Genomic DNA, 72,089 nt, shown 5'->3' on the forward strand with positions numbered 1-72,089 from the left:
CTTTCTTTTGAATCCTCATGTCAAATACCAAAAATGTTATCTTTTTTCATAGTTTTACATGCAATTTGAGTCCTTATGCCAATGATAAAAAAATCATTTTTTTTCATGGTTTTATATGTGGTATATCATCCTTCATTTACTTACATGCTATTTCAAATTATATCTATTCTTTCTTTCTTTCTTTTTTTGGTTCACTTTTTAAATTTGCATTTATATTATGACACATGTTTTTCTTACGCAAATTATAGGGTATTTCTTAAATTTGAAATTTACCTTTACAAATCCCTTTTTGAGCTTTTAAATTGATTTATTCTGATTGTTTTTGTGTGCATTTCTAACCTTATTAAATTGTATAAGAAACGAAAAAAAATCTCACAACTACTAAGAAATGGTAACTTTCAACCTTGGATAAGTTCTTGAAGAGTGATTCCCATATATCTTTTCATTACTTCCAAAACAAAAAAAATTAATTATATAGTTGGTTAATTTAGATATCATAAGTAAAACTTACCAAATGATTCTTACATAAATAATCAGGAAAGGAAAAATTAATTTTCAAAAGCCATTGAAACAAGTTTCTCATTCAAAATTCAAGCATGTCCAAAAAGAGAAAAATAAAACTATTACCTAATTCCATTAGGTAGCTGAGATATTAGACTTTATTAATTTTACAAATGAATACATGCTTTGGATACAATTTCTAGATACATTCTCGTGTGCCTTCGTGTGTTTGGGATAACATCTAAAAAATATAGAAATTAGTGTGATATTTGTTCCAATAACAATTTCTCATACTTTCATAAGGATAATGGCTTATATCAAAAGGGAATATCCTCTCTATGCAATGGATGATAGAGCCTCTATTGGATTCAACCACAATCCACCTTCAATCCAATCATCTTTTAATCATGTAGAGTGATAAACCTGTATTAGCCTACTTCAGTGGATATGGATATGAGTAATAATAGATGGTAATTCCCTTGGCAGAAACTTCATTTGGGTTGCATCACTCCCATCAACTCTCCTATTTCCATCTAACACCTTTTTTCTTTTTTGGTATATAGCCCTTATTTGAATCAAGAAAATGCAGTCTTAAATGTTAAGATATAGGTAAGAAAAAAAACCAACAATACTTATTATAGTAGATGGATTTAGATTTCTGAATCCATCAATCTATGATGCAATTTTTGGTAATGGAGGTGGGTGAATATGGTTTTCACAAACCCCTCGTCAAGGTAATTTTCATGTTCTTGATTAAGTCTTTAAGTCTTTCATCAAGTGACTATATGAGTTTTGTAATTAGAGCTTGTATTACATTTGATAGAAGATTAATCTAGCTCTTATGTAGGGTGAATGAAACCCCTAACCTCAGGTACAAACCTTGATCAAGTGTTAGGACCTTAGTGGAGGGTAAAAATGTGTTTGCCCGCCACATGGACCTTATTTTATTTATCACTAAGTACAAATTCTAAATTAAAATATAACTTGACCTAGGCATTCATTTATTGACTCGGTTGAACAAACACATAAATGCAAGATATTAGGATATTTATTTTTAAAATAAATTGTAAAATTAATGCAACCAAATTTTAAATATTTTGGTTAAAATTTTATCAATCAACAAAATTTGTTGTAATGGATTTTTTGGAGCCATGTATTTGTAAGAAGAAATATATTTTTTTCCAATCTAGGGCAGATTAAAAATGATCCATTATTAAATGGTAGAAGATGAAACCAACAATGCAAATTTTGTCAAATTTTTGGCTTAGGTAAATATAATCAACCAACAACATTTATGTTGCTAATTTTATTTCCAAGATATATATATATATATATATATATATATATATATATATATATATAGTAAAAATAAATGAGAATGAGGATATGTAGCTTTCTTTGGATATAATCACTTTTAATTATATACTAATTATGTTTTAGGTATTTTATATATAGACTCATGCATAGATTGTTAAGTATAAAAAGATGTGTTAAGGCATTAAAAATACTATGTAAAATATAGGTCAAACTTATAGAAATTTTTCATTAATTTGATTAATGTAGTTAAAAATTAAAAAATTACCCATACAAAAGAGAACTATTCAAATAGATGTACATCACTTGTATTTTAGATATGTATTCATAACAAATTTCTCTTTTTCCCCACATGGCCATTCCATATCTTTTTCCACAAACATCTATAAATATAATTAAACTTAAGTAAATTAAGAAGAAAAGTTTAACCAATTTATTAGAGTTTGGGATTTGAAGCAAATAAGTCAAAATATTTTCCATCACAACTTCAATGTTGGAAGAAGCCAAATGAGTGAAATGAGGCCCTAAAGGTGTTTAAATGGGAAATAGGGATTGGAACAAAATAGGATGGATATGATTCTCCTAGAATGTGAAGTTGCTATGAAGAATTTGTAGTAAAAAATCATTGAGAAATTGGCTCGTCTCCTCCTGGGTCATTGTATTGCTTTTCTTAAATTGAAAAGATAAGATATTGAATGTTGAATAAGAGATAATGTATGGAAGTGACTTATTAATTAAAAGGGTCATTTTTCTCTCTCTCTAAATTTAGAGGAATTATAGTATTCACTTATCTTAAGAGGAGATTTTGTATTGTTGTCATTTGGGTGGAAGAAAAAAATGCCTTTTAGGAGCCCCTATGATTTTAGCTAAATTGGTGATAAAACAAGAGAGTTTAATAAAGTACTACTTCTTTAAAAATCTACACATATATAATCAAACAAACTAAGATGATTTTCTCATTTTCATTGCTTTAGGGTGATTCCCCATAAACTATAAGTTTATCAAATCATATTGGTTCTAATAACACAAAAGAATATGATGTTTTAAATGATTTTTTCTCCAACAACAAGGTAAGTAAAAATAAAAAGATGAGGGAGTAGTTATTTTAAATGATGATTTTTTCTCAAATCACAAGTTAAGTAAGTAAAAAGATTAGGGATAGTGGATGGCATGAATACAAGAGTGTGTACTCATTTTAAATATATGTGTGTATATTTAAAACTAAGTAAGATAGGAGAAATGAAGAGTACATGCATAAAACCCTCATATAACGATAGATTTAAGCACTGAGAGTCGATGTGATAGTGATTATTTATTTATTAATTAGAGGGGGTGGTGTGGGCATGCACTCCTACCACTTAACACTTACTTTATCTCTCTCATTCACATGGTCATGGCACTAAAATTTGAGCATGCCTTGCATATGAATTTGACTAGGGGTTTTGTTATCTTCGGTTTTGTTTCATGGTTGAGAAACCTATTCACCACCTTATTTATTTTATTCACTCTAATATAGGAATTGGGAGTAATTAGATATTATTTTGAGTTGAAAATGTACTTTGCAACTCTCCTTATGGATCTCCTTCCTCCATTTAACTCAATATACACAAAAGAATTATTTTGTAAGCATATTATAACACCATAAAACTATTAAACAAACAATCATAACAACAAAATGAGCATAGCTAGATTAATTTAGATGCACTTGGGTCATTAACGGAACATAATAAAAATACCAAAATTTAATTTATGTTAAAAAAAAGTATAGTAAGATTTAAAATAGCATCCAACACTATTCAACAAGTTATTCATAACTTCACAGCTAATTCCATGCATCTACCATCTTCCTCTTTAGACCCAACTATGATCATAAATATATCTTCTTTTTCATTGTATAATAATTATTTTATTAAACTGTATCCACAGGTTCATGAATAGAGTCAACTATCATTGATTTTCAACATTGTTTTACAAGATGTCTGTCAATATGTTGAAGTTGGGTTAAGTAACCAAAAACTTTACTTGCATGTTTAGGAATTCTCAATTTGACATCCAAATTAAGTTCTTTATTTACCCTTTCACGAGAGTTTATAACAATATACTACTATTGATTGTATGTTGGAAACTTAACTTAGTAAACCTGGCTATGACCTCCCGAGGAATAATATTCTCTTTGAAAAACTCAAAATTATGTGATATGGGAGGTAATCAAATAGATATGAAATTTCTAAAGGCTTTCAAACTAGTGACACAGGTAACTTTTCATGTGGATTTTCAAGGCTCTTCATATCCATTTTCATGTTGTTAGACCCCTATACTACTAGTGTAACCCCTTATTTTTATTAGTGCAACCCCCTTATTATATTGTTGTACCCATGTAGTCCCCATATTCTTATTATTGTGCCCCATAGAAGCCCACTATTGTTATTATTGTGCCCTTACATTATTATTGTTATGTCGGCTCTGATTATATTATGACCCCTTAGACTCCTATATATAGAAAGGAGGTCTTGTCATTTGTATCATCCAAGAATTGTTCATTTGTGTAATGCAAATGAGGTTGCCCGCTCGAAGAGGCTGATTTCTATGGCGTTCATCTATATTTTCTATCTTTTTGTGAGATGGTTTCATAACATTTCGTATCAGAGCTTTGGATTCTAGGGTTTCACTGCTCCAAACAGGTCATCATGGCATTTGCGCTATAAATTGTTTTCTGCGATGTTTCAGATGCAACCAAAAAAACCCATTTGGGCCGAACCCGTTCTAAACCTCAGGTCCAAATTTTAGATCTTTTTGCGCTGTATTTGTGGAGATATTTTTTGAGGAAGTTGGCCTTTTTGTAGACTCCCAAATTACATTCCAAACAAGTGTCCTGGGGAAAATCGTCATAACTTTTGGTTTGTGCATCGGATTAAAATTTCGTAAGATGTTACAAAAAGAGGACGGAATGTAGTTTCTTGCGCATATTTTTTAGATCTGAAGGTCAAAATAGTGACACGTGGCACTTCATACAAGTTTTCTCTTATGAAAAGGTCTATAATCAGGTCATCTTGGGAGATTGTGCATAACTCTTTCTTGGAGAATCTAAATTTGATTAGACTGGTGGCATTGGAAAGAGGACACAAAGGGATACTGTAGGTCACAATTTCAGAACTTAAAAATCCTAAAGTAAAAAGTTACAGTTGTTGCAAGACCAAACTCCTAAAATCAAGAGAAAGTGAGATGAGGAAGTTTGATGGCAAGGATCCAGTAAATTGGATACTACAGATGGAGAAATATTTTGATCTAGATGGTGTACCACTATTACAAAAGGTATGTATTGCATCTTGATATTTAGAACAAGATCAATTTTTATGGTATAAAGGGCTTTGTTCTCGTAAACAACTAATTACGTGGTCAATTTTGATGGAGGAAATTATAGCACATTATGAGAATACAAAGGGCAACACCTTCTTTAGAGAAACACAACAACAATTGGAAGAAAAAAGAGAAAAAGAGCTTTGTTACAAAGTGGAAAGAAAAATTATGGAAACAAGGAATTCTACCTCTCACTGCTATAAATATGAAAGTGTTGTTTCTCCTAGCCTTCCATAACCTACAAGGGTTACACCATAACAGTTGGAAGAAAAAAGAAAAAAAGGGCTTTGTTACAATTGTGATAGAAAATGCACTAAAGGTCATAAGTGTGTTGAGAAGAAATTATTTTACATAGAGTATGAAGAGGACGAAGAAAAGGATCAAGAAATATCAAATGAAGAGGATATGAGCCAGGACCCAACCCCTGAGAAAGAAGAAATGAATCTGACCATATCTTGTAAAGAATTGGCAAGAATTACCACTCCTCAAACTCTTAATATAGAAGAACATATCAAGAAGAAAAAAGTTCAAGAAGTGAAAGATCACATTGACAAAAAAGAAATTAATCCAACCATATCTTATGATGCATTGGCTAGAATTACCACTCCTCAAACTATCAAGATAGAAGTACATATCAAGAAGAAAAATGTTCAAGAAGTGAAAGATCACATCGAGCATCAAGAAATGAATCCGACCATTTCTTGTAAAGCATTGGGAGAAATTACCACTCCCCAAACTCTCAAGATAGAAGGACATATCAAGAAGAAGAAGGTTCAAACAATGAAATATCAGGAAGAAAAGGATCAAGAAACATCAAAAGAAAAGGATACTCACCAGGAACCAACCCCAGAGAAAGAAGAAATGAATCCAACCATATCTTGTAATGCATTTGTTGGAATTACCACTCCTCAAATTATAAAGATAGAAGGACATATCAAGAAGAAAAAGGTAATAGTCTTGATTGATTCGAGTAGTACCCGTAATTTTATTAATTGTAATATAGCCAAGGACTTGAATTGCTTCCTAGATCCAGCACCAGAGTGTTAAGTGATGGTTGTAAGTGGAGGAACCATAAATTGCTCTGGAAAGTGCCATAATATCAGGTTATCCATGGGAGAATATGTATTGAATAGCCCAATGTTTTCTGTTCCAATGGGTGGAGCTGATGTTGTACTAGGAGTCCAATGGCTACAATCATTGGGTACAATAGCTTTTAATTTTCAAGAACGTTTTATGAAATTTTCTTCAGAAGGAAAGGAAGTTGAATTAAGGGGTATCACAGGGAAACTAGGAAAGATAATCAACTTTGATGGAATGACAAAGCTTCTAAAGAAAGAACAATGAGGCGTAATTGCACAATTATGTTCGCTAATTGTTCACACATCGAAATCATGTATTTCTCCAAATCTCCAAAAAGTCTTGGATATTCATTCCAAGGTATTTGAGAATCCCAAAGTTCTCCCATGTATTTGTGATCATGATCATGCTATTCATTTTATTCTAGGATGTGTTCCTCCAAACGTCAAACCTTACAGATATCCATATGCCCAAAGGAGTGAAATTGAACATATGGTTGTAGAAATGGTAGAGGTTTGTACAATTATCCAACCAAATTTGATAAACGAAGGAAGTTATGAATGGAAGAATGGCAAAGTAGGGTGGGAGCTCATTCAAAAGTTTCTGAATATCCCAGTTCCAACAATATTTCCAGAACTTGACAAAGAAGGAAAAAGCATATCGGAACCTGAAGCATTTACAGAATTGAAAAGTCGATAGCTATGAAATCGATCAATTTCAAAGCATCTCATCAAGTGGAAGAACTTACCTGTTGAAGATTTCACATGGAAGGACAAGAATTTTATACAGAAGCATCAAGAACTACTCAAGCATTGAGGACAACACTTTTTGAAGGGGAGGGGCATGTTAGGCCCCTATACTACTAGTGTAACCCATTATTGTTATTAGTACAACCCCCTTATTATATTGCTATACCCATGTAGTCCCCATATTTTTATTATTGTGCCCCATAGAAGCCCACTATTGTTATTATTGTGCCCTTACATTATTATTGTTATGTCGGCTCTGATTATATTATGACCCCTTAGACTCCTATATATAGAAAGGAGGTCTTGTCATTTGTATCATCCAAGAATTGTTCATTTGTGTAATGTAAAGGAGGTTTCCCCCTCGACGAGGCTGAATTCTAAGTCATTCATCTATATTCTCTATCTTTTTGTGAGCTGGTTTCATAACACATGTGAAATGGGACTATTCTTGATCGATATTAACTTCATATTTATCCTTTAATAGGACTCATAGATAGCATCTTAGATAATATTCAATGAGTGGGATATATAGCTAGTTGTTATGATCATAATGGTGAATCATATTCAATCTTGGTGTTGTTTCCAACATAATTTTATTTCTATAGTATACCCATTTGTTATTACCTATTACATATTTAAATCCCATATGTAAGAAAATATGTTCATCATTTTGTTGGGCATCAACACCAACATCAAGAGAATATTGCTTATGTAGTTAGATTTTATGTTATAGATGAGTGTGAAGCCTATTGTATCATATTGATAAAGGCATCAAAGAGAAAAATTGGTCATCATAGTTTCTACAGGTTGGTTTCACACTTTCACCACTACACTTGTGGAGAACTACAAAAATATCACTTGGAGGAAAATTATATTAAATGTAGTAGCAATTGCATGTTCACTCTTATCATCAAGGCATTCACCACTATTTCAACTATAGTTCATTGAAACCTAATCCAAACTCTATATATTTCATGAGAAGATAGATGTAATTCATTAGAGTGATTGGAAACAATGATGATACCTTTATTTCTCTCTCTCATCCCTCAAGAAGTAATCAAAATCTTTACGTCTATAGAATAAATTTATTGTTGTTTATTGCATTATGTAATTTTTGTGAATATGTGTCAATGCATAAGGGAAATATTTCAAGCCATATTACTCATGTGACAAGCATAATTATAATATAGTTCAATTGAAGAACCATCCCATTTATATTGTCACAAAATATTGTATTTTCTCAAGATTGCCATTTCCTTGGCTACATATCACTTATGAAAGGTAATCCAACCTAATGCTTATGCAACTCCACAACTATTTTCAATATCTATTTATATGAAACCACCAATTTATTCTACTAAATATGAAACTCCTGTTCAATATATCTTCCTCGTGCAAAGTCAACAAGAAGGCTTTTCTTTCCCTATGCATACTAGCTAATAAAAGGTAGTGAAATGGTAATTGTTGTACATAATACTTAGGCATTCATGCTAGTGATACTGAGAGCATTCTCTTTATTTTTAATCAAATAGGATATAAATACTTAGATATTCTGTTTACAAATAGCTTTCTTAGTATACCATGATAGACGTAAGCTTTGATATCTACTTGCTTATAGCTAGAAAAACCATTAAAGGCTCCACTCCAAACATTAAAGGCATTGGTAATGTGGTTTCCTTGAGATAGTTTTTGGTTAGAAAACTATGCGAAGCACCATTAATTTTTTTAAAAGAAAGTTTTTGATTCATTTCAGTTCATGTCATAAAGAGTTTAGGACAGTAAATTTCAAATATCCAATCAACATGCTAGCTTCCAACTAAGGAAGATGAATAATAAGGTCAATTATGGTTGAATAAGAGAAGAGGAAAGGATAAAACATGCTTTACAACATTAACTAAATACTTTGATATCTCTTGCTGTAGAAAAAAAAGTATGAATGATATTCCAATTTTTCTTAAGAAAAAAACTTTAATCATGTGAAATATGGACAAAAATATAACCATTCATTTATAGGTATTGTAAAAGAAAACAAATTAGATCATAAATATTTATGTATAAAATAACATTACTAGAAGATAGGGAAACTGATGCTAAATGTATCCACATAGAGATATCTCATATAGCTTCAAATATTTGCACTTATGAAAACATAATGTAATACTTACAAAGGAAAACTAATTAGGTCTTAGCATGAATTGGTTAAGAGATGGCAGACGAAAAGGCTTAAACGATTTGAAGGGTTAAATGATGATGGGTGTGTATGTGTGCGTGTCTGTCTAAAATAAACTATATCTAAAGCACATTATAAAATGAGTACTCTTGGTTTGATGGAGTTAAAAATGTAATTTTATGGGGCTTTGGAAAAAGGATATATTATATCAAATGTACTTACTTGTGGAGCACTAGTTCCATTTGTAAAGAAAATGGATTAGACACTTCAGATGTGCATTATTATAAATAGTTGAACAAAATCACGGTGGAAAATAAGTATGCATTACCTTAGATTAATTATTTGTTTTATTAAGTAAAAGAGAACAAATATATTTCAAAAATATACTTGACATTGACATATCATCAAGTAAAAATCAAAGATGATGATAGTTATAAGACAACTTTCACAACAAGATATGTTTAATTTTATATTTATAGTGGTACCATTTTGTCTTATCAATGCACTAGCTACATGAGTGTCTCATGAATAACACCTTTACAGAATACTTAGATATGTTTATATTGTATTTATAGATGATATTATCGTTTATTCTAAGTATGAGGAACAACACAAAGAAGATCTTGGATTGGTTTTGTAGATATTAAGAAAACATCACTTAAATGACAAGTTTAGTACATGTAATTTCTAAAAGAGACAAATACAGTATTTGGGACACGTTATTTCTAATCGAGGAATCACAATTTCTGTAGACAAATTTCAAGGGTATTATGAACTGGTCTAATCTGAAGAATGTGATAGATGTAAAGTCATTTAAGGGACTTGCAAGATACTATTGCAGATTCATTAAAGGATTTTGAAAAATTGGCCATCCTATATGTTATTTACAATCTCAAGGAGTAAAATTTGTGTGGTATATTTAATGTGAAGAAATATTTCAACAATGAAAGCATATTTTAAATAATTCTCCAATTCTAACAATTATAGACCCAAACAAATATTTCATAGTATGAACAAAATCTTGTAAGGAAGGATGATGTTTAGTTCTTATGCAAGATAATCATGTGATAAGATACAAATCCAGAAATTGAAAAAACATGAAGAAAATTATGTTACCCATTATTTGGAACTCACAAACACTATGCATGCATTAGATATGTGGCATCCCTATCTAATGGGTACGAAATTTATTTTGATGATAGACCATAGTGGAATAAGACACCTATTTTATCACCCTCATTTAAATGCTAGATAATCTAGATGGTTAGTATTTATTAGTGTGTATGATGTTGAAATAAAATGAGTAAATTTGTAAGAGAACATGAAATTAGATGCACTGGGCCAAGCCATTCAAATTATACATCTACTATTTATTAGTACAAGTTTTTAACACTCGTGCGAAAATGGTGAAACTCTAGAAATGTGAGTGAACCATTGGGAGGATGAGTTAATTGTCAAAATGGTGATGCGAGTTATAATGAATGGCGACTTCTGGGCACCTCACTAAAGTGGATGGGTTTAACATTTCTTGGTGCGGGTGAGGCTAGACAACAAGTGGTGGAAGGGAAATAGACTGGTTAGAGGACTACTTAGAATATTCACTGGGCCAGGGTATTATCGAAGGCACAAAGTAACTTATCATTGCATAATTCATCAGAACAACAATAACTGAAAATTTCGTTTGCATGGAGGAAGAGATGGTTGACTACTCATTAGACTCATTGGATACAACACAAATTTGGATGATTGATCCACCTCAACGTTCAGCTTGGTAAACATCGGAGAACCAAAATGCACGATATGTTCAGGTCAGGGCATTTATATCTAAGATGGAGGATGAAGTGGCCACCATCAACAACCTAGGGTTTATTCAATTGAACCCTGCAATGACTTCAGAGTTCCTATATAGCTTACAGGATGAACAACCACAACTAATACTATAAATAATGTCTCCTTTTGAGCTCCAGTATTGGAAATATGAGCTAGAGGTCCATCATACATATGGTCCTAGAGAGGCAACTGTGGCATCACGGGGTTTACCTATACATGAAGCGCCCACATTTGGCATAGAAAATCTAGGTCTCACACGAGACAACAGAGGAGCCGACCCACAGGTCTCTCCGCCATATCACCTGGTTCACACATCACGATGCTTTGAAGGCATATCACAACAAGTACTAGTACAAGAAGAAAGAAGAGTCTCGAATTCTGATGATAACTAGCATGAGGTGACTGAACATAACCTAGAATATCACCCACAAAGGACGGGCGAGAAAAAATCCATATGCACTAAGGTGCGAGAACATGCATGACTACTTGTTTTTGGAGAGGGCATAAGTATGGCAGAGGTTTTAGACACTGAAAGAATGATGATAGTCAGCCAAGTCAAAGGTTGTAACAACTCCTTGGCTAACTTAAAACACTAGATTGTGGAGATATGGGGTGACATCCTATATCAATTGTCGGTTGTCCTTACTATCACGTGCAGATGGTTTTCCCTCAGCTTTGCTAGACCAAGCCAGGTGAACTGGGTGTTGACCAAATAGTGGCACATAGAAATGACTCCAGTACCACTTAAGTGATGGATGACACTATTTGACCCTCAAAAATAAAAAATTGGGGTGGGACCTATAAGGGTAAGACTACCATGTCTACCTCTACAATTTTGGTTAGAGGATGTATTCAGGTGCATGGGGATGATCTGGGGATATATCTACACCACGATAGATCATACATTGAATCCGATAGCATTACCATTACCAGAATTTTGGTACATCTGGATACCATCGAAGGGTTAGTTGAAATTGTTCGCTTACAATTCAGGGAGCTCATTAGATGGAAAATCATAGACTATGAAGGGGTACCTTTCCAGTGCAGGAGATGCCATGAAGTTTGTCACTTGTATAAGGATTGTGTGTTGATCACCAATGTGCACATCAAGTCCCTTAGAAGACAAGTGACAGTGGGCACTTAGACACAATTGGAACTGGATTGACTCCTACATAGAACAGAAAAATGAAACCCACGAGGCGGTGGAGAGAGACTGGGAAGAATCCACTTCAAGTGGATGTTTTAACACCTAATGCATGGGTCACTGGATCACACTCAATGTGCACTGGTTCAATTCTGAATAATCTCATATCCACTCCACTGACATCTTGTAATATTTTGAATTCTAAATATGCCAATTTATCAATAGTTGCATTGGGTTTGGGTTTATCTGCATGCAATTTGAGTCCCACCACATGTCCTTTTGCATCGCCCCCCCTCTACCACACTGCAATGGCTATTGATCCCATTGCAAATGATGTTTTTCCCTCAATACATTCTGAATGGGAGGAAACATTGGGCAATAGCTCACAACATAGATACAATCTCTAATCCCTTGCCCACCCCAAGCCACATCACACCTTTGACCTGGGAGATGACCCTCCTCCTAAAACTAAGAAAATTCCCAAGGGTAGGTAATGAAATATATGAAAGGCCATCCAGAGGGTTGGTATTGAGGTGGCAACAGATATACATAGTTCCATTGACCAGGTTCTTAGAGCAGAAGGCAACCCTAAATTGGTTACCCCATGAAGAGACTATCTTTCAACTACAGGGGTTTGGCTATCCCTGACAAAAAATTAGCACTAAGGAGACTAATCAGATTTGAAAGGATCGATGTTCTCTTCCTACAAGAGACATTGGGAGAGGGTATTGTTTCCATCAACACCTTATTGGCAACCATTCTTCGTGGTTGGACATTCCATACACTTGTTGTGAGAGGTTGATCGGGGGGATGCACCATTGGTTTCAATAATAAAACTATCAAGATTGATAACATATGGGGTAGTGAAGGTGCATTGGGTGCATACATCACATCTATTGAACTAGATTCTCCACTCTATTTGATAAATATATATGGACCGTGTCATAATCATGTGGGATTTTGGAATAAACTGATGATTGCATGTTTTATGGATAAAGACAATATCATAATTGGCCAGGATATAAACTTATCAATGGGACATGTTGAATCATGGGGTGCTTGAGGACACACTAATCCCCTAAATGAATATTTTGAGAACCTATTGGATACACATAACCTCCTAAATATAGACATGGCCAAGATTTACCCTACCTTGCAAAATACGAGAAAAAGAGAGGATGCACTGGCCCAAAGGTGGATCGATTTATCATTAAAGCACCACTCGTGGATCATTTTGGCAGAATTAGGCAGTGGGTGGGATCGGGTGGAATATTTGATCACTTCCCTATATTTTTTTAAGTCATAAACTACAATTGTAAGCCAAACTCTCCTCTTAAATTTAACTCAGCCTAGCTGGAGGAATCATAATTACATAATATTGTAAAGGAATCTTGGATTCATTGTGGCCAAGATAACGACTCCTCACCAGCTGCAGTCATATCTAGTCATTTATCCTAGATCAAGCACAACATTATATTATGGGCAAAAGAGAAAATGGTAAGAGACGATATTACAATACTAAAAATTTAAGCATAAATTAAGGAGATGGAGGGCACTAGAAATTCAAGTTATATATCATATGAAAGGAAGGAACGACTTATCAGGATAGAATCAGATAAGATTAAACTCTTAAGATAGAAAGAGGAGACTTGGTGATTAAAGAGCAGAGCTATTTGGCTAAAGGTCGGGGATGAAAACACAAAATTCTCCAACAATGTGCCACGGGGAGGAAATTAATCAATACGATATGGAGTTTAAGAGATCATAATGTCAGGGAGGCTAACACATTCAATTAGATTTCATATATGGGCACTAGACATTTCTCCCAAATGTTTAGAGCTCCACGAGAAGCTGCCATTGCAGAAGTACTACACATTGCTGGGACAATGCCTCGATTTGTGGAGGAAGAGAATGTGAAGAAACTAAGCAAACCGGTCACGCTGGGGTAGATTCAAGCTATTCTGAAGTGGTTCAAAAAAGATAAAAGTCGTGGACTAGATGGGTGCCCAATCGAATTCTACCTTACCTTTTTTTACGATATTGGAGTAGATCTCCTCATGGTTATCGAGGATTGCATACTATCAAGGAAGATGCACGAGGGGTTTAATTCTACATTTATAGCACTCATACCCAAAGTTGATAACCCCCAGAATTTTCATGACTATCGACCTATCTCGTTATGAAATTGGATATAAAAAATCATATCTAAGATCATTGATATCTTCATCAAGCCCATCTTATCCAACAAAACATCCAAGGAGAAACTTTCATTCCTTAATCATAGACAGATCCATGAAACCAATGGTACTACACAAGGAGAGGTACATTCCATAAAGAGAAAGAACAATTATAGAATCATTCTCAATATTGACCTTTCAAAAGCATTTCATAGATTATGTTGGACATGCGTACACCTTATACTTACCCATATTGGCTTTCCACATTCTTTCAAAAAATGGATTATGTGTTGTTACAAATTTGCATCATATAGCATACTCATCAATGGGGTTGCATCATATAGACACAAGTGTCCTTTATTACCTTGCTTATTCCTCTTGATCATAGAAGGATTAAGTTGGCTCATATCCGATGCCTGATAATCCATGTATTTGAGTGGGGTCAAGATGACATATGTGTCCTATCTAATGCATCTTTTATTTGTTGATGATGTACAAATTTTTTTAGATAGATCTATTCGGGACACCACTTTTTCAAGCATATTTTTTCCATGTTTTTCAAAGCTACAATAATGATGCCAAATTACAACAAATCAATCATTATGCATGTGTGTTGTTTATTAAATGAACAAAGACATGCACTACAACAATTTCAATTCACAAGACTAGACATGGAGGTCGGACTCAAGTATCTTGGATTCATACTCAAACCAAATGATTACCACATAACAGACTGGACATGGTTCAATGCAAAAATTGAAGGGTGCATCAACATCTAGCAGCAGAGGTGGCAATCTAGTGCAGGCAGATTAATTCTAATTAAATCAGCACTAAAGGATATACCAGTATACTAGATGGCTTGGCCTCGATACCAAAAGGAATCACCAATAGAATTTAAGAAATATGCCACAGATTCTTATGGAGACGAAAACATGTTGGAAGGACCTTTTCCTAGGTGAAATGGGAGTGAATTGGGAAGCCCAAAAATTGGGGAGGATGGGGAATAACGTATTTGAATATATTTCCATTGGCTCTTGCAGAAAAAATGGGTTGACAGATAATAACATCAGATAGTTTATGGAAAGAGGTGGTTTATCACAAATACATATACCCTCTTACAATTATGTAATGGTTTCGAAGACCAAACAAGGGTAATATTGGTTCCTCCATCATATGGAAAGCTATTACTCACTCTATATCAGTCATTAAAAGAGGACTGGCATGGTGGATTGAATAAAGTGAGCTTGTTCACCTTGGAATTGGTGAATTGTCAGCTGTGGAAATGAACATGTTCTACCTCTAACACTCAGACAATATCTTGAATTGAACGGTATCACTCATCTCTCCTAAATATCAGATGGGAGAAACATATCATGGCTCTCATAGGATTGGTTATTAGCACATGACCTCATGTTACCAAATAAATGGTATAACGACTAGACTAGGTTCATTGGGGCACTTGATCAGTCAAATTTCAGAATAACTGAATGAGAGGATGAAATCATCTAGGTTGCATCCCTTCATAGTCATTATACACACTGGGATGAATATACTTTCCTTATATTGGAACAGGACCCCGTGGAGGTTGTTTGGTGGTGGTGACCCCTCTAGAATCTTAAGGCACCACACAAATCCTTGTTGTTCATGTAGTGCATATTATCAACAAAGTGCCTACAGATGAAAATCTAAATTGTGAGGCTATACATGGACTATCATGATGTTTCTTTTTTAAGGAACATGCTAAAGACATAGACCATCTCTTCCTTCATTTCCCAACGACAAAGAAGGTTTGGAATCAAATATATATCTCCCTCAGTATGAATATCAAGTGGTTTGGAGGGAATTTTTGGTCCTTTTGGAGGGAAAACTCGCAATACATGGACACACAGTTGGATTTGCAGTGAATAAAAACTAAGAGAGGCATCACAAAACGAGCCTGCATGACTAACCAACAAACCTAACCTTCACATGAGTTCTCCTAGTCCCACACTGAAAATTCAATTCCTTGATCTCATCTTCAACTCCCTCGCCTTTTCCTTCCTCCAACTGTATGAGAATGGAAGACACAACTAACAACAAGAACGTTGAGCCCAGGTTGCATGGACCTTGACCCGAAAATTTATGGTCAAATAAAAAACCATCAAAATATTTATTTATTATATCAACATCAATACTTCATTTTATGAGATACTCCATCCATCTTGTGTGGTGAACAATAAGTGAACGATAAAAAAATATAAAAATGTTGGATAAAGAGATGGAATTTGGTATATCTATTTTAAATATTTACAATAAGATAAATAATTATTATCAATCAATGATTTCAACATTAATACTTTTATGAGATATCCAATTCAATATATTTATTTAATTTAATTTAATTTGATATGAAACACCTTTGGAATTTAATTATTTGGAGATTTTAAACACTATTGGAATTTAATTAATTGGAGATTTTAAACATTTTTGGAATTTAATTAATTGGATATTTTAAAAAAAATTGGAATTTGAGTAATTCGAGGATGAGACTGAATTAATGGTTTATTAGATTTTTAAGATTATCATGGTGTCACTAAAGCTTATATTTAACATCGTAATTTAAAGGAATATTTTGTCATTCAACTGAGAATGTTTTGTAATCATCCCACCAATATTGTGTAGATTGTCATATGTACATTGTTTTGGTAGCCATTAACTTGTGACCCATAATTCTTGGGTACAGAACAACATTTTGGTCATCTAGTCCAAACAAGTTAGAACATTGAGAAGCCTTCTTTCAATTATACATCACTCCTTTTTCATCATTCAAATCAAGGGGCTATTGCTTGGGTTTGCCCATTTTTTTGGCTACATATCACTTATGAAAGGTAAGCCAATCTAATGTTTATGAAACTCTGAAACTATTGCAAACAGTTATCTATATAAAACCACCACTTTATGCTCATCAATGTGAAGGTCCTCTTCAATATATATACTGGGAGGAAAGTCATAAACATGAAGGCATTCCTTTCCCTATGCATACTATCTAATAAAATGTAGTGAGATGGTAATTGTTGTACATAATACATAGCCATTGACACTAGCGATATTGAGAGCAGTATCCTTGATTTTAATCAAATAGGCTATGAAACCTTATATAGTTTATCTTCTCTTTACAAATATCTTTCTTAGTATACCATGAGAGATCTCAACTTTGGTATCAACTTGCTTATAGCTACACAAAACCTCAAAGATTCCATCCAATAATTAAAGGCATTGGTCATGTTGTTTCCTTTTTTTGGTTAGAAAATTGTGCCAAGCACCAACAATGTTTTTAAAAGAAAGTTTCTAATTCATTTAAGTTCTTGTCTTAAATATTGTAGGATAGTACCTTTCAGATATCTAATCAAAATGTTAGCTTCCAACTAAGGCAGATGAATAATAACCTATTAATTATGGTTGTATAAAATTCATTAAGGAGTCATATGATTTCTCACACGAGTAAATATTCAAGGTAGACTCTTAACTAAATGTCGTGCGCTCCTATGAATTAACACTTTATCTCGCACATTCACATGCTCATGGCACTAAAATTTGAGCATGCTTGCATATGCATTTGACTAGGGGTTTTTTATCCTTAGATTTTTTGCATGGTTGAGAAGCCTTTTCACCACCTTCTTTATTTTATTTAACTCTAATATAGGAATTGGCAGTAATAAGATATTATTTTGAGTGGAAAATGTACTTTTCAACTCTCCTTATGGATCTTCTTCCTGCATTCAACTCAATATACACACAAGAATTATTTTGTAAGCATATTACAACAACATAAAAATATTAAACAAACAATAATTACAACAAAATGAGCATAGATAGATTAATTTCGATGCACTTGGCACATTAATGGAACATAATGAAAACACCAAAATTTAATTTATGTTAAAAAATTATAGTAAGATTTAAAATAGCATCAAACACTATTCAACAAGTTATTATTAAAATCACATCTAGTTCCATGCATCTACGATCTTCCTATTTAGACTCAACTACGATCATAAATATCTCTTCTTTTTGCTTGTATAATAATAATTTTAATAAAGTTTATCCACATGTTCTTTCATAGAGTCTACTATCATTGATTTTCAACATTATTGTACAAGATGTACATCAATATGTTGAAGTTAATTTAAGTAACCAAAAACTTTACTTGCATGGTTAGGCCATCATTAATTTGATATCCAAAATAAGTTATTTATTTATTCTTTCATGAGAGTTATAAAAATATACTACTATTTACTGTATGTTGGAAACCGTAGTAGCGGCTACAACCACCCTCCAAAATTTTGGCTTGCAAGAAAAATTCAGAGCCTACTGTGTATCCTGTGATTAATCGTTCCATGGTCAGTTATTGGTAATATGATGATGTCAAGCCCCCTCCTTGATCTTAATGTTTGTTCATGTTCTCATATTTATGTAGTATGTGTCATGTTTGGGCATGTGGATTATTGCTTTTCATGCAAAGGCAATGTTGTTCTACTTCAAGGGAAAGTCTTGTACATATGGGTTGTTGTCATTAGATAGAAATTCTTCACACTCACTTCACACACTCTTGTCACAAATGTTGTTGCATCAAGAAGAGTATGTATTTTATGATTTGAATGGTCTATGTTGTATCACTAAGTGTTTGTGTGTGATCACTATCAAAACCTCTCACCGCTACATCAGTTTCACTCATCTCACATTTAGTCAGTTTCCTGAGCAACCTATTCTCATCCAGCTTTTCAGAACTACACTCTTCACTTTTGCAACGCTCAAGATTTTTCCCCTGCCTGTTGGAACTACGTAATGTGTAGAGACCCAAACCTCCGTTGGAATCCAAAACTATGTAGTGCTTTCCTCCAGTGCCTTTCATGAGTTGGAACCCACTGTCTCCAAAAACTGTGCAATGTTGTCCCTCAGCTACCTAGCTAGAATTTTTCTCTAGAAATGCGTAGAGCACTTAGGCAACCACCAATTCTCTCAAGAAATGAGAAGAGTAGATAGGCAGCCAACACTGCTCTCCAAAAATGCACAAAGAATTATAGTTGTCTTGCATTTAGAAAATGTTCAGAGGTGTCCTTCGAGGACCCCATCCCACAAAAGTGTCTTGTCATCAAAAAATGCGTAGTTTTGTCCCTCAACTACTCAAGCTACACTGCACTCCAAAAATTCACAAAGGTGTCCTCTTAGGACCTCATCTCGCATGAGTGTTTTTCATCTCAAAACATCACTGTGTTGTGGTAACTGTCCAGCAACCTTGCTCCCAGAAACATGCATAGAGCAGCCTAGCCTTGCTCTGGAAAACTGTGTAGATCATCCCAGCAATGGTCACTGTCCGCTGAAACTATCCTAATATATTTCTTAGTGACTATAGGAAAGGGTGACAAGCTACATTACTCCCAAGGAGTTGAGGAGAAGGACCAAGAAACCAAGTTATGATAAAATATTGAGACCTCATGCAAACTTCGTCGGATGCATATCATCTCGAGGGTAAATATGGTAAGTAAAGTACTTATTTTGAAGTTCATCTCTTAGTGTAGCTTGAAGGACTTCTTGGTGTTTTCATATCATTATGTATTGAATAACAATATGCATGTTTAAAAGCACTGAAAGGTATTCCATGTGTTTCCCCTACGTGTCTTCCTTCAATTTTTTGTTGTTGAACCAACTGTCATCTTTGGAATTTCAATTACTATGTCATGCTTTCGATCTAGTTCTGGTGTTTTCGAAGGTTTTTCTTTGTGTTTTTGGATTTCCTTAGCTATCTAAACACCCATCGCACTCACACTAGAATTTGTAAGCACTTTCATGTGAGTTTCATCACGGCCATCCTAAAGTCTATCCCAAGTGTTGCACTTGTCGTTTTCACCATTAGACATTCCCACAGAGAGTCATGCTTTACCATGTTTGTCTTGTTGGTTTGAGGTTTATTGTTGTTGAGTTATGCTAATTGTGTAGTCACAATTTCATGCATGCACAAGTTCACTTTCTCTCACACCTAGTCATTTTTCCTGAAAATCCTTCGACCAGAAAATCCTCCTTCAACAAGACCCTGACATAGCTACATTACATTGTCTCAACTCTAAGTGACCCTACATTGCTGCCAAACTACATAGATCTTGAGGCTAGCCTCTGGGTAGCTTGCACTGAACAATTCTAGAAATGAGTCAGCTGACTATCTTCCAGAACAATGTAGAAGTTGTCTGAGAATCCAATCTAGTCTACGCTTCCCACAAAGATCACACATCAAGCCTTCCTCTAGTCAACTAGAACAATTGAACTGGGTTGTGACCAAGGGCTGCATTGATCCCCAAAATTGCACAAAACTTATCCAGATGTCTGCCTTGTACTACCTGTAGAAACTACATAGAACTATGGGATAGGTCCCTATTTCCTGTCACTACATTGTCCCAAGAAATTATGCAAAACTAATAGGTATGCCCCCTAATGGTGTGCTCTTATATCCCTCAGAAAATTATGTAGTTTTGATTGGCACCTACCCTCCTCCCTCGCTTTGCACTCACCCCAGAAACTACGCACTTATGTCTGGGAGCCCCTTTTACCTATCTTGGATTGTCTCCCAGAATTGCATAGTTTTGACCAGTAGCTCCCCACACCCTGATCCCGTCCTCCTCCAGAAAACTGCAGATATTTCCCTGCTAGTTCTTCATGCATATAGAATAACAGATCCGACAAGTTTCATGTATATGTTGTTATTGTATTTCAACTATTATGGTTACTTTAGCAATGTATGTAGTTTTAACTTATGCATATATGTATGGACTATTCCATGTGTGATTGTATGAATCTCATTGAAGAGTGTTGTTGATTTAAGACATCACTTTGGATTAAAGACTATTCTACTTTTCAGTTTGTGATGTCATTCAAATCGTGTGTTCCTTTTAGGTTGTTTACTATTATAGGCTTCTAAACGGCACACTTCCTTTTCGCCTCTATGTGTTAGAGCTTCCGCATGAATCTCTCTTGACTCGCCGCAAGGTGACACAATTGCTTCCGACAAGGATATTTTTTTTTACCTATGCACACTTTCGCAGTCAAGGCATATCTTTACTACCCACTGCTAGGACTCCTACAGCAAAAAATCTAAGGTCTAGTTAGGCCTTCTTATCGGGGAGATCCCCTAACATGTTGGTGGGTCCATCACTGTCAATAGAAACTTAACTTAGTAAACCTTGCTATGAACTGCCCACGAATAATATTCTCTTTGAAAAACTCAAAATTGTGTGACATGGGAAGTAATCACATAGCTATGAAATTTCTAAAGGCTTTGAAACTAGTGATATAGGTAACTTTTGTTGTGATTTTTCAAGGCTCTTCATATCCATTTTCATGTGCAATGGGACTATTCTTGATCCATATTAACCTCATATTTTTCGTTCAATAGGATTCATAGATAACAACTTAGCTAATATTCAATGAGTGGGATATATAACTAGTTTTTATAATCATAATGGTGAATCATTTTCAATCATGTTGTTGTTTCCAACATAATGTTATTTCTCTATTGTAGAAACCCATTTTTTATTACCTATTACATATTGAAATCGCCTACGTAATCAAATATGTTCATCCTTTTGTTGGACATCAATACCAACATCAAGAGAATATTGATTATGTAGTTAGATTTTACCTTATAGATGAGTGTGAAGCATATTGTATCATATTCATAAAGGTAGCAAAGAGAAAAATTGGCCATCATAATTTCTAGGGGTTAGTTTCACACTTTCACCACTACACTTGTGGATAACTACAAAAATATCACTTAGAGGAAAATTATCTTAAATGTAGTAGCAATTTTATGTTGACTCTTATCATCAAGGCATTCACCACTATTTCAACTATAGTTCATTGAAACCTAATCCAAACTCTTTTTATTGCATGAGAAGATAGATGTAAATCATTAGAGTGGTCGGAAACAATGATGATACCTTTATTTCTCTTTCTCTCATCCCTCAAGAAGTTATCAATGTATTTTTACACTTATAGACTCAATTTATTGTTGTTTATTACATTATCTAATTTATGTGAGTATGCGCCTATGTATAAGATAAATATTTAAAGACATATTACTGAGGTGAAAAGCATAATTATAATATAGTTTAATCTAAGAACCATCCCATTTATGTTGACACAAAACATTATATTTTCTCAATATTTCCATTTCTTTGGCTACATATAACTTGTGAAATGTAATCCAACCTAATTCTTATGCAAATCCACAACTATTGTCAATAGTTATTTATATGAAACCACTAGTTTATTCTCTTGAATATGAAGCCCCTCTTAAATATATCTTCTTGGTACAAAGTCATAAACAAGAAGGAATTTCTTTCCCTATGCATACTAGCTAATAAAAGGTAGTGAAATGGTAATCGTTGTACATAATACTTACCCATTCATGCCAGTCATACTAAGAGAATTCTCTTTAATTTTAATCAAATAGCATATGAAGCCTTAGATATTTAATCTTATCTTTACAAATAGTTTTCTTAGTATATCATGACAGATATAAGCTTTGATATCTATTTTCTTATAGCTAGAAAAACGATTAAAGCCACCATTCCAAACATTAAAGGCATTGGTAATGTGGTCTCCTTGAGATAGTTTTTGGTTAGAAACCTATGCCAATCACCATTAATGTTTTTAAAAGAAAGGTTTTGATTCATTCCAGTTCATGGCATAAATATTTTAGGACAATACCTTTCAAATATCTAATAACCATGCTAGCTTCCAACTAAGGAAGATGAATAATAAGGTCAATTATGGTTGTATAAGAGAAGAGGAAAGGATACAACACGTTTTATAACATTCACTAAATACTTTGAGATCACTTATTGTAGAAAAAGGGTATGAATGATATTCCAATGGTTCTAAAAAACAAAAAATTTAATCATGTGAAATATGGATAGAAATATAACGAGTCATTTATAGGTATCGTAAAAGAAAACAAATTATATTATAAATATTTATTTCTAACATAACATTACTAGAAGATAGAGAAATTGATGCTCAATTTATCGAGATAGAGATATCTCATATAACTTCAAATATTTTCACTTATGAAAGCATAATGTAATGCTTACAATGGAAAACTAATTAAGTCTTAGCATGAATTGGTTAAGATATGGCATAAGAAAATGCTTAAATGATTTGATGGGCTAAATGATGGTGTGTGTGTGTATGTGTGTGTGTAAAATCAACTATATCTAAAAGAAAATTATAAAATGAGTACTTTTGTTTTGATAGAGTTAAAAATGTAATTATAGGGTCTTTTGAAAAAGGATATATTATACCAACTGTACTTACTTCTGGAACACTAGTTCCATTTATAAATAAAATGGATTACATACTTAGGATGTGAATTATTATACATATTTGAACAAAATGATGGTGGAAAATAAGTATCCATTACCTTAGATTAATTATTTGTTTTATTAAGTAAAGGAGAACAAATATTTTTCAAAAATCAAGTTGACATTGACATATCATCAAGTCAGAATCAAATATGGTGATATTTATAAGACAACTTTCAAAACAAGATATGTTTAATTATATATTTATAGTGGTACCATTTTGTCTTACCAATGTAGCAACTACATCTGTGTCTCATGAATAACACCTTTAGAGAATAATTAGATGTGTTTATATTGTATCTATAGATGCTATTATCATTTATTCTAAGTGTGAGGAAGAACACAATGAAGATCTTGGATTGGTTTTGTAGGTATTAAGAAAACATCACTTAAATTCCAAGTTTATTACATGTAATTTCTAAAAAACACAAATATAGTATTTGCGACATGTTATTTCTAATTGAGGAATCTCAATTGGTATAGAAAAATTTCAAGGCTATTATGAATTGGTCTACTACGAAGAATGTGATAGATGTAAGGTCATTTAAGGGACTTGCAAGATACTATTGCATATTCATTAAAGGATTTTGAAAATTTGGCCATCCTATATCTTCTTTACAATGTAAAGGAGTAAAATTTGTGTGGTGTACTAAATGTGAAGAAATATTTCAACAATTAAAGCATTTTTTTAATAATGCTCCAATTCTAACAATTATAGACCCAAACAAAGATTTCATAGTATTAACAGAATCTTTTAAGGAAGGATGAGGTTTAGTGCTTATGCAAGATAATCATGTGATAAGATACAAATCTAAAAATTGAGAAAACATGAAGAAAGTTATCTTACCCATGAGTTGGAACTCACAAACATTATGCATGCTTTGGATATGTTGCATCCCTATCTGATGGGTAGGAAATTTATTTTGATGATAGACCATAGTGGAATAAGACACCTATTTAATCAACCTAATTTAAAAGCTAGATAAACCAGATGTTTAGTATTTATTAGTGTGTATGAACTTGAAATAAGACAAGTAAAGTTAAAAGAGAACATGGAATTAGATGACCAAAATACTACAGACCTTTGGTTCCCTTGGGCATCAAACTTCTTGAGAGTAATAGGGAAGCTATCAGGCTAATAGAATAGGAACAAGTGATAGATGTAAGAAGTGTATCTAAATATCCTTTCCCTCTCTAGATTCATCAATTGCTCATGAATCTTATTAGCGATGTAGGCAGCATAATCATAGTGAACAGCAGGAGGCTTTCCAGGGGAGAAGATAGACATCATGGCCATAATGGTTTCATCAACATTCTTAGACGTTCTGTATCCCAGGACATAACTAATCATATCCACAAGCATTTTTCCCAACTCATTGAGATATACATTTCCAATGGGAGGAGTCCTCACAGTTTCAGAGCCTGATTGAATGAATAATTGATTGATCTTTAAAATTTGGGGACTAGACAGCTTGCCTCCTTTCTTTAGCAAGTCCATCATGGAGAGAGGAGTAAATGGCTTTGTAGTATGAAAGTGCAGCATTTGATTTATGGCCTCAGGGGTGACATGGAACAAAACTGAGCCTGAGGGATTGAGGACAGCTCTCTGACATGGGTCATAGTTGGCACTACATCGATGTATCAAATCTGGGAGGATATTGACTTGAGGGAGATCGAAAATAGGCAAATTGGAGTCCCAAATCCCTAGGATATCATTTCCACTGAGATGTTTGGCTTTGAGATCATTGAGTACATGAATGTAGTATTTTCTGTAATCTGGGATCCCCTCTACCATTTGGTAGTCTCTGTCAACCAGGGGCAGCCACTCTAGCTCTCTTTGTGGGGCATTTAGAGGTGCAATGTTCAACGCCACTGGTGTTTCCATGATTTTTGTGTGCTTTAAGCAGAATTTTAGCGAATTGCAGGCAAATGCAATGCTTGCGCAATAGGTTGATACAAACTTGGAGGATTTGTAGTGAAGACAGGGTAAGTAAGGTACAACTGGACACAATTGGCTAATATGAGGGAAATTGACTTAGTTGCAGGGCAATGTAGCTTAATTTCCCGGTGAAATTGGCAGTTTTACGGTGTTTTTAGAGTGTAGAATGGAATAGACCAGGCGCAGGAAGAATGTAGTAAATACCTGGTAGTAGCGCAATGGCAGAGGCTCGGTTCGAGTTGACTTGTAGGCGGCCACGGCTCTGGAGCGAGTTTCAGCGGGTTGGCGACGAAATGGTCGTGAAATTGCATGCAGGGAGCACAGTAGTCTTTTGTCAAAAAGTGCGAAAAAACGGTGATTTTTGGCCAAATATGGACATTTTTGGGCTTTGGCGCGTTTTTTGGATGACGTCATCGGGTGGGGTCAGGTACGAAAAGGTGACGTGGCGGCCTGTGAGTGGTCGACGGGGTTTGATGAGGTGGCGGACAGAGTGGAGGAATGGCGGGCCAGGCTCTGATGCGGGGCTGACTTGGCATGACGTGCGCAGGTGGTAAACAAAAAGCGGTAAGTGGTTCCATCAGACCGCTTATAGTACGGGAGCAGTTTTGGCAGGCGGCCTCCCGATACAACCTGGGAGTGACGCGTGCCATTGCCCTGATGTCATCGTCTCACAGTTTTCGGGAGCTATCGTCCGGGCATTGGAGGCGGTCCGAAATCAATGTGAGCCATCGGATGGGAGGGCACAGATCCGACGGACGACGGGTTGTGTAGATGATCGGACAATACGGCGGGGAAGCAGAGAATAAACAAATATTTTTCTGGGAATGCACGCTATAATAAAACTTTGGATAAGCGGAGAAAAATGGGTTTTACGATGATTTATGAGCCAAAAGGGTTAATGTTCGCAAAGCGGGGTTAGGGCTGTTAAACCAAGCAGATCTTGGATTAATCCCTAGACTTTGTTTTTGGTATTATTTGCCTATTGCGCTTAAATCTCTTAGCACTCCAACCTTTGAAATTATAAGGCTATAGTGCCTAGGGAAGGGGAATATTTACTTTGGGGTTTTTATATACAATGGTGATATAGTAGTAGGGAAAAAGGGGAATATAGGGAATTAAGTAATAATGGTTAATAGTTAATATGGGAGGGGGATATGAATGAGAGGTGATAGACACTAAGTTTTTAGGGAACAAACTCAGTTTTGAGAGTAGATCAGAATGAAAAGATTTTTACACAAGAAATGTGGCTCTTTATGAAACAAGAATCAACAAAAGAGATTGACTTCTGCAATGAACAAGGTGGTATTGGGATGTTAGCAAGGATTTTGATGGGGGATGACTGGGAAGTTAGACATGCTTCACTTTGTTGCTACAAAAGTGCTGAATAGGAAGATCTACACTGGCCACCATGTGTTTCCTTTGCTTAGGCCAGTGATATGAAAGAAATCATGGTTCTGCAACCCCATCTACCTACCCATTCTATTGCCTAGCATTTTTTATTACTTCAAGGAGGGTGCACTTAGACTTGCAAACCCTCATGTGCCATTTTCTTTTCTTTTGGCATTTTTCTTTTGATTTTCTATCTAAGGCTAACCTTATTACTTCCAAGGCCCCAGATTAAGTAGTTGGGAACCTTAATTCTCTACCTAACTACTGATCTGCCAAGATTGAACAGTTTGGACATATTTCTTTCTCTAGTCTACAACAAAAAATTGAAATATGGCATGACCCAGCTTAGACTGTTGGATCACCCATTCAGAAGTAGGACAACATCAAGCAACTGCAAATAGGTGTTTTCCACACAAATATGAGATCTTTGCACCATCAAAGTAGGGCATATTTGGAACTTCCCCTGTCAATCATGAAAAATGAAACCTATTGGTATAGGTAGGTAACAGTGGCTCCACTTGGGGATGGTTTTTCTACTTTGAAAGACCAAGAACAGCAGGTCAGAATGCCTTGGCCCTTGACTTCCTATCAAAACTTGAGAGCTTTCTCTTTGGATTTCAAAACTGGAATCTGTCACCATTGTGGAACTTCTAGAATAAAAGCCTTTTCCTGCTTATTTACGACACTTCTGAAACTGAACTATCTATATGTTGAAAGAAAGTACTATATACAATTGATAATGTACAGGGCAGAGCCATGCTATATACATGGAAAGTAATCAAAATAGTTCTTTAACATCCGGCCATTTACAGGGCCCTCTTCAGCTTCAGTGCCATCCAAATTCTTCAAGAAATAAGTGTTATTTCCTTGCATTGCTTGAATTACAAAGGGTCCCCTCCAAAGGGAGTCAAATTTGCCATTCTTTCCCTTGTCTTCTCTTCTTGAATCCCATTTAAGCACTTTATCATCAATAAAGAAATCTTCAGCCTTGGTTCTTCTATCAAAGGCTTTCTTCAGCTTCTCTTGTAGGACTTGGACTCTGCTATACACTTGATCTCTGGTTTGCTGTAAACATATTATCTGGTTTATTCTTCTTTGCATGTCATTTGGTTCAGCCTGACTTTCTTGAAGTAGCTTCATGACAGGGACCCCTAATGATGAAGGGAATTTGGCTTCCATTCCATAAACCAATTCATATGGGCTAACCCCAATAGATCTCTTGGTTGTTAGCCTGTCCGCCCACAAGGCATTTACAAGCTTCTTATGCCAATTTTTCTTATTCTCTTCCAGTATCTTCTTAATGATGTTGATAAGACTTTTGTTAGATGATTCAGCTAAACCATTGCCCTGAGGGTAGTATGCAGTAGAATGGCCTAAAGTAATGTGGAATTTGTGGCAAAAGTTCACCATCTTCTTGGATCTGAAAGCAACAACATTGTCTGTTATAATCTTGTCAGGACAACCAAATCTGGAAAGAATATTAGTCTCAAGGAACTGAATGATAGTAGAATCATTTGCTTGTCTGCATGGAACAGCCTCGACCCATTTAGTAAAGTAATCTGTGGCTGTTAGAATCCATTTATGTTGGCCTGAAGATGAAGGATGAATTTCCCCAATGAAGTCCAAGCCCCATTCCTGAAAAGGCCTTTCTGTTGCAATAGGTTTTAAGGGAAGTGGTAGTAACTTTGTTTTTCCCTCAAACACTTGACACTTGTGACATGTAGTGGTGAAATTTTTAACATCAGAGAAGAGAGTGGGCCAATAGTAACCAGCCCTCAATATCTTATCCACAGTGGACTTCCAATACAAATGTCCACCACAATCACCTGCATGAAATTCTTTCATAACATTGTTAGCCTCATCCATATTTAAGCAATTCAACAGTATACCTTCATGATTTTTCCATAGTAAGTTACCATCTATAACACAAAATCTTGAAGCTTTCATTTTTAGAAATCTAGATTTGGTTCTGGACAATCCTGGGGGAGCACACAGGTTCTGCAATATATAACTGATGTCAGAATACCACAGGGATTGTTCAAAGGCTACAATGATCTTCGGAGTCACCAGCTCCGATTCATTGTCCAGTTGGTTAACATCCAAGGCTTGGAAGTTTGCTTCAGAGATCAATTTAGCCAAACCTTGCCCTTTTATCAGTTTTGTAGGTCTGATTTCAATGTCAAATTCTAAAATGTTAGCAATCCATTTTCCTCTTCTTCCCTCTAATTTTTCTTGAGTCAGTATGTCTTTTACAATGGGATTTGGTACATAAGTAATAATCACGGAGTATAGGATGTAGATCCTAAAGTCTTTGATGGCTTTGACCAAAGCATAAGCTTGCTTTTCCATGATCTGATATTTCAGAGGTGCATCTCTAAGGGCTCTACTAAATAAAGCAATAGGTTTTTCATTCCCTTGATCATGTTTCTGCAATAAGACAGCAGCAATGGTATGCTGGGAGGCAAAAGAGAAAATGATAAATTCTCTGTCAAATTGAGGGTTTGTTAAGACTGGGGTTTGGGTGAGGGCCAATTTAATACCTTCAAAAGCTTGATTTGCTTCTACTGTCCACTTTACTTTTGAATCCTTTTTTAACATGTTGTTTAGTAATCTGATCAATTCTACTAAGTTTGGGATGAATCTCCTTAAAAAGTTGATCTTTCCCAAGAAGGCTTGTAATTATTTAATATTTCTTGAATGGGGCATTTGCAAGATGGCCTGTATTCTGTATGGGTCAATTCTAATGCCCTCCTTTGAAATGATATGACCCAATAGCTTACCTTCTTCCAAACCAAATAGAGACTTCTTAGGATTTAAGGAAATCCCATATTTCCTACATGTTATGAATATCTGTCTCAAGTGTTTCAGATGTTCTTGGTTAGATTTTGAGAAAGGTGTGAGGTCATCTAAGTAAATAACAAGGAACTCATGAATCTCTTTAGCAAAAGCAATATCCATCACTCTTTGAAATGTAGCTCCTGCATTTTTCAACCCAAAAGGCATTTTGACATACTTGAAAGTCCCCCATGGGGTTGTGAATGCTATTTTATCTTGATCATCAGGGTGGACTAGGATCTGATTGAAGCCTGAAAACCCATCAAGTAATGAGATTCTTGAAGCCCCCACCACTCTTTGGAGAATGTGATCCATTTTAGGTAAGGGATAATTGTCTTTGAGGGATACCTGATTCAAATTCCTTAGATCAACACAAATCCTAATCTCACCAGTCTTCTTTCTTGTGGGGACCAAATTTGAAATCCAGTCTGAAAACCTGATTGGTGCTATGATACCAGCTTTAAACATTTTTTGTACCTCTTTCTCAATTGAAGGGAGAAGCATAGGATTGATTCTTCTCAATTTTTGCTTGAATGGCTTTTGATTAGGCTTGAGAGGGATGGTGTGTTGAATAACAGAGGTATCATAGGACTTCAAATCCTCATAACTCCATGGAAACACATCTTGGAACTCTTTAAAGAGGTCAATGTATTTGGGCTTCTGGTCAGGAGGTAAAGATGCAGACAATTTTATTATCTTGGGTTTTTCAGTAGTTCCAATGTTGCATTCTTCTATGGAAGCATTAAGGGGTTGCATTGTTGGTTTTCTAGGAACATCATTTGAGTCAAAAATGTCCTCCAATGGAGTTAGGCCTATTGGTAGAAAATTGTCTTTTAGCTCTATGATTTCAGCCTCTACACCAGCTATTTCATCAAAATGCAATTGTTCAAGTTCTTGTATTTTTTCCTTGTCAAAGGTTGTTGGAAAAAGTATTAGATTTGCTGTTTTGGGTGATATAGTTGTTTGGTCCTATTCACTTAGTGGTTGTGTGTCTTTCACAGAGTCAACATCAATGTTCAAACCTGAAAATTCATGCTGCAAGGTTAAGAAACTATTTATCTATGTGTCATCCTCAAATACTTGCCAATCTTTAACATTGTTTGGGATAGAAGGTTTGTGTTTTATCTCAGCTGTAAAATAGTGGTTGGGTTCAAAAGGCAATTTGCATGTACTGGAAAATGTAGCTAAACTGTGTGCATGAAGGTTGTGGGTCCTAGGTATTTTGGTCATCTGAAATTCAGTGAAAGCCTTAAGTATTTCAATAGCAGCAGACCTGTATGATCTTAGTCTTTTGTCATTGGTGACAAAATTGCCTTTCACTTGTTGAATAATTAGGTCTGAGTCTCCCATGATTGAAACTTTTGTGGCCTGTAAGGATTTTACCAGTTTGAGGCCTAGCAGAAGAGCCTCATATTCTGCCATATTATTAGTACATTTGAAATTAAGCCTATAGGCTCGACCTTCTGCATGATTGATTTGTTTGTTATGAATCCACACTCTAGCTCCTACCCCTAATTTGTTGACTGATCCATCAAACTCAAGAAACCAAAGGATCTCTTGATTTAGGGGATTTTCAACATCTTCTCTATGACTTGGGATTATAAGCTGGAGGTCTTGTTTTTCATCTGGTTCATTCTCTAGAATTGTCTCATTAATTGATTTATCAATCTTGATTTCTTGGGAACTTGATCGCTTACTCATATGCAGATCTTGTTTAAGTAAGACAGATTTGTCATCACATATTGGACTTGTATCATCATTGAATAAAATGAAGGAATCCATGTCATAATGGACTGCATAAATAGGGAAATTTTGAGGTTTTTCTTCACTGCTCACCATGTATTTCATGAGTGACTCTCTGTATAGCCTCTTTGGCTGCCCAAAAACAGAGATAGTGGAATATGACATATCCAATTGCAGGGAACCTTGGAGTTTGGCTCCCCATGATCTTGATAACAACATTCCATATTTGGGTGGGATATCAACAACTACAACATCCATTAAGATTGTTTTATTTGGGTACTGGACAAGGGACACACATAGATCTTTTATCAGGCCTAAACACTTAACTTGGCTGGAGTCAAATGAAAATAGGTCCTTATATGGTCTTGTAATGTCTAGATTCAATCTCTCCATTACTGACTTAGGCATAAGGTTATGAGAAGCGCCTGAATCAAACATTGCATTGTGTAATACCTTATCATGAACATGCAAGCTGACATAAAAAGGTAAGATTCCAGTAGCTGTTGTCTTTCCATCGACTTCTGGACCAAAAAGTAGTTCTGGGGTATCATCCAACACATTGACATCATCTTTGTTGTGGGTCAGTTGAAGGGACTTCTTGATTTGTTGTTTGTAAATTTTATGCTTGGCTAGCTCTGAAAGAGGAATGGCTATCTTTAATTTGCCAATTTCAGCTTCTAAGTCAAAAGGTTTCTCAGATTGGATCTTGGTGTTCTGGTTGACCACTTTTTCTTTCTCAATTGAGTTTTTAGAGGCTTCTTCAACTTTCAATCTGATCTTGAGGTTTTTCCTTTTTACTCATCTTTTGGAAAGTGTTGCTTGGATTGTGCTATAAAGGTGATGCAACCACTGGTTGTTGATTTGAGGGAAATGCTTCGGTTACCTCTTCAACTGTTACTTCATTAGTAATTGAATCAGTCTTGTTAATAGGCTCTGTGACAGTAGCTTTCTTAGGCTGTAGGCTATCCTTTGTTTTCTCAGGCTGTGGCACATTTATAGTTCTACTTCTCAATTTGTATTGCTTATGAACTTCAAAATCTGTTGTGTCATAGCCTTGTTTGAAATCAAATGATTCGCCTGATCTAGTTTGGAACTGACTTAGGTCTTCATCTTCATGATCTTCTTGACTCAGAAAAACTTGTTGATCATCGTTCAGGCCCATCAAATTGATGTGGGTATCATCTATCTGCTCACTAGAAGTAGATGCTTCAGCATAGTTTTCTTGGAACGGAGGCCTAATCTCTGGTTCAGGGTTGGCCTTGGCAACATTAGGATTTTGATTTCTTCTAAAATTTGGATTCCTGATAGGATTGTTCTGTGGTGTTTCCCATGACGACTTCCTCTCAACTGATTCTACTCTGTCACCTAATCTATGCATACTAGTGATTATTGCATCCAATTTCTGATCCCAACCTGAAGGCTCTTCTTTGAAGGTAATCTTTCTTTCAGTTCTGGTCCTATTTCTCTTAGCTGTCAGGTTGGCTTCTACACTAACTGCTATGTCTTGCATCTCAGCTAAAGCTCGGGGAGCTCTTTCTCTCAATTGGTATGCCATATCTGAATCAAACCCATCAGGAAAGGTGTACAGAGCTAGATCAGGTGGGGGTCTGAGATTTTGGGGAATAGCATTGTAGACATTGTTGAACCGAGCACAATAGTCCAAGACAGTTTCTTGGGGACCTCTTTTGATAGTATTTTATTCAGATAAAATATGAAGGGGGTCCTTTTTCTTCTCCCATCTGTTGATAAAGGTCTGATACAGGGCTTCAGGGTCAGCTATGGAGTTTGCTGGGAGTGACCTAAACCATGATCTTACATCTCCAGTTAGACTTTGCACAAAAATTTTCATCCTAACCCCATCATCATCTATCTCATAATTTTCAAAATAGTCTTGCATTTTCTTAGTATGTTGAAGGGTTGGATAAGAGCCAGTACCATCAAAATATGAAATCTTGCTTTGGTAATCTTGACCCATAGGCCCTGGATTGGCAGGTAACTGTAGTGGAGCATATCTATTAGCCATGTTTGGTGGGACAATAGGGACAATAGGAACGAATGGGACAAATGGAGGAAAGGGGATGAGAAGGGTATGTGTAGTTGATGGAGGGGTTGAAAGGACACCTTGTGAAGTAGATGAAGAACTAGGAGGTTGTGGAACGGTGGTATGAGAATGTAGAGAAACCTTAGCAGGAGTTGGAATATTAGTTTGAAATCCTGCTTCAGAACTTGAATCTGATAAAGTCCCTTCTGATTTGTGTTTCTTAAGGATTCTTGGAATCAAGTTTGGGTTTTGGAACTCAGGTGATGGATCTGGATCTGGGTTAGATCTTGTATAACGAGTTTTCTTCTTAGGAGCCAGTTTCTGCAATTTTCTTTGGGAGAATATCTAAGAGATAGTGATATTTGACAAGGACTGATTAGGTATAGCACAACTGTATGGAACTTAAGACTGAATAAAGATTGACTGAGGCAACTTTTATGTACTCCTGCAAATGCAAAGCAGAGGCAGTTTCTAAGGTTGTCTGGCTGTCGCTCAGGCTTTATCTACAGTATTAAGAATCAGACAAGGGGTTTATGAATTTCATTCAGGTCCCCAGTGGAGTCGTCATTTATGTTAACACTCAGGTTGTTCCCTTTGACTCCTGAGGGAATACGGTCGGGGTAACCACTAACCAAGCTTTGGATTACAGATTCTAGCCTATCTGTAATCAGAGAGGGCTCTCTCTTTCAGTTTTAACCCTACTTTTGAGGATTTTAGGCTAGTTATGAGGTGGAAGTTTCTTTGAATTTTGGTTGCAGACTATTGTTTAAGGAAGGGCATGCAAATATGAAGGAGAGTTCAATCCATTGGGCATGTGGAGTCCAGGAATAAGTAGGTTTGATGTCTGTGATAAAGAAAGGTTCACTGCAAGGCTAGATGGGTATTCATGATACAAACTTTGATTTTTAGCAAAGAAAACAGTATAAAGTTACACTAGGAAAGGCAATTAAAGTTCTTTCACAGTGCAATACGAAATGAAGAACAAATCCTACTCAGCAGCAATAGAGAATTATTGAATAAAGACTTATCATGTGACTAGAGAAAATGGGAGCATTTAAGAATTCCACAGTTGCAGCTAACGTTGAAGAAAACATATTTGGCAGTAAGGATTGAGTTTAGGGTGTCTTTAATGGACAAATCCTGAACTAGTCTTTTACCTTTCTACCAAGATTAAACACCATACATCACAGACAGATTACAGAAGAAATAAAACATAAATACAGTTAGAAAACACTTATTGTATCACGCCATAACACGAGAATCTTGCAGCAGTCAGTAATTTCATCACAGCACATCCGAGCCAAACATATCTCCTGGAAACCAATAGCTCCTTTGTATTATATCTTCTAGAGGAAATACAGTCGAGTTCTCTTGAACAAATGAGTAACAACAACCCCCAATAAACTGCGCGGGGGTGCATATATACAAAAATATCACAAAAATATCTTAGTTCTGAGTTATTGTACAATAACTGCTCTTACCAACTTCAAAGATATTTATTACAAAATTAAAAGCTACTTTAATGAATACATAACAACTGCTTGCTGTTTGTCAGAAGTTCTTGACTTTTGAGGGCAACTGGCTCTGCAGGATGCTTTGCATTGATTCTGAATAATACGCCTTTATTGCTTTGTCGTGTTGTAGCTTTCTCAGCCCTGTCATTTGCATCTGTCGGTGTTGCTTTAGTGGCCAAATTGGTTTGCTGAGTTGGCTCTGTCCACTCATCTCCAGTCATAGTGAATACATCAACTTTCTGAGCATGATGATTTATATTTGATGTACAAAAATTTGATGAAAATCTGTTTATTCACAGCAATGTCTGTATCATGCTTGTCCACCATTCCCGAGTAGGCAACTGATGTCTCAAAATTGTGCCTAATGTTTCATCTGCCTCAGTGTATTTGTAGTAATTTGGAGGCACTTCAAACAGATGTCTAATTTCATTCATGATAAAAAACAAATTTTCTACTCTGTCATAGAGGCTCTGCCCAGATGCAGGCCCTGTTTCCTCTGGGGTATTTGATGTTGCAGTGATCTGATTGGTGGCAAATGTATTTACCCTCTTGGCATAATTTTCATGGGATAGCAACCTTCCTGCACTGTTTAGTAAACTGGGAAGGCCTCTGTTATGCAATGCTGTGAATTTCTCCATGAACTTGTTTACCTCTGTTTGCATTTCCTGGCATCTTCTATCCAATGTTTGCACAAGATTTCTCAAAGTGAGCACCCTTTTAACTAATAAAATGGTATCGGTCCTGTTTGAGATACCCATTGATGCCAGCTGAGGGCCTGTGCGGTTGTTCAGGACATTGATCATTCTATTGGCTATCTCAGGCATATTGCCCAGAGATGCCCTTGCTCTTTGGATTTCCTTTTGGGCCCTGCCTATGAGATCTATGTGCTCATGAATGGTTTCTATATATTTCCATTGATCTGTTATTGACTGACCAATATTGCCCCACAAGACTTTCTTGATTTCAGCCACCACTTTGTCAAGAGAGAGCTCTTTCTCCAGTTCTTTTATCCTTTTCTCAAGAGCCTTCACCTCTCTGGTTTTTTCAGCTACACTTTGCTTAGATTTATCATATTTTTCATTAACTGTGGCCAATTTTTCTTTAGTTTGATTCAGTTCTGCCATCTGTTCTTCTAAAGCTTCAATCTCTTTCATCATCTTCTGCATATCAAGGCTGGGTGCCTGTCCTGATGTTGTTGCTGGTTCTGCTGTTGATGGGCCTGTCCCAGCTGTTTGTTCTGTGGGAGGACTAATAATTTGAGGAGGTTCCTCAAGGTTAATCACTGGCTGAGGGGGTTGAGATGTGTGCCCTCCTTCTTTCTGTTTTAGGGCTGCCTGTAATTCACCCTCTGTTGCTACCAATCTCCCTTCTGTTTCTACCAATTTCTTGTGTAAAGTTAGCAGCATGGCTACTACATCTTAGTCCTTTCTCTGCTGAGAAACATCTTCTGTTTGAGGGTGAAGGGTTGCTGGAATCTTGACCATCTTCCTCAAAGCTGCTATATCTGCCTCTTTTTCCTTTAGTAATGCCTGCACAGCTTTGGGATCACTTGGGTCATGCCCAAGCTCTATAATGATATCTTCCAAAGACCTAATCCTGTTGTCTTTGGCTTGAGAGGATGCTTTCTCCAATTCTAATTGGGCAATGGTATTATGGAGACTATTTTGCAATTTGTGTGCAAGGAAGGTTTTGTCTGCAAGAGAGGAGTAGACCATCTCACCCGTTTTCTTATGTAGGTCAATTTCATCCATTGGGTGGATGTCCTTTGCAAATACCTCAAGGTTGGTTCTTATGTAATCTGCAGCTAATTGTGGCTGCAGCATAGTAGGCATGAAATGACTCATAGTCATCTTTCCCTCTGTTATGTCATATGCTGACATAAGCCTCTGTTGGTTTGTGGGAGCCATTTTGAGTAAGTGATTGTATAGCTGGAGTCTAACTAGCTCATTCCTCTTCTTAATGTCAATGAATTGCTGCTTTATGCTGGATTCTGCCCTTCTTTGCTAGCTTGAGGAGCTGACCTCTCCTCCAAGTGTTCTTTCTTTTTCCTGTTGGAAGGAACTGGCTGATGCTTCCATGTTAGGGGGGCCCATACCCATGGATGGACCAATAGGCATCTCTTCTTCAGAAAGGGGATTTAATCTTTGCCTTTTCTCCCCTTGTTGACTTGTTGATGTAGTGAGGGGAGTTTCCTGCTGTCTATCCCTCTTCCTGGTTCTCTCTTCATTCAATGGAGTTTGGAGCACCGAGGCATCCACTACTGTTTCCTGCCTTGGAGGCACACTTTCTTGAGCCTGTTGCTCTGTAGATATAGGGGCCTCGGCCATTTCTTCTTGTTCTTTGAGCTACTCTTTCTGCTGTTCTGCTGTTGGGAGCGGCTGATCCTGCTCCATCTCTTTTCCTTTACCTGTGCTGGCTGCCAGAGGAGTAGTTTGAGCTGCCTGCTGGGGAGCTATAGACGATGAGGCAGCTGCTCCAAGTTGAATTTGATAAGAAGAGGAAACCTGCCCACAATTTTCCAAGTCAGCTTCCTTCTCAAGATTCTTTGCTTCTTTTTGTAGTATTTCCTCTTTAGTACTTGCCTCTTCTAATGTGCCCTCTTTCCATCTTAACAGATTTGCATATTTTTCAATATGAGGAAGCCTGACATCATCATAGCTAGCCAACTTATATTTGACCCTTCTAAGACTAATGAAATGATTGGGATCATAGGGTATCCAGAGGAAACTAGTTTGCAACCTGAGGCGTTGCAGGATCTTATCTGCTTCTTGCCATGCCTCTTCTCTTTTATTATAAATGAATGGGCCTAGCTGATTTCTAACTTTTAGTTGTACCTTCTTATTTTTGCTGTGGAAATGGACCATGTCTGCATTTCCAAACTGTCTGAAATACTCTAAGGAAAAGAGTCTCATAGGGACATATCTTGGTAGCCTATATGGAGCTAACTCACAACCATATATTTTGATCACTGTATGGTGTTGGTAAAAGTACCAATCCCCAATGTTGTAGGCCTTTGAGAGCTGGAGGATTCTTTGCATCTCATATGTTAATCTTGGAGGAGGGGCACTCAACAGCAAGGACATGGCTGGATGGATAAACAGCTCTATGAATTCACAGTACTTATATGGTGAAAAAGATATGTGATGTTCTTGAGAGTAATAGGGAAGCTATCAGGCTGATAGAACAGGAACAAGTGATAGATCTAAGAAGTGTATCTAAATATCCTTTCCCTCTCTAGATTCATCAATTGCTCATGAATCTTATTGGCAATGTCGGTAGCATAATCATAGTGAACAACAGGAGGCTTTCCAGGGGAGAAGATAGACATCATGGCCAGAATGGTTTAATCAACATCCTCAGATGTTCTGTATCCCAGGACATAACTGATCATATCCACAAGCATTTTGCCCAACTCATTGAGATATACATTTCCAATGGGAGGAGTCCTCACAGTTTCAGAGCCTGATTGAATGAATAACTGATTGATCTTTAAAATTTGGGCACTAGACAGCTTGCCTCCTTTCTTTAGCAAGTTCATCATGGAGAGAGGAGTCAATGGCTTTGTAGTATGAAAGTGCAGCATTTGATTTATGGCCTCAGGGGTGACATGGAACAAAAATGAGCCTGAGCGATTGAGGACAGCTCTCTGACATGAGTCATAGTTGGCACTGCATCGATGTATCAAATTTGGGAGGATATTGACTTCAGGGAGATTGAAAATAGGCAAATTGGAGTCCCAAATCCCTAAGATATCATTTCCACTGAGATGTTTGGCTTTGAGATCATTGAGTACATGAATGTGGTATTTGCTGTAATCTGGGATCCTCTCTGCCATTTGGTAGTCTCTGTCAGCCAGGGGCAGCCACTCTAGCTCTCTTTGTGGGTCATTTAGAGGTGCAATGTTCAACGCCACTGGTGTTTCCATATTTTTTGTGTGTTTGAAGCAGAATTTTAGCGAATTGCAGGAAAATGCAATGCTTGCGCAGTAGGTTGATACAAACATGGAGGATTTGCAGTGAAGACAGGGTAACTGAGGTACAACTGGGCACAATTGGCTAATATGAGGGAAATTGACTTAGTTGCAGGGCAATGTAGCTTAATTTCCCGGTGAAATTGGCAGTTTTACGGTGTTTTGACAGTGCAGAACGGAATAAACCAGGTGCAGGAAGAATGTAGTAAATACCTAGTAGTAGCGGAATGGAAAAGGCTTGGTTCGAGTTGACTTGTAGGTGGCCACGGCTCTGGAGCGAGTTTCAGCGGGTTGGCGGCGAAATGGTCGTGAAATTGCATGCAGGGAGCACAATGGTCTTTTGTTAAAAAGTGCGAAAAAACCATGATTTTTGGCCAAATATGGACATTTTTGGGATTTGGCACGTTTTTTGGATGACGTCAGCATGATGTCATCGGGTGGGGTCGGGTACGGAAAGGTGACATGGTGGCCTGTGAGTGGTCCACGGGGACTGATGAGGTGGTGGACAGAGTGGAGCAACGGCGGGCGAGGCGCTGATGCGGGGCTGACTTGTCATGACGTGGGCATGGCGTGGGCATGACGTGGGCATGACGTGGGCAGGTGGTAAACAAAAAGCGGTAAGTGGTTCCATCGGACCGCTTATAGTACGGGAGTGGTTTTGGCAGGCGGCCTCCCGATACAACCTGGGAGCGACGCGTGCCATTGCCCTGACATCATGGTCTGACAGTTTTCGGGAGCTATCTTCCGGGCATCGGAGGCGGTCCGAAATCAATGTGAGCCGTCGGATGGGAGGGCCCAGATCCGACAGATGACGGGTTGTGTAGATGATCGGACAATACAGTGGGGAAGCAGAGAATAAACAAATATTTTTCTGGGAATGCGCGCTATAATCAAACTTTGGATAAGCGGATAAAAATGGGTTTTACGATGATTTATGAGCCAAAAGGGTTAATGTTCGAAAATCGGGGTTAGGGCTGTTAAACCAAGCAGATCTTGGATTAATCCCTAGACTTTGTTTTTGGTATTATTTTCCTATTGCGCTTAAATCTCTTAGCGCTCGAACCTTTGAAATTATAAGGCTATAGTGCCTAGGGAAGGGGGAATATTTACTTTGGGGTTTTTATATACAATGGTGATATAGTAGTAGGGAAAAAGGGGAATATAGGGAATTAAGTAATAATGGTTAATAGTTAATATGGGAGGGGGATATGAATGAGAGGTGATAGACACTAAGTTTTTAGGGAACAAACTTAGTTTTGAGAGTAGATCAAAATGAAAAGATTTTTACACAAGAAATGTGGCTCTTTATGAAACAAGAATCAACAAAAGAGTTTGACTTCTGCAATGAACAAGGTGGTATTGGGATGTTAGCAAGGATTTTGATGGGGGATGACTGGGAAGTTAGACATGCTTCACTTTGTTGCTACAAAAGTGCTGAATAGGAAGATCTACACTGGCCACCATGTGTTTCCTTTTCTTAGGCCAGTGATATGAAAGAAATCATGGTTCTGCAACCCCATCTACCTACCCATTCTATTGCCTACCATTTTTTATTACTTCAAGGAGGGTGCACTTAGACTTGCAAACCCTCATGTGCCCTTTTCTTTTCTTTTGGCACTTTTCTTTGATTTTCTATCTAAGGCTAGCCTTATTACTTCCAAGGCCCCAGATTAAGCAGTTGGGAACCTTCATTCTATACCTAACTACTGATCTGCCAAGATTGAACAGTTTGGATGGATTTCTTTCTCTAGTCTACAACAAAAAATTGAAATATGGCATGACCCAGCTTAGACTGTTGGATCACCCATTCAGAAGTAGGACATCATCAAGCAACTGCAGATAGGTGTTTTCCACACAAATATGAGACCTTTGCACCATCAAAGTAGGGCATATTTGGATCTTCCCCTGTCAATCATGAAAAATGAAACCTATTGGTATGGGTAGCTAACATGGTGGACAGAAATTAAAATTTTACTATAAAGTTACTGCAGTAAATCTACATAGTAAAACAAGGCTGCCAGGTAGAACAAGTAATACAGGGTCAAAGCAGAACAGGTAAAGAGTATCAATAGGTCAAAGATAGAAAGTGATTCCAGCACATAACTACAAAACAACAGAAAGACCCAAATCCAAATTACAACAACCAACACAGTCACAATAAATGGGACATCAAGAAGACAGTTCTCCATCTGTCTCTATCTTCGTGTTGAAGATATTTTTTATTTCCTAGAGTAAGTCTCATATCATTATGAGATATTTTGTATCAATTTTTGTATAAATACTTCACAAATTGAAGTAATTAGTGTGGATTAAAATAAATTTCTATAGAAATTTTATTTTGGAGCCAAGGAGCTATTGTACTCAAGACCGGACTGGTTTTGCTGGAAATGAAATAAAGCTAAGGACATTTCATTGGATTCTTATGCATAGTTGGAATGAATAATTATTATCTCTTCGTGTTTAAATATTGTATTCTCTTCACGTTATAAATATTTATATGTGTTTCTTATAAAATCTGTAAAGCAAACAAGGAATGATATCATCAAAATTAGCTTAAGTGCTCTTTGTTTTAACTGTTTTCTTTATTTGTGTTTTCTACTAAACTGCCTTGTTCTGGGAATTCTTAATTGATCCCTTACTTCCATAGTTTACCCCCCCTTTGGTCAATAATAAAGGATTCTTCATTGCCCTTTCCCCTGGTTAGGACTACTTCATTCATTTAAACATGCAGATTTGCTTTTGCTGTGCTAGCCTGCCCTGTGCACTCTTACCTTAGTGATAGATCAAATCTAGTCCCGCCTTTCTTGATTGACTGCATAGCCCAATGGCCTAAATACTTGCTCTACCCATCTGTCTTCTTAATTTCACCATCCAATCAAAATAAAACAATCATGAACACTAAGAACTAGTCTGAAATTTTATTCAAAACAAAGTTAAATTATAAAGAGAGAGCCCTCTCTGGACTTAGGTTGGCTAGAACTCGAGTTTGAAAGATTAGGTTTGTGGTTACCTTGGACTATTCCTTCTTTGATAACTTCTAAGGAAAAAATCTGAGTAATAACATAGTGGAGACCATATTGGGGACTTCAAAACCCTCAGTTTTAATAAACATTTGAGAAATTAAAATTTATAATTTTAAGCATTTTAAAGGGTTATTAGAAGTTATTTAAAAATTCATAAAAAAGTAAAATAAATCATAAAAAACTCGAAATCTGGCTTAAAGGAGAACTCATTATACCAAGGCCAACCCTGATCCAAATTCCCCCCCTGTATTTGACAATCCCAACCTTATTCTGAGAATAATTAGAAGACAAGGAAGTTCAGTAAGCCCTAGACCTGTTTTTAGATCTAATTCCTGCCCTGCTGAGTGGTTATTCATTTAAGAACTCCCTTTTGACGAGTATTTTGACCTTTCTCTATTTAGAACCAAGTCTGAGAGTGAATTTTTGGACACAGTCCTAGATCCAGAATTCACAAGAGAACTTGAAGTCCAATGAGCCAACTTTTCAATTGATCAGTACCTTCTGAACTCCCCTCAGTCATCCCTTACCACTAACAAAATCCCTGAACTTTTTGAAACAACTTCAACATCTTTTAGCTCACCATCATTTCATCACACCTCTGAAGATCATCCCTCATCTCCATTCATACCTTCACTCCCCCATCAGCCTATCACTACCCCTCAAATACCCATTACCCCTGTTACCCCAAATCCCCTTTTTGTCCCAATTCCTCCTGCTACCCCAACTCTTGTTCTCAATGCTGTCCAACTTAGAGCTATGGCACTCAAATATGCTCCCCTTGTGATGCCTGCTCCTCAAGGTGTCTTGCCAGCAGATTATCAGAGTAAAATTACCTTATTTGATGGAACTCAAACTTACACAGCACAGCAGCACACTAAGAAAATGACAAATTATTTTGAACTACATGAAATTGACATAGGAGATGTCCAAATGAGAATCTTTGTCCAAACTATAGCTGGAGAAGTGAGAACATGGTTTAGTTCTTTGCCCCCTCAGAGTACAGATAGTTTAGAATCTCTTTATCAATATTTTTGAAATAGGTGGGAGAAGAAAAAGTACCCCTTTCAAATTCTTTCTGAATATGAAAACCTTAAAAGGCGACCAAACGAAATTGTTCAGGACTACTGTACCAAGTTTAGCAATGTTTATAATGCAACCCCACTTGACCTTAGGCCTCCACCTGGCTTAGCCCTGATTAGGTTTCCAGACAGATTTGACACAAATATGGCATTTCAACTTAGAGAAAGGAATCCCCCTATACTTGAAGATATGAAAAGTGTAGCTGTTAGTGTAGAAGCTAATTTGCTATCCAAAAGGGCTAGGGTTAGAAATGAGAGAAGAATACCCTTGAAAGATGAAACTTCACCCTTTGATCAAAAAATGGATGCTTTAGCTAAAGGAATGGAAATGTTGATGGATAGAATAGAAGTCATTGAAACGAAACCTCACTGGGATAAACAATAGGAAAATCTAGTAAGGAATCCAAACTTTAGGAAGAACCACAACCAAAATGCTGGTAAAAATGGGCCTAATCAGAACATTAGACCACCTTTCCAAGAAAAGTATGCTAAAACTTCCCACCAAGAAGACCCTGAGATAGAAACACAAATCAAACTAATGGGATTGTATGACGAAGAGACTATCTTTCTTACTTAGGATGATCAAGAATTATACACTCTTCAGTAGTTACATACTCAAACTGGAGAATGTTTCGACTATAAGCAAGGGTATGACTCTGCTATTTTTGAAGTGCATGAAAAATATAATTTGAGAAGCAAAAAGAACACTGATGTTCTAGACCAGAATAAAAAAGCAGTACATAATCAGCCTAAGAAAGTAAAAGCTAAAAATCGGAATCCTCAAGTTAAAAAAACCCTACAAATCCTTTATAGACCACATGAAAACCATCCCAGTCCCACCATTAAATATGTAACAGATGACCAACCTTCTAATGAGAAACCTTGCACTTTAGTCCTCCTCAAGGGAACAGTGGAACAACCTCCAGAAATCATATTAGAAAATCCAATTAAGAACACTCCAAACAATGAAAAAGAAGAACATAGTACTCAGAATCTTGGTGCTAAAATTTGAAATGCTCAAATTGACAAATCGCCTCTACCTTTCAATTTGGGAGCAGAGGTGGCCAAAATCAAAATCACTGTGCCTCTGACAGAATTGTTTAAACATGAAACTTACCGATCTCAAATCAGTAAATCTTTAAACTTACTTGAGAATGAAGACTTTGTGAACCTATTTGATGATCAACTTGAGTTAATTTTCAGACCTGATGTTAATGGAGAGCTAGTGGAAGGAGGGATACCACCCTCCTACATTAGCCTTAACATCCATGATAAAATGCTACATAATTCCATGCTTGACTCTGGGGCATCACACAATCTTATGCCTAAGTCTGTTATGAAGAAGCTAAACTTGGATATCACTAGACCTTACAAGGATCTTTTTCCTTTGATTCAAGCCAAGTTAAGTGCTTAGGACTCATAAAATATTTGTGTGTTTCCCTAGTGTAGTACCCTGCTAAGACCATACTTATGGACAGTTGTTGTTGATATACCACCTAAGTATGGTATGTTGTTGTCTAGATCTTTAGGTGCTAAACTCCAGGGGTCTTTGCAACTTGACATTTCATATGCTACCATATCAGTCTTTGGACATCCCAAGAAACTGTATAGAGAGACTCTGATGAAGTATGTAGTGAGTACCCATGTTATGAAACCAGCTCAAGAAAAGATAGATCAACGCCTTAGAATTCAACCTCTTCGAGGGGGCAACCTCCTTTACATTACATAAATGAATAATTCTTGGATGATTCAAATGACAAAACCTATTTTCTATATATAGAAGTCTAAGCAGTCACAATATAATCCAGCCGACCTAACAATAATAATATAAATCTAGAAAAATAACAATAAAGGGATTCTATGGGGCAGAGTAATAACAATATGGGGGCAATAGGGGTACAACAATATTAATAAGGGGTATAACTACAATAGTAACGGGGTAATCACTAGTATTATAGGGACCCAACATGCCCCTTTCCTTCAAAAAAGTGTTGTCCTCAACGCTTGAGTAGTTCTGGATACTTCTACGTAAAATTCTCATCCTCCCATGTGGAATCTTCAGCGGATAAGTTCTTCCACTTGATAAGATACTCTGAAATTGATCGATTTCGTAGCTGTCGAGTTCTTGTTTCTGTGACTGCTTCCGGTTCCAATATAATTTCTCCTTCCTCGTCAAGTTCTGGCAATATTGTTTTAACTGGGAGCTTGTCGCCTATAAACTTCTTTAAACATGAAACATGGAAAACTGGGTGCAATCGAGAAGCTGCAGGAAGCTCCAATTTGTAAGCCATAGTACCAATCTTTTGCAACACCTTGTACGGACCATAATACTTTGGTGATAATTTATTATCCTTCTTAGCTTGCTTGAGGGACATTTTCTTATATGGTTGTAGCCATAGGAATACCCAATCACCTACATCAAAACTTCTTTCACTGCGATGTTGATTTTCCTATTGTTTCATTCTATTCTTTGCCAACACGAGGTTATACTTTAAGAGTTGGAGGACTTGTTGTTGATGTTCGATGTGATGTTCCACTGCCTGAACCTTAGAATTTTCTCTTAAATATGATGTGATGGATGGTGGTTGATACCCATAAAGTGCCATAAATGGGGTCATTTTTGTTGCTGTGTGGAAGGAAGTGTTATACCACCATTCAGCCAGAGGCAACCATTTGACCCATTGTGTTTGTCTATCAGATACAAAGCAACGAATATATCCTTCAAAAGATTTGTTTACTATCTCAGTTTTCCCATTAGATTGAGGATGATAAGATGAGCTATGAGCTAACTCAGTACCAAGACAAGAAGATAATTCTGTCCAAAAATTTCCAGTGAAAATGGGATCTCTGTCACTTACAATAATCTTTGGGTTTCCAAGTAGCTTTTGAATTATTTCCATAAATGCAGTAGAAATTGTACTGGCTTTAAATGGATGTGATAATGCACAAAATTGTGCATACTTGGTAAGTCTGTCAACTACCACCATGATGACACTCTTTCCCTCAGACTTGGGTAAACCTATGATAAAATCCATTGAAACCTCCTACCAACATTGGCTTGGAATGGATAAAGGTTGTAATAGACCCAATGTCTTAATTGTTTCAACTTTATTTTGTTGGCAAACCAAACATTCCGCCACAAACTTTTGAATATCTGATTTAAGGCCATCCCAAAAAAATTCCTTCTTAACCGTGTGGTAAGTTTTTTAAAATCTTGAGTTCCCTCCTAAGGGAGAAATGTGCAATTCCATAAGAATCTTTTGTTTTAGCTAGGAATTCTTACAGAGGTATAATTGATCTTTGTACCATAATGAATCATTTTTCCAGCTAAATGTATTAGACGTATTGAAATCTTGTTGTAACTTTCGAATAAGTGCTCACACTTCTTCATCATTCTTCCATTCCTCCCTTGCTTCGTTTATCCAATCTATTTGGATAATGTAAATGGCGCACAACAATGCTTCCACGTCCTCATCCTTTCTTGAGAGTGAATCTGCCACCACATTTTGCTTCCCTTTTTTGTAGATGATTTCAAAGTCATAACCCAACATCTTTGTGACCCACTTTTGTTGCTCTTCAGAGGATAATATTTGTTCTAAAAAGTATTTAAGGCTATCATGATCCATTTTTACCTTGAAGTGTCTTCCCATTTGGTAGGGTCGCCATTTCTTAAGTGCATAGAGTATTGCCAACATTTCCTTCTCATAAATAGCTTTGCCTAAAAACTTTCCCTTGATTGGACAACTTTCAAAAGCAATGGATCTTTCATCTTGCATTAGAACAACACCAATTCCATTTCTTCAAGCATCACATTCCACAATAAAGGTTTTTGTGAAGTCCAGTGTAGCTAAGACCGATGCTTGGCACATTGCCTCTTTAAGATGTTCAAAGGCCTTTGTTGCTTCCGGAGTCCATGAAAATGCATCTTTCTTCAATAATGTTGTTAGAGGTGCTGCTATTCTCCCATAATTCTTAACAAACTTGCGATAATGCCTTGTCAACCCGAGAAATCCTCGCAGATGCTTTATGCATGTCGGGATTTTCCATTCCTTAATGGATTTAATTTTGCTAGGGTCTACCTTAACTCCTTCATGAGATACAATATGACCCAAATATTCCCTTAATGACCATTTCTTATAGCAACTTATTCATATTTATCTTCAATTCTTCCATCTTATCATCCATGCCATCAATTTTAGCTTCTATGCCTTTCTTTAAACAATCCATCTTAGCTTCTACACCTTTCTTTAAACCATCCATATTAGATTCTGTTGCTTTTTGTGCAAGTGACACTTGTTCCACTTGTTCTTGTAATTTTGATATATCATATAGCATTTCTTCTTCTTCTTCATGAGTCATGCTAGAGATTTTAGGTTCCTTACTAGGTGTTTGCATTTTCTTTCCTCGGGGCATCAGTTACCAATAATAATGCTCTATTATTCCCTTTGAATTCCTTCAAAATAGATTTTCAAACCAAGATTAAACAAAAATTTAAGAAAATCTACACACCTTTTTTCACTTTGTAGGAGCCCGATATTGCCTCTGATGTATCTCTGTACTTTCCAATCATATAGTTCTGAATTTGTGATCTGTAGTATCCCTTTGTGTCCTCTTTCCAATGCCACAAGTATGACCCAAATTGGATTCTCCAAGGAAGAGTTATGTGAAATCTCCCACAGTGACTTGATTATAGACTAGTTCAGTAGAGCTAACTTGTACGACGTGCCACGAGTCACTGTTTTGACCTTTGGATTTGAAAAATGTATACAAAAAACTACATTCCGTCCTATTTTTTAACCTTCTTATGAAATTTCAACCCGATCCCTAGAGAGAAAGTTATTATGATTTTCCCCAGGTCACCTGTTTGGAATGTAGTTCAAGAGTCTGCAAAAAGACCAACTTCCTCAGATCATATCTCTGCAAATATAGAGCGAAAAGCTCTTAAATTTGGACCTGAGGTTTAGCACGATTTCTTCTCAAATGGGTTGTTTCTGCAGCTTTTGAAACATCACAGAAAAAAATTTATAGTGAAAATGCCACAATGACCTGTTTGGAGTAGCGAAACCCTAGAATCCAAAGCTCTGATACCAAATGTTATGAAACCAGCTCAAGAAAAGATAGAAAAGATAGATCAACGCCTTAGAATTTAGCCTCTTCGAGGGAAAACCTCCTTTACATTACATAAATGAAAAATTCTTGGATGATTCAAATGACAAAACCTCCTTTCTATATATAGGAGTCTAAGGACTCACAATATAATCCAGCTGACCTAACAATAATAATATAAAGCTAGAAAAATAACAATAGAGGGATTCTATGGGGCACAGTAATAACAATATGGGGGCAATAGGGGCAGAACAATATTAATAAGCGATATAACTACAATAGTAATGGGGTAATCACTAGTATTATAGGGACCCAAAAACCCAGGAGAGGCCTCAAAACTTTCTTATATATTCAATAAATTTTGAAATTGATTCTTTCATACTTTACAATGCTAAATATAATCAAGAAGATACTTCAAACAACATAATAGAAGAACCAAAAGAAATTGCAATATTAAAAGCAGATAAAAATTTCCAAATTCATGAGATTTCAAATAACAAAGATGACCTAGATACCTTAGTCAAAGAAGATTTTGTTCACCGAGACAGTAAAAATTATGAACATGAAATTCTTTGGCATCTTGAATTTGATGGGTCAGTCAAAAAACTAGGTGTTGGAGCAGGCGTATGGATTTACAACTTAGAAAATGATCATTCAGAGGGTCATGCCTATAGATTGAACTTTAAATGTACAAACAACATGGCCGAATATGAAGCACTTCTGTTAGGTCTGAAATTGATCAAAAGCTTAGGAGCCATAAGAGTATCTATTATAGGAGATTCTGAGTTGGTAATAAAACAAATTAATGCTATTTATATGACTAGAGATCCTAGATTAGGATTTTATAGAGGAACAGTTGTAGAAATACTAAATACTTTTTTAGAAACCAAGCTTGCTGCTATCCCACGAAAACACAACATGTGAGCACACAGCATAGCCATGTTTGCTAGTACTTGTAAGTTTCCTTTTCAGCCCAACCATCAGTACACCATTGAGGTTAAGCATAGACCTACTATTCTCGACAACTTAAAGAAATGGCAAGTATTCAAGAATGATCAACAAATTAACAATTATTTTTTCACTTTAGATGAGGAATTTGTAAATAGTAACATAGACACAGACAAAGCATTAGATTTTGATTACACTGATGAAGTAGAAATTAACAAAGTAGAAGATAATCAGATAGATAGATTTCATCCCACAAAGTTTACAAAATCAGATATTCAAAACCTAAAACAAATGGAAATTGATGAAGCAATCGATGAAGAATCTGAAGTCATCAACTTATTTGATTTAAATGGTATTCCTTAAAATCCTAAAATGGAACCCTTGAAATCAAACATTGAGGAATGTAATATAGGTTCTAAAGAAGATCCCAAAATGATAAAACCTTCAAAATCATTACCTCCCAATGAAAAAGTGAAGTATATGGAACTGCTAAAAGAATTCCAAGATGTTTTTGCCTAGAATTATGAGGACTTGAAATCCTATGATACCAGCATAATACAACACACCATTCCATTAAAAGAAAACCAAACGCCTTTTAGACAGAAGCTTAGAAGGATTAACCCCATTCTATTGCCTTCTATCAAAAAAGAGATCAAAAGAATGTATGAAGCTAATATTATTGCACCAATTAGATTCTCAGACCGAGTTTCTAATTTGGTACCTACAAGAAAGAAAACTAGTGAAATTAGACTTTGTGTTGACCTTAGGAATTTGAATGAAGTTTCACTTAAGGATAACTATCCTCTTCCTAAAATGGATCACATATTACATAGGGTAGTAGGTTCCACTAGAATCTCACTACTAGATGGGTTCTCTGGTTATAACCAAATCCTAGTCCACCCAGATGATCAGGCAAAAACCGCATTCACTGCACCATGGGGCACTTTCATGTATGTGAAAATTCCATTTGGGTTAAAAAACATAGGGGCCACCTTTCAAAGAGCAATGGACATAGCCTTTTCTAAGGAAATCCATGACTTCCTGGTAATCTACCTAGATGATATCACAATATTCTCTAAATCAGATCAGCAACACCTGGATCATCTTAGGTAGGTCTTTAGTAAATGTAGGAAGTATGGGATTTCTCTAAATCCTAAAAAATCTTTATTTGGGTTGGAAGAGGGGAAATTACTAGGCCATATTATCTCCAAAGGTGGTATCAGGATTGACCCAACAAGAATTGAAGCCATTTTGCATATACCAATAGCCTTCTTCAGTAAAGCCCTGAGAGATGCACCTTTAAAGTATAATATAATGGAGAAGCAGCCTTTTTCCTTGGTTAAAACTATTAAATATTCCAGAGTTTATATCTTATACTATCATATAGTAGCTTATGTTCCCAATGTTGTAGTCAAAGACATTCTAACACGGGATGGACCTCATGTAAAGAGAGAGAAGTGGATAGCTACAATATTAGAGTATGATTTAAAAATTAATCCTACCAAATTGATCAAAGGCCAAGGTTTAGGCAAGCTCATGGCTGAATCAAACTACCAGGCCCTACACATAAACTTCATTATAGAACTGGATAATGAAGAGGACATGGTGACTCCATAGATCAGCCAAGCCTTTACAGATTCACCATGGTATGTTGACATTATATACATTCTACAAAACCTAAAGCTCCTCCAGGGTTATCCAGGACTAAAAATAGATTCTTAAAAATGAAATATTTGAAGTTTTGCATAATTGACAATGCTTTATTTTGGAAAAATAATGAAGGCATCCTTATAAATTGTTTGTTAAAGGAAGAATCTGATAAAATTTTGTAAGAGTTTCATGTAGGTGACTGCGGGGGACATCTTTATTGGAAAACAACAGCTGATAAGATCTTAAGGGATAGTTTTTACTTTCCCACTATGTTTTCTAATGTGAAAAAGTTTGTAACTTCATGCCACAAATGTCAGATTTTTGAAGGAAAAGGAAAACTATTGCCATTACCTTTGAAACCTATATCTACTGAAACACCATTTCAACAGTGGGGTCTTGACTTCATTGGTGAAATTCATCCCCCTTCCTCTGCCCAACATAGATGGACCTTGACTACCACAGAATATTTTACAAAGTGGATAGAAGCCATACCCTAAAGACAAGCTATTGATACTGTCATAATAGGTTTACTTGACGCCAACATTTTGTCCAGATTGGGTTGCCCCACCAAAATCATCACAAACAATGCAACAGCCTTTAAATCAAAGAGGATGATTGAATTCTGCAACAAATATCACATAACCCTTGGTCACTCCACAACCTACTATCCCCAAGGAAATGGGCTTGCAAAGTCTTCCAATAAGAGCTTAATGAATATCATCAAAAAAATATTGGAAGATAACAAGAAAACCTAGAACAAGAAACTAGTAAATTCCTTGTGGGTAGACACGTTGACCACAAATAAATCTATTGGTACCAGTCCCTATCAGCTAGTCTATGGTATGGAGGCTATTTTCCCATCTTCCTTGGGAACACAAGTGATGAAATTACTCCAAGAAGCGCAGGTTGAGCCAAATGATATTCAAAGGAAGATCAACTAGACAATTCACTTGCAACAAACTAGGGAGGAAGTGTATATTAGATCCCAGGTTATGCAGGAGAGAATCAAGAAAGCTTTTAAACAAAAGAACCAAGGCAGAAGATTTCTATGTAGGAGATAAAGTCTTGAAATGCGACTCAAGAAGGGAAGATAAAGGGAAACATGGGAAGTTTGACTTCCTATCGAAAGGTCCTTACATTATTTATGCTTTTAGAGGTAATAATACTTATTTTCTCAAGGAATTGGATGGTGCAGAAGTAGAAGGAGGACCACTCAATGGTCGAATGCTTAAGCACTATGTAGATCCCAGTCACTGATTTCACTAATCACTTGTACATATTATATCCTTCATAAAGTTTAATGTGGATTGGATGGTAAATTTTGGAGTTTAAGACCGAAGAGAATGCCCTAAGCTTCAAAAGTTTCACTATCAATAAATATCAATAAAGCAGCAAGGTAAAAGAGAAAATTGCAGAGTAAAATCACAGTGATTCAGAAGGCCATTGATCTACTAGTTCTTGACATTTCACCAGGAAATGCCATCCCCAGGTGGAGCCACTATTATGTTCCTATACCAATAGGTATCATAATTTTTGAATGGTTGAGATCAAATCTGTAATATGTACCTTTGATTTCTGCAAATGTTTTCCATATTCAAAAAATCAAAAAAATTAAAAAATGTAAAGAGGGTATGTCCTAAAAAAAATCTCAAAGAACAAAAAGAATGAAAAAGGTAAAAAAAGATGGAAAATGAACCCCAAGAAAAAAAAAGAAAAAGACCATGAAAGTGTGCAAGTCCAAATGCCACTGCTATTTTATTTTTGTGCAATAATGATTGTGTGCAACTTGTTATTTATGCCACAATATATGGTAACCAAATAGTTTAATCTTGGTTATTCCATGTTTTGAATTTCATGCTTAGAGATAGAGAGTAAAATCTGACCAAACTATTTAATCTTGGCAGATAAGTAGAGGAAATAAAAGGAGCTCAATAGTTTAATCCGAGCCCTTGGATGTAATAAAGATAGACTTAGATAGATTTCTATTGTAAAAGAAAATAAAGATGTTTTGATAAGGGTTTGCCAGCTTAAGTGCACCCTAATAAAGAGTAGAAAAAATGGTAGGATGAGTAGATGGGTAAGTAGTTGTATGGTTGCAGAATTGTGATGAATGATTAGTTAAAGATCATATCATTTACTTTCATCATCAAGTTGCTAAAGTATGGATGGTAATTAAGTAGTTACATAAAGTCAAGTGATTAATTTCCCCATCCATTTTACCCTTAAGTTTATTAAATTCCCATAAACTCAAAAGTACCTAAAACCTTGAGTTAAAGGGGCTCATACCATTTCTCTGACTTCTAGAGGGACCAGACCCTTGGCCCAATAACTTATAGGGTCTAAGTAATAAAGCTCCCTCACCAACATTCACCACCTATTATCGGGAAATCTAGTGTCTATGCAGAGCTGCTAGTCCCACTAAGGCTGGTAGCTACCTTAGAAACAAACAAACTAAAACCACTTTCGTTTTCCTTTATGAGAAGTAGATAAGAGGGGAACAAAGGAAACCAACCTCTGTCTTGCGCTTGGTTCCTTGCTTGATTCCTCTCCCTTCTGATAGATCTTTGCCTCTCACTTCCTCGTCTACCCAGCTTCAAAGAGCACCTGTAGAATCAGAGCAGCGTAAAACTATACAAGAACAGAGATCTACTATCATAAACAATATAGGACCAGATATATATTGACCACACAAATGCATATATCATCAATCATACAAGAATGTGGAGGAGAACATGAATAGCTTTATTAATAATCAAGAATAACAAAGAGGATTACAACCAATTGTTATGACCCAACATCATCCTCTCAGTAAGAAAGCCCTTCTTCACCTCATGAAAAGCTTAGATCACCTAACACTATGATGTTACACCAAGAAACCAGTAACACTTCCTCACAAGATACAAAATTCCAGCCTCTGGATCTCTGGGATGAGGGATCCATATATAGATGTTTGCAGGGGGGGTGAGTCAGCTTCTAAGTTTTGATTAGTGTCCTCTCTCTCATAGTTCTTGATTCCACTTGGAGATTGATGATCTCTTACTCATCTCTAGGTGAATGCAGAGAGGCAAGTGTCACAGGAGAAGTATCTAGAAGATTCCATGATCTTCCACCTCGCAAATTGACTCTGCCATTTGTCCACTCTCGCCCATCGCACCCCATAGAAGGGATTTTTAGTATGCATCGCACCTCCCGTGTGCATTTAGGTGGGATGCAATGCACTTTGACCATGGATCAAGTGAGATAGTCCAGTTTTGACCAGTTCTGAGTAGTTTTTCATGAAGAACTTCTAGGAGATGATGTAATCAGCAGACCTTGTTCTTTTACGGGTTGGAACAACACTTTTAGCCACTTAGGAGCCCTTGCTTTACAGACATTTATGATTGGGGTTGCAGTGCCCAAAAATGTCTATAACAATTGCCCCCTAAAGCATGAGGTCGGTAATCTTTTGATGTCGGTTGAAATGATTTATCATGAGGATCCAAAGTTTTTTCAAGCTGGAAGGCGACCTGTAATAAGATATAATACAATACATTATCTTCATAATATTTTCATGATCTAGCTGAGGCAGGCATTCCCATGCTCAGCTTTATAAATTCATTTTCATGTACATAAGACAGATAATCGTCTGTGTGCAGACTGATGATTCTGGTAGAGCCATCATCCCTTCGGTTGGATGATTATCTGTGCAGCAATGATGTACATTTGATGTCTTTATTTTCCTGAATATATATCGCAGCCCAGATGGATGAAACTAGATCTGGGGTCTTCAATCTCATTCAATCTTTACTCAAAGTACAAGTCGATCCATGTGAGAGATGTTCTGGAGTCGAACGTGGAAAGACATCGCCTGATTACCAGCCAATGTTGTAAGTTGTTAACTGGTGCGAGAGGAATCACTGATAATGATGATGACCCTCAAGGTACTACAGTAAAATTCACGTGGTTTGAATAAGGGACTTGGCATCAAACACCACACAAAATCTTTCGGTGGAAGGCCATTGATGTAAACCTGTTGCCGAAAGTGAGAAACTTGCCATTGAGGCATGCAAGCTTCAAAGTATTGAAAGGGTTGTTCCTAGATCGACTTCCTGGATAATAATCTGATGTTGACAAGAAGCAATCCATCATAGGAGGGCCTTAGTGAATCCCACATCTATGACACGGAATGGAGCAAATGATTTTAGTAGAGATGAAAATGATCTGATGATATAAGGTTCAGGGTAGCGGTCATGAAAGAATGGAGTGTAAATGTATTGCAGCGGATGAGACACAGGTGAATTCTCTGAGTGACTTCTCTTGAACATATCGGCGACACTAACATGATGGATTGGTAGCATTAACCCCAAATACGGATGGTGTGATGGACCAATGGTGATATGACCAGTGAACGGAACAACCCAACCCAACTCGGATGCAGAGTGAAAGTGTCATGTTCAAGAGTGACTTGCTACCAATAAAGTTTCTTCAAGTTTTCTTCCCAATTTTTCCCCAGTCATTGCTGACCCGCACCTCTTTATTTTTTTCAAGCTTGAGGAGGATAACATATGCTTGTTCTATAATTTTCCCTTCGGCAAACCCATCGCTATGTTTTAACGAGCCTAGCGATAGTGAAACTTGTTATTGTCGGTATGGACAAGTTTGTCGCTATTTGGTTTTAACAAGTTTAACGACAAAGATAACTCCATTCTTTTCAATTTTAGAGAGTCTGAAAGGGACGTAAAGAAAACTCCAACAATCCTTTTTCGTCATATAATACCTTAAGTCCGAAAAAGTATAAAATAATACAAAAGGGATGAATTTTCAGTAATTTTAACGAGCTGAACAAAACAAGCGCTTGATCTTTTTGTGTAATAATCCCCCAGGTCCAAAAAGATTAAAATATAAAGGAGGGATAGCACTTCCAGTCACTTTAGCAAGCCGGAGAGGCCAATCACTCAGCAATCATTTCATATTTTACGAGTCAGATGAAAAGAGCTTAAAGGAGACTCGTTTTTCGAGGAACGAGTGATAAATTTGGGTAGCAGATAATTCCAGGTAAGGTTTGGAATTTTCCAATCATGGCAGTGTCACAAGGATGGCTAACAGGATCACTCTTCGCAGCTATTCCTCAAAAAGGGTAAACAATCAAATGGTGGTGAATGGTCAGCCAATACAGAGTGGAGGTGATGATGAGAACATGACCAAGGCTTTAAAGGCTGGTGATAATGCATTCACGATGGTTATTTACCAGAAATTGGTTCATTTTTTAATAAATGAGCTTAAGCTCTGGGGAAACATTTGCTCATTTCTTATGTTTATCTTTTAACAAGCTTGAATTCCGCGTTAAAACTGCTCGATATAATGGTCATTGATTACTTCGATCTTACCATTGACAACTTTGTTCCTTCAAAGGTTGTACTGCCTATTCAATTGCTTCATCAAACTAGTTAGAAACAAATAATATATGCTTGAAAAATGAGTCAAAACACTAATATTTTACTTGAATTACGTGAAAACTAATTTAAAAGTGGTTTTTTTACCTCTCTTTTTACCATTTCATTTGAACTTTAGTTTGTTGGAGCTTTGGAGGTGCTTTCCCCTTTGATTTTCACTAGCTGATTCCAGGAGATTCTGTGGAAAATTCTTGGCACCGTTTGGACCAGGTAGGAGCTAAACCTGAGCTCTTCAGTTTCATTCTTTCCTTTTTGAATTCTGAGCATGTTTTCTAGTTTTTCTAAGCCTCTAGGGTTTGAAAAACTCGCCCTGGCTCCGTCGCACCTTTTTTATATCGAAAGGTGTGATGCATGCTGGCTTGGCCATTGGCCAGTCAGCATGCATCCCACCCAGAACACTGCTGGGGGTGCGATGGGCGTAAGGAGGAAAATTTGTGCACAGTTTTTCATGGAAATTTTTGCCTGTTTTTCACAAAATCAGGATCCTGACTCTCCTCTTGTTTGTTTTCAGAGATTCATCGGAGCAAAATGCTTGTTACATGGCGAGAACATGAGCATGAAGAGGATGACATGCTTGCTTTACATGATCCAGTTACGGTAAATGCACTGCGGAACTGTGGCCTGTTCAAGTTTTTCCGCATCTGTAGCATGACGCAACAAATCAACTTGTTGCAATATTTTCTCGAAGCATGGGATCCTACCAACCAGGTGTTCCAGATTAGGGGCAAGTCCATCCCCTTGACTGTCGTGAACATCTATTTTTTGACCGGCTTATCGAGGCATGGTGCCCCTATCTCATTATCAGGTTTGGCCCGTGGGGGTGAATCTGTGAGAGATTACATTCGCCGGTATTGCAGAGAGGGATCTCAACCGAGTAAGGACGGCAAGATCAATATCCAAGATGTCACTGATAGGTCCTTGAGTACCATTCTGTTCACTTTTTCTAGACTGGCTGGTAGTGCGGCTCTTCATGTGGCCAACAGGTCTTATATGCAGTATGCCTTCGAATTCCTTGAACCAAAGGTGTTCAACTGGTGTGATGCAGTATTCTCTGTGATGAAAGAATAACTGACCAAGGTGAAAAATGGAAGATTGAAGAACTTTGGGTATGGTTCTATTTTGACCACTTTTTCCTTGGAAAAGATCCCGCTGATGCAGCCGCAATATGTTTCACTTGGTTTACCTCCACTGACTGAGCCACGGATGCAGAGATGGGTCGACCTTATGGTCAGACATGCTGGCCAGTCCCAGGTTTCCTTTTTGAACACCTTCTTTGAGTGGTTCAACCATCAGGAGATGGTTTTTTCTGAGTATCCATATGCTGGTATGGATTTCCGGGGTGATTCGGATTTGGTACTGCCGGCTGGCGAGCAGTGGGGTGTCATCGGTAAATTCTCTAACCATATCTTTGTTTATCGTTTCTTTTATAATTTTCTTGTGCTTTCTTCTATTAGGATTAATCAAAACTCATGTGCTCATGCAGATGTTGGACCAGTTCGGCCAGTAGTACGCCTGAGAGCGCCAGCTGCCGCTCCAGCAGGAAAAGCTGTGGGAAGGGCTATCCTTCGCGACCTTGATGTGGCCGAGACTCTTTCAGCATTGCAAAATCAGGTCGAAGGCCTCACTCTTGGTATTCCGGATGTGAAGACTGACGAGATACCTCTGAGGTTGCAGTGACATACCACTGGCATGCCGAGTTGATGGACTAGGCTTTTACGCATGATTGCATAGGCGGTGATTTGTTATCACCAGCATCATTAGACTAGGGTGCCCCCTAGCGTTTTGAGTTTTGGGTCATCTAACCAATTTTGTCTTGGTTACAGAAGATTATGTGTAAACCATAAACAGTTATATATTTTTTTGATTTTCGAAGTTTTATTTTGGTTAAGTTACATGATCCTGATGCAAATATTGATGAAATGCTTCTTTTTATAAATGTTGCAAATTTATATCTAACACATAATTTGCCAATGAGTCCGTTAATGTGTTTAAGTTTCTGGAAATATGCTGATATTTAATAAAATCAAATTGCCTTTTCAAAATCTTGACCCTTAGGAACATGCGATAGATAGCTAGATTTCGGACAGAGTAGATACCAGTGAGTTGTAGGATGATGAGTTGTGAGTCTAGCCTGATGACAAGTCAGCATATGCCATGCGCGATGGCATCAGAGAGGCGTTCTATCAATGCGCTATATTCAGCGACGTTATTTGTTGACCGACCAATACATACCCATCTGAAACTTATTAACTCGCCGCTTGGATCACACAACACTATGATGTTACACCAAGAAACCAGCAGCACTTCCTTACAAGATACAAAATTCCAGCCTCTGGATCTCTGGGATGAGGGATCCATATATAGATGTTTGCAATGGGGGTGAGTGAGCTTCTAAGATTTGATTAGTGTCCTCTCCTTGATAGTTCTTGATTCCACTTGGAGATTGATGATCTCTTACTCATCCCTGGGCGAATACAGAGAGGCAAGTGTCACAGGAGAAGTTTCTGGAAGATTCCATGATCTTCCACCTCGCAAATTGACTCTGCCATTTGCCCACTCTCGCCCATCACACCCCATAGAAGGGATTTTTAGTATGCATCACACCTCCCATGTGCATTTAGGTGGGATGCAGTGCACTTTGACCATGGAGCAGGTGAGATGGTCCAGTTTTGACCAGTTCTGAGTAGTTTTTCATGGAGAACTTCTGGGAGATTATGTAATCAGCTGACCTTGTTCTTTCAGGGGTTGGAACGACACTTTTAGGGACTTAGGAGCCCTTGGTTTATGGACATTTATTATTTGGGTTGCAGTGCCCAAAAATGTCTATAACTCCACCTCCATAATTCATTCATTTGATCTAAAAAAATCCCTTTTCTTAAGGTATGATCACCATTTGCCTAGGGAAAGTAATTACCCCTATACAAAAACCCTTTTTTCCACAAAAACCCACAAAAAGAATTTAGCCTAAGTTATAATGTGTAAATGTGAATATGTAAATAAATGTCAAACACATTATACTTAGCACAAAATCCACTTTTCCGCTTTCATTTCATATTAACCTTTAATTTTAATTATATTTATTAACTCTTGAAAATAAACCCTTCCCCATATATTTTATTAAACCCAATATGATAAATATCCCACCCCAAATGTTATAAAACATAAACCTTATTAAGTGAATATTTAAATGGATTAATTGTCGATCAGCAGCTAGTTAAGAACCATAAGCCTCCACTGAATAAAAAGATTAATTAGTCAATAAGTGATTAATTAAATTTGTCCCTACCAATCAAATCACCCCTAACTTCATTAATCCACCCTAATCCGCAGTTAATTAACCCTTTAACTCATTTAAACCCCATCGGGCCCCTCCGTTAAATCTATGATCAAATCATCGCCCCGATCACTGTGTGATCTGACCCCTTCAGATCTAACGGTCGACACTCATATTAGGCAACTTGCAAAGGCTGACCTTTACCCACCTGATGTGAGCAGTTTCACTCTTCACCCCGCCGCTACGTGGTGCCCTATTAATGGCATCAGATGGCCTCCCCCCAAAACCACTTATCCAAAAAGGTGGTGCGATGGATTCCTCTTACCACCTCTGCTACACGCCAAAACATCGCATCCCCCATTGGTGCCAACTGTCCTTTTCCCAATGTACCCACCAATGTCATTGACTTTACACATAAAACCAAAAACAATTATAGTTTTTTCGTTTAATCATGAAAAAGAACATTCTGAATTCCATGCAAATCACATAGTACGTTCAAACTGTCAACCTGCTACCAACCATCAACTGACTGAACCTGGTGAAATTCTTGACCACCTTTCAACTGCATGCGCTTCTTGCAAACAATGCATAGTTTCCATTACTCCATTCAATAGCTAAAACTAGGTATTTACCCCAATTTCACCAAGAAACCCCGTTTTCTTGCCAAACCTGAACTAAATTGCTTCAAATACTAAGTAATTTAGTAATATAAGTTGTCTGTTGACTCCAAAATACCTGAACTAGACCAATTTTTCCAAAATTCTTTGATGCCCCAATTGCATTGAATATCATGCCCATTACGACTCCTCATAGAGATTTATATCATCTCCCACTTGCAGACAAAGATTTACAAATTAAAGATACCTCTGTCTCAAAATCCCCTTTGAAACTATTCTGGAAGTACAGAGACTAGTACCTGAACCATGCTAACCAAATTGGAATTTGGTAATCAGGTTTACCCAAGTACCAGTTCCCCAGAGTTTGTGTCTTCCCAGAGATTGTACATTACTGCCACATGAACTATGATCCCATCCAAAGGGCAGTGATAACCCCTAACTAGTATGTTCTATTTACAATCACTACTAAATACATTAAAAAAATGCTACAATTACCACCAAACCAAAGCCAAACTCTTCTTTCTATTGGAGATATGTTGAACAGATACCCTACAATCACCTCAATCAGACTTGCTCAGTTATACCAGACCTTCATCAGAGAAGAACAATACACCCCACAGGACTCTCCCCCTTACCAGTGGACTATTTTCTCCAACCTTGGCTGCGACATCATTGACATGACATACAGTGTGCTAGGCTACACCACAAGTGAATTTTTTGATGAAATCATAATATCCTTTATGTCCATCTACTCTCCTGGGCAATCACCAGCCGTCATGTTTGACTATGCTAAGTTTATTGCTGATAAAATGCATGATCAATTCATGAGATTGGAAAATGAAAGAGTGTTTAAATATTCCTCAGTTATATATCATTTGTTCTTGTATTATTAAGCTGATAGATTTCCAATCGCCCTCCTAAAGCTTGATACCAAAGGCAACCCCAGATTAGTGATCTTCTGGACTTCGTTAATCCATCAATTTGACTCTCAATATTCTTGTACCGACTTCATAGACATCTTTGTGTACCCAATGACAACTATGCTACTAGGAAGACCTCCCCCAGAATCAGTTTAGAAATTAGGAGGGTCCTACAGTTGTCCAAGCAATACAAAGTGGGGGATTAGTACTTGTACTAAAACCACATTAAAATCAGAATCTATGGATGTGAACTGGCTCCCTACAAACTTCCTAGATACCTCCCTATGAGATTGTTTGCTCTGGAGTACTACAGGCAAATGATAAATTCAGATGAGGTGCATTTTGTGAAAGCTAAGAAGAAAGCTCAACTTAGGATAAAGGATCAACTTGGCCCATTTATTTGTAACAGTGGGGAAGCAGGAAAAGAAGCAGATGAAATCCTCTGGAGGTTGAAACTAAAACAAAGCTTTATATGGAATTATGACCCCTTAGACTTCACTTGTAATAGGATACAAAAGAATAAATTATCTCCTTACATCCACCATAGAATCCCTGAAATTGAGCAGTATGCAAATCGGCTTGAATGGGTGGAAAGCAATTTGATAGATCAAGATAGCATAGAGGTTGTTGTTGATAATGTATTTATAGATTTAGACAGAAGACTTGATGAGGATTCATTTGGACAGGTGCTAGGAGAAACACAATCTCAGAGGCAGTCACAAGGACACAGTGAGCAAACAATATAAGTAGGGCTATCAGAGAAACAGGGCCATCAGGGAAAGCAAGGCCATCACAGCAGTCAGAGCTTTTAGAACAGCCTGAAGAATTAGAATAGCCTAAAATTTCAGAGGAACTTGCTCAACCAGAACAAATCATGAGCAATCCTCCTATTTTATAGACTCCTCTAAATGAGGAGAGGAACCACAAAGGAGATAGAGAGGAGGCCACTTCTTCTAGCAGACTTGTTGCACAAAAATATGCTAAGAGGGAAAGGTTGAATCCATTTTTAGAGTAGGAATATACAGAGGAGACAACAGGAACTACATGTGGAGAAAGAACAGAAAGCATGCATACTACTCCTTTAGGAGGTACACAAGAACCTTCCAGCTCATAGGTTCAAATGTTGGAAAGGCAACAGAGTGTGGAAGTATCCTCCTTCAGGGCTCCTACTAGCCAGAGCCTAGATATCAAAGAGAAATAAAAGGAAATCAAGGCAAGGAATGAAAGGCTAAAGGTGAAAAGTTATGCACATTACTTGAAAATGGCTCCAAAAAACCAAACAAGGCTAATGTCATCCTTTCACATAAAAGAAGGGAAAATGCATATGAGTTTTTTGAAACCGACCATAGAGAAACCCAAGTCAATGGTAGATTATCTTAAAACAAATTTTAAGTATTGGCAAAGGATATCCATCCTATTGACCAAAATGAGTTACATAACCAAACTAGTGAAATGGTCTACTCCACTTTGACCAGTAAGGCAATAGTAGCCCAACAACTTTAGAATTCACTGAATAACATGTCAACACAATTCCAATTGGAGAAGGCCTCTTCACAGGCCAAGGACACTAGAATAAAGTCCTTGGAATACTTGGTCATAGAACTAGGACATGATCCCAAGGATGTGAAAGCAGCAGAAAGTCTTATCAAGAAGAAAAATGATGACATAGCTTCCCTGAAAAAGTAGCTCAAGATTCCTTCTCTTCATCATCCTCAAGTAGCTGAAGTAATGGAAACCAAGAAGGAGGAAGAGCTTATGGACTTGGTCCTAAATCTTAATGAAAAACTCAAAGATACTAAGAAGTAGCTGGAGAACTTGATACAATCTAAGCAGAGTGAGACGACCACCACTCCTTAGACTGTAATTCCAACAGTCTCCAGTGTAGTACCCTCCATGTTGGCTGCTGCATTAGCACCAACAATTCCGCCAACTACTGCTTTACCAATTTCAGGTACATCAACAACCACAGAGACACCAGTAAAAAAGACTGCAGAATTGATCAAGGCCATGGAAAAAATGAGCATCCATTCCACTGAACTTAAGAAACTTAGATAACAAGTGTCAAGTTTAGAAACCAATTGTAAAATTGCACAAATATAGCAGAAAGAAGAAGCTCAAAAGAACCAAAGAATGGTAAAAAGAATAAAATTCCTTGAAAAGGACTTGACATTGCAAGAGCCACTCGGAAACATGAAAGAAATTCTTTGGACCAACATCATTGATTCCATCAATGATGTTTGGCCTTCTATTCATGTTATTTTGAACAGACTAAATTAGTCAAAATGGCCACAGAAGCAATCCACAAGACAATAGAAAAATTGGGAGATAACCTTGAAGAAGCCAATCAATTGATCACATTTTTGAACAACAGAACAGGTACCAGCTGGATGAACTAGAAATTGATGATAGAACAGCAACCATCATTGAAATAAAGAAGGCTCTCACAGAAAGGAACCTGATGCTAAATCTGGAGAAAAGGTGTCAAAGCATCCATGCAGACAATGATATTTTTATGAAAAAGTATGGCATCTTAAGAGAAAAAGTACTCCCTAGTCCTATGGTAATCCATGATAAGTTGATGACCCAAGAAGATTACATTGAAAGATTAAACAAGCTAGCTAGAATCCAAGCTAGTACTTCAGGGGTGAAATCCTTGCCCACTAGAAAGGTAGTATATGATAGTCTTGAGAATCTATTTTACATAGAGCATGAAGTCAAGAACTTGTTTACCAACATGCCAAACTTTGCTAAGTATATAGAAGCTGATGAGATTTACAGGAAAATGATGAGGATGAGGTTACCTGACAGTGAATAGTGGACAAAACTTACATATTTACTATAAAGTTGTTGGAAATAATACTGAGAGGGGGGGTGAATCAGTATTATCTAGCAATTTACCAAATCTTCCTTATTTGATCTTTTGAAATATTCTTGCATATCAGTACCATAAAACAATGAGCATGAATAAAGAAAATAGACAGTCACACCAAAGAACACAAGATGTAAGGTGGAAACCCAATGCGGGAGAAAAACCACCTGCTGCAATATGTCTCTATCTTCTTTCAAGAAATTCTTTTTACAATGATTTTGTACTGGTGCAGTCCTTTACCAGCACGCAGGCTGCAACCTGCAAAGAGCTACAACTCTTTCTCGTTTTCCAGTTTCTCCTGGAAGGGAGCTACAACCCCCTACTTCTTTTCATGAAGAATCAAATGATCAACAAGTATACAACAGATACAGTCTACTACAGATATCAGATCAGTAATTACATAAACAACCCAGAACACCTTATGAACAGAAATATACAGTCAACAGATCATCTTAAGACAGGGACGCATATTTTCTTTATGTGGCCTGCGACTGGACGCAGTATACCTTATGCTGTTCTGCGTGCAGACGCACTGTTCCTTTTTGCTTTTCTGCGACCGACGCTCCCAGAAACACTATCGCGCCGCGTCTTTCGCTTCAGAGACGCACCCAATACCACAGTCGCGCCGCGTCCTTTGCCTCAGAGACGCACCTGAGTCTTTACTGTACTGCGTCCCGGCGCACTTTCCCTTCACTGAATCTGCGTCCCTTCAGATATAGAAGATAAGAGGACTTCAGAACCAACCCAAACACTCAGATCCACAGATCTGATCATGCGCCATATAGATCGTAGTCCATTAGAAGATTTGCCCTTATAGATTTGGACTAGATCACACCAAGAGATGTTCCACCAAGATGATGCTCAATCCAAATGAACTCCTTTGCTTTATATAGGCAAGCTTCTCCCCAAAGCGTGGAACAATACCACGAGCCGACACCATAGAAACACAAAACCGTCGGCTAGATACCACACAAGAAACCCCCACGTGCTTTTCTCTGCCTTGAAATGTGTGCACTGAGCGGACGCACCTCCTGAACGGCTGGCCTGCGTCCCTGGACGTGGGTTCTGTATGGTATACCTGCGGGGACGCACTTGCTGAACATATTTCCTGCGTCCTTCTTGATTTACCACCTGAATGAGTTTGCCATCAAGGACAACACCTGAATCATAATGCCAACAAACTCCCCCTTTGGACTTGATGGCAACCACATAATCTTCAGCTTACATAATCTTCAGTTTCATCATTCTCCCCCTTTGACATCAAGGGCAAAGGGTATGCTCCCCCTATGCTCATGCTTCTCCAGATCTGTAACCAGAAATCCATCATGAAGGAGACAGAGACATATTGCAGCTATTTCCAAGATCTCCTTCTCCATAATGCCAACAATGCATTATGTGCTCCCCCTGAGCCTATACCATTAATAGGAAGATGATCAACAGTGAGATGATGCATCAACAACCCCCAGCTTTTGCCTGAGGTATTCAAAAGTGTCCCTGGGCAATGGTTTGGTGAAAATATCAGCAACTTGTTCCTTAGAAGGAACATACTCCAACTTGACCTTCTGTTCAAGTACTTGTTCCCGGAGAAAATGGTACTTGATTGGTATGTGCTTGGTTTTTGAATGCATAACCGGATTCTTTGAGATGCTGATTGCACTTGTATTGTCACATAAGATAGGAATAGGAGGTGTACAAGTGATTTGATAATCCTGCAAAGTCTGCATCATCCAAAGAAGTTGGGTGCAACAAGATGCAGCAGCAACATATTCCGCTTCAGCTGTAGACAAGGCAATTGAACTCTGTTTCTTGCTGAACCAAGATACCAGTCTGGGACCCATAAAGAATGCACCACCACTTGTGCTTTTCCTGTCATCCACGCTTCCGGCCCAATCTGCATCTGTATAAGCATGAAGAGTGAGATCTGTATCTCTAGGATACCATAGGCCATAATTTTGAGTCCCTTGAAGATATTTGAAGATTCTCTTCACTGCTTGAAGATGAGTCTCCTTTGGATTTGCCTGAAACCTTCCAACTATTCCAACTGCATGCATGATGTCTGGTCGGGTACCTGTCAAATATAGTAGACTTCCAATCATAGATCTGTAGGTTGGTTGATGTACTGTTGCAGATTCGTCATTTGCACTGAGACTACATCCTGTGACCATGGGTGTACATACTGGTTTTGCATCTTCCATGCCATATTTCTTCAAAATCTGCTTGAGATACTTGGTTTGAGATAAAAGGATTCCTCCTTTCTTTTGTTGGATTTGCAAACCAAGGAAGTATGTCAGTTCTCCTAGCAAGGACATCTCAAATTCTTTCTGCATGACCGAGGCAAAGCTTTGACTCATAGCTTCTTCATTACTGCCAAAAATAATGTCATCTACATACACAACAAGTATTAGTAATTTGTCATTTTCAACTTTTATATAAAGATTGCTATCTGCTGAACCTTTTGAAAAACCTTGTTGATGAAGATATTTGTCCAACCGGTAGTACCATGCCCTTGGAGCTTGTTTGAGACCATAGAGAGCCTTTTTTAATCGGCATACAAGATTTGGATCGTTTCCAAGAATGAAACCATCTGGCTGTTCAATGTACACTTCTTCATCCAAGTCTCCATTCAGAAAGGCTGATTTCACATCCATTTGAAATACTTTGAAGTTCTGACAACTTGAGAGAGCAAGAAACATTCGGATGGCCTCAAGTCTTGCAACAGGAGCAAAAGTTTCTTCAAAGTCTATTCCTTCTTGCTGTGCATACCCTTTACAAACAAGTCTGGCTTTGTTTCTAATTACTTCTCCATTTTCATTCAATTTATTTTTGAAAACCCATTTTGTTCCGATAACATTCTTATCCTTTGGTCTAGGAACCAGCTCCCAAGTGTTGTTCTTTTCGATTTGCTCAAGTTCTTCATCCATTGCTTTCACCCAACATTCATCTTTGCATGCCTCTTTCACATTTTGTGGTTCAGTAGAGGAGAGTAATGCCAAATAACTTGAAGCTTCTGCAACTGTTCTTCTAGTTTGTATACCTGCTTCTTTTTGTCCCATGATCTGAGATTCTGGATGGTTCTTTTGAACATATCTGGATGGAGTCTTTTCTTCTATTCTTGTTCTTTCTTCTGTTTCTTCGTGAGGTCCTTCTTGAGATTGTTCTTGCGGTTCTTCTTCTTCATCATTCTGTCTTTGAGGGTAGCTTTCATCTTCTTCAATGTCTTCACGATGTATTTGCCTAGGAATGTATCCCTTCTCATCAACCACTACATCAATGCTGTCAACAATTCTGCCAAGTCTTTTATTGTAGCATTTGTATGCTTTGCTATGTGGAGAGTAGCCAAGAAGAATTCCTTCATCTGCTCTAGGATCAAGTTTGCCAAGCTGCTCCTCAGTATTCTTGATATAGCATTTGCTCCCAAAGATTTTGAAGTGCTTTACCGAAGGAGTTTTACCACTCCAGAGCTCATGAGGAGTTTGAGTGCTGTTCACTCGGACATTTGTCTTGTTGAGAATAATAACTGCCGCATGTGCAGCTTCACCCCAGAAGGTTGCAGGAGTTCCTGATTCATCAAGCATAGCACGAGCCATTTGCTGGATTGTTCTGTTCATTCTTTCCACTACTCCATTTTGCTGAGGAGTTCTAGCTGTAGAAAATTCTCTCCTTATCCCATGTTCATCACAGAAATCGAAAAATTCATTTGAAGTAAACTCTCCACCTCTGTCGGATCTGAGGCACTTAATCTTGTGACCTGATTCATTTTCAACCAAAGCTTTGAAGGATTTGAATTTTTCGAAAGCTTCATCTTTGTGCTTCATAAGTCCTAACCAAACAAACCTGGAGAAATCGTCAATAAATAATATCAAGTATTCCTCTCCTCTAGGTGTTCTTTTTCTGAATGGTCCACATACATCTGTGTGTACTAGCTCAAGAGGCATGCTGGCTGATCCTTCTTTCTCTGGAAAGTTAGTTCTGGTCTGTTTTCCAAACTGACATGATCTGCATATGGTGTTGTCAGGAATTTTGATATCTGGAAGATCGCGAACTGCCTGATATTTGCAAGCTTTCCTTATTTGTGAGAAGCTTAGATGTCCCAACCTTCGATGCCATAACCAGTGCTCTTCATCCTTGCTTAGATAGCATTGTTGTTGTCCTTCATCAAATATGTATAGATTATTTGGAGTTCTTTTACCTTTGAGAACTGTTTTACCTGTATCAAGATCACGAACAAGACACCCATTTGATCTGAATATAACCTCGGTTCTTTGATCACACATCTGGCTTACACTTAGAAGATTATGCTTTAGTCCATCAACAAACAAAACATTTCCAGCCTTAACATCTTCTTTTAAAGGAGCAATACCTTTTCCTTTTATAGTTGCAGGAGTATCATTTCCAAAAGAGACTTTCTTTCCCTTTTCTAAATTAGAATAAGATTCAAGTTTTTCTTTATCACCTGTCATATGCTTTGAACATCCACTGTCAATGTACCATAGATTTTCTTGTCCTTCTGCATAGAATGCTATCCCACATCTTTCTGTTTGAGGTTCCTTTATTTTCCATGTTTTGGTGCCTGAGGTTTGTTCCCTTTTTTGTTCTTGTACCTTTCTTTCCGGAAACCTGCTTCTGCATTCAAAATCTTCATGTCCAAAATTATTGCAAATAGAGCATTCAACTTCATTTTCAAGAGCTGAAAAATTGTTATAGGTCCTTTTTGTAATCCCTGTCATACTTCTTTGCTTTTGAGCTTCCCTAGTCATGATTGTTTTATACGCAACACATTGAGCTGCTTTGTGACCAAAGTTATGGCAAGAAAAGCATTGTCTATTGAAGAAGTTTCTGCGATTATTGAATCTACCAGCCAACTGATTGTAATTTCTATTTTCATCTATTCTTGAACCAAATTGGGAAGATTTTACCTGTGGCTGGTTGTGGCTTTTGTTCACCCTTAAGCTGGATTGCCCCTGATAGTTTCTGTTTGACGTTTGTCCCTGCTTTACCTGATGATCTTCCTTGTGCTCTTGCTCATTTCTTCTTGCTGCATCAAGATAACTTTTTGAAGTGGATGCTTGAGAAGTTTCTCCATTATAGCCCAGACCTGTCTTATTTAGTGGAGACCGCTGCACACTGATAATCTCATTCAACGTTTCAGATCCTTTGACAAACTTGAGATTAATAGTTTTTGTTTTCTCAATTTCTTTTCTAAGACCAACAATTTCACCTTCTAATTTTTCAAGATGTTTTTCCTTTTCATCAATCTGAAATTGTAGAGTATCAATAATCATGTTCTTTTCTTCTATACATCTCTTGAGTCTAGTAATTTCATCATAAAGGTTATCCACATCTACAGCATCCTCATAATCATCATCTTCAAATGCCATTAACAATCTATATTTGTTACCTTGTTCATCTTCATCACTATTTGATAAGCCATCACTATCTTCATGGGTGTAGTAGCTTTTCTTATTTGCACTTTGTTTCTTGTTCCATCTAACTGGTTCCTTTCCTTTATCCTTATAAGAGCATTTTGCAGCATAATGACCTACTCTTCCACAAGCAAAACATTTGAAAGGTAGCTTACCTCTGAACCTTCCAGACCCTCTTTGAAGATTTCTGACAAAATTTGATTCTTCTTCCTCTTCTTCTGGAACATGACTTGCTTCATAGTGATCTTCTTTGCCTGATGCTTTAAAAGCAGCTTCCCTTCTGTCTGATGGACCTCCCTTTCTCATTTCATAAGCAGTTAGAATTCCATGCAGCTGAGACATAGTGAGAACACGGAGATTTTCCTTTTCTTCTACTGCAGATACTTTAGATTCAAACTTGGGGGATAAAGATCTTAGAATCTTTTGAACTACTATAGTCTCTTTTATTTCTTCACCCAAATTTTTCATACAATTAACAATCTCATCTACCCGAAGAAAATAATTAGCCACACTTTCATCATTATACATCTTGAGAGTCTCATATTGAATCCTGAGAGTTTGAAGTTTAGCTTCTTTTACCTGTTCATCTCCTTCATAGCTAGTGATCATTTTGTCCCATATCTCTTTTGCTGATTTGAAGTGCATGACCTTCATGAACTCTATTTGAGATATACTTCCTAATAGAGTACTGACTGCTTTTGCATTTGTTTCATACTGCTTTTTCTCAGCTGGATCTGTAGGAGTAGCTGAAGGAAAGGCATAGCCTGATTCTACAATGTTCCAAACTTCTGTACCAAGAGATTGAAGATATGCAGTAACTCTTACCTTCCAATAATTGAAGTTTGTCCCATCGAAGACGGGTGGCCTGATTGATGCTTCTCTCTCGTAGTTGCTCATGATGAACGATCTACCTTCAAGCGATCAAGCTTTTCTGAAGGACCTGCTCTGACTCCAATTGTTGGAAATAATACTGAGAGGGGGGGTGAATCAGTATTATCTAGCAATTTACCAAATCTTCCTTATTTGATCTTTTGAAATATTCTTGCATATCAGTACCATAAAACAATGAGCATGAATAAAGAAAATAGACAGTCACACCAAAGAACACAAGATGTAAGGTGGAAACCCAATGCGGGAGAAAAACCACCTGCTGCAATATGTCTCTATCTTCTTTCAAGAAATTCTTTTTACAATGATTTTGTACTGGTGCAGTCCTTTACCAGCACGCAGGCTGCAACCTGCAAAGAGCTACAACTCTTTCTCGTTTTCCAGTTTCTCCTGGAAGGGAGCTACAACCCCCTACTTCTTTTCATGAAGAATCAAATGATCAACAAGTATACAACAGATACAGTCTACTACAGATATCAGATCAGTAATTACATAAACAACCCAGAACACCTTATGAACAGAAATATACAGTCAACAGATCATCTTAAGACAGGGACGCATATTTTCTTTCTGTGGCCTACGACTGGACGCAGTATACCTTATGCTGTTCTGCGTGCAGACGCACTGTTCCTTTTTGCTTTTCTGCGACCGACGCTCCCAGAAACACTATCGCGCCGCGTCTTTCGCTTCAGAGACGCACCCAATACCACAGTCGCGCCACGTCCTTTGCCTCAGAGACGCACCTGAGTCTTTACTGTACTGCGTCCCGGCGCACTTTCCCTTCACTGAATCTGCGTCCCTTCAGATATAGAAGATAAGAGGACTTCAGAACCAACCCAAACACTCAGATCCACAGATCTGATCATGCGCCATATAGATCGTAGTCCATTAGAAGATTTGCCCTTATAGATTTGGACTAGATCACACCAAGAGATGTTCCACCAAGATGATGCTCAATCCAAATGAACTCCTTTGCTTTATATAGGCAAGCTTCTCCCCAAAGCGTGGAACAATACCACGAGCCGACACCATAGAAACACAAAACCATCGGCTAGATACCACACAAGAAACCCCCACGTGCTTTTCTCTGCCTTGAAATGTGTGCACTGAGCGGACGCACCTCCTGAACGGCTGGCCTGCGTCCCTGGACGCGGGTTCTGTATGGTATACCTGCGGGGACGCACTTGCTGAACATATTTCCTGCGTCCTTCTTGATTTACCACCTGAATGAGTTTGCCATCAAGGACAACACCTGAATCATAATGCCAACAAAAGTTACTGCAATAAATCTACATAGTAAAACGTGGCTTCTAGGTAGAACAAGTAATATAGGGTCAAAGCAGAACAGGTAAAGAGTATCAGTAGGTCAAAGATAGAAAGTGATTCCAGCACATAACTACAAAGCAACTGAAAGAGCCAAATCTGAATTACAACATCCAGCACAGTCACAATAAAAGGGACAACAAGAAAATAGTCTCCATCTGTCTCTATCTTCATGTTGAAGATATTTTGTGTTTCCTAGAATAATTCTCATATGGTTATGAGATATTTTGTACCAATGTTTGTATAAATACTTCACAAATTAAAGTAATTAGTGTGGATTAAAATACATTTCTATATACATTTTATTTTGGAGCCAAGGAGCTATTGTACTCAAGACTAGACTCATTTTGCTGGAAATGAACTAAAGCTAAGGACATTTCACTGGATTCTTGTGC

Source organism: Pinus tabuliformis, chromosome 7 (genome assembly GCF_031772625.1).
Source record: "Pinus tabuliformis cultivar Carrire ecotype Pingquan chromosome 7, CPIR1, whole genome shotgun sequence".
NCBI lineage: Eukaryota > Viridiplantae > Streptophyta > Pinopsida > Pinales > Pinaceae > Pinus > Pinus tabuliformis.